Raw genomic sequence first — 72,089 nt, 5'->3', positions numbered from 1 at the left:
CTCGCCTTGTGGCGCAAGGTTTCTCACAACGCCCTGGAATTGACTACGAGGAGACATACTCTCCCGTAATGGACGTTATAACGTTCCGCTACTTAGTTAGCTTAGTAATTTCCGAAGGACTGGAAATGCAGCTCATGGATGTGGTTACTGCATATCTCTATGGGGATCTAGATTTAGAGATATATATGAAAAGTGCCTAATGGCCTTACATTACCCAAGTCAAGTGACTCTAAACCACAGAGTGCGTTTGCAATTAAGTTGAAACGCTCACTTTACGGATTGAAACAATCCAGACGAATGTGGTATACCCTTCTAAGTGACTACTTGATTGGGAAGGGATATAAGAACGATGAATTATGCCCCTGCGTATTCATAAAGAAAACAAGTTCCGGATTTGCAAATTGTAGTAGTACATGTCATAACTGGTACTCTTGATGAAGAAACCGCGAGCTACTTGAAATCCGAATTTGAGATGAAGGATCTTGGGAAAACTCGATTCTATCTAGGTCTTGAACTAGAACACCGAGTTTGTGGAATATTAATCCACCAGTCTGCATATGTCCAAAAGTCAGGCGATATAACATGGACAAAGCACATCCTGCTAGCACTCCCATGATCGGTCAAAGTTTGGATGCAAGGAAAGATCCATTTCGTCCAAAGGAAGATGACGAACAAGTGTTGGGAGCTGAAATTCCCTATCTAAGTGCAATAGGCGCATTATTGTACTTAGCCCAATTTACTCGACCAGACATTGCATTCTCAGTGAACTTTTTAGCTAGATTTAGCTCAGCGCCAACGCAGCGTCACTGGAATGGTATCAAGAACATCTTCGATACCTAAAAGGAACCATTGACTTGGGACTGTTCTTTCCCTACAGAGAGACAAGAGGGACCGCAGATGGAACTGCAATCCCTAAAGAAAATGTTGATGGCGAAAACGCCACTCACTACACTAAAACGCCAAATGACGTTTTAGTCGGTTTTGCTGATGCTGGATACGTATCTGACCCACATATCGTTCCCAAACTGGTTATGTATTTACCAATGGGAATACGGCGATATCTTGGAGATCAACCAAGCAAACCCTTGTGGCTACCTCCTTGAACCACTCAGAGATCATCGCCCTACATGAGGCGGTTCGTGAGTGTGTATGGTTAAGAGCTATCATCACACATATTCGAGGGACTAGTGGTTTGAGTTCTACCACTGAAGAGCCTACTTGCATTTATGAAGATAATGCAGCTTGCATCGAACATATGAAGATAGGATATATCAAGGGTGATAATACAAAACACATATCGCCGAAGTTTTTCTACAATCAGCAACAATAGGCCCTCCTCAAGATTCAAGTGAATCAAGTATGGTCTGAGGAGAATGTGGCAGATTTGTTCACCAAATCATTGCCTAAGGCCATATTCGAGAAACATGTGAAAAGCATAGGAATGCGAAGACTTTCCAAGCTCCCTTGATGAATGTAAGTATCAGGGGGAGGTGTAGACGTCAGGGGGAGTCTAACACACACATGTCATTCTCAAATGTAGAAGGTGCGTTGTGCTCTTTTCCTTCGACCAAGGTGTATTTTTGTCCCACATGGTTTTATTGTTACTTGGCAAGGTTTTTAGTGAGGCAACAACTCATGCACCATTTCGTCTTTGACTTGGCACAAGGGGGAGTGTTAAAGGCTAGGAAAAGCATATTATATGCCTTCGTCAAAGTGATTGACGGAGAGGGAATCAAGCAATTACCGATTAGCATCAATCAACATGGATTACGAACCAATCAGTAGTTAATGTCATCATTGTAATTGTTCTTTCCATTGTAATTCTATCCCTATATAAAGGGGTTATGAAATGAAATGAGTAGACCAATTCCAATCTATTTTTACTTTTACAAAAGAGTAATTTATACACATATCTATTTTATCAATACACACCCTTTAATTTTTTTGTCCATTTTCCCCAAATTTTTCTTGTTTACCATTCCTCTCCCATCCTTCTCCTCCTTTCTCTTCTCACATCAAATCACCACGAAAATTTACTCTTTTTGAAAATTCTTAAGGCCATGTTTAGTTATGTTTTATTTATTTATTTATTTTGAGTTAGTATTTGGGTTTGAAGTGATATTAATCTCTAAAGAAAAAAAGAATTAATGCATCTCCCACATGGGAGAAGTTAATTGACTTAATTCCAACAATGCTGCTTTTAATTTTTAAACCATATCTATGATGATTTGCAATCCTAAAATATATTTTGTTCCTCAATGTCAAATTTTTTTTTTTAGACAAAATCTTCAACTTCTATTTGAAATTTAAAATAACCAAATTTGTAGTGGTTTCATTTCTTCTTAATTTGGATCTCTCTCTCTCTCTCTCTCTCCTCCCTCTCTTTCTCTCTCCCCCCCCCTCTCCCTCCCTCCCTCCCTCTCTCTCTCCCTGTCGGTTCCTCCCTTCCCGCCTTCTCCATCGTCATTGCACACTTGTCATGGAATAGATCAGAAGTAGACGTTGGGGACTTAATTTTTCTTATTTAGAAGGGTGAAATAAGGATAAAAAATTTAAAAAAAAATTGTGATGTGTATCAAGTAAAAAGGAATGTTTAAATAAAATTTATTAATTGGAAAAGAATATGGTTTGTTCATATTTGTAAGACCCTAACCAATTTGGTGGTCGCTGTCAACTTTATTTTATTTTATCCACCAATGGATGAAATAGTCACAGCCAAGATGGTTGGAACTTGGAAGCAGGGCCGGCCCTGGGACTAGGCGAAGCAGGCCCGGGCCTAGGGCCTCTGATTTTAGGGGCCTCAACTCAGATTTTGAGAAAGTTGTTGCCTGCTGATCTGTTAACTTTGAGCCTTGTGTTGCCATACTTATTGATCTCCAAATGTCGTGAAATTTTGATAGGTTTCTATTCTGCTAGTTAACAAAGGATCTGGAAAGTTTCGTCTTATTTGGATGTATAGTGAATCTCCGGTGATTTTTCTTTTAAGTCTAGTATGCTTTTGGAAAAGTTCCAGAATTTTTAATGTACTCTCTGACTTTTTGCTGAGATTTGAACTTCTATTTGAATCATTTAACCTCTGGTCTTTGTATATATTGAACTAAAAATTCTATTAGTTGTTTCAAAATTTATTTCTTGTCAATTGGTTTTAAAATGAATTTTTGGTGGATTTTCTAATTTGACTTTGCTGCTGCAATGTTTTTCTAAAACCTGACAGTTCAGTCTTTTTGCATCCATCGTTTCCCTTACTTCTCGAACTCCGATTAGTTTGAAATTTTAGTATGTTGTCCCTTGATATGTCAGATTTCATTCTGGAAAATTTCAACTTCATTGTTGCACAAATGAATTTTTCGTAAATCCTCAAAGCCGAACTGTTCCTGCCTAAAGTTTACACTTTAAGTTGTCTCAAATTTGGTCTTTTTCTGAATTTCTCTTGCTGAATTTGGGGCCTCTAATTTTTTTTTGCCTTGAGCCTCTCACAAGGCCGGCCCTGCTTGGAAGCCGATATCTTTTGGTTCATTTTGTTAAGATGAGAATAAATTAGATTTGGTTTATGACTCTGTACCAAAATATATTCTATTCCTCCCTTTTGTTAATGGGCTTATTTATACTTATCCCTCAGCTCGGTCTAACTTTGGTGAGGAACCACTTGGCCCAAGGCCTAATTTCGGACTATTGGGTTTTCTTCTCTCCTATGTCCACTTCAGGAAAAAGATGAGGGCTCCCCCCAGGAAGCTAGAATGACCTAAAGAACGATCCTGATGTGCATCAACCTTTTTCTGGAGGCAATCAATAATTCCAACTGTTTGAGCCCAAAAGTAATTTTGGCAAGATCCTTTAGTGGATTTAGCACAGTGGGCCGATACCTGCGGCCCAAAAATAAGCCTACTTGGGTTTGGGTTATAGCTTCACCCATTCCGTGATCCATAAGGAGAACGAAACCTTATTGGAGTCAAGTAGCAGAGATTGAATAGGAAACTTCAATCAATAATCCTTCTATAGCAAGGAGAAGTCGAAACCCTAGGTATAAATACCAGGTTTCAAGGACAGAGCAAGGACCTCTCTCAAATCAATCAATCCCAGCGATTACAAAGCCTCCCCGGAGCAAACCTTCAACCTCGTTGAAACCCGGTGACCGCGCACCAGTCCTAGTCTCTCCAAGAGCCGATTGTTAGCATCACCAGATCAACCCGGCGACCGTACTTCTAGTCCTAGTCTCTCCAAGAGCCGACTGCTAGTACCACTGCCACCAAGACTCTCTCAATCAGCGAAGCAAGGGTAACGCCCTCGCAACCCAGCGAAGCTAAAGTCACGCTTTAGCAAAACCCGTAATTTCTCCAAACTTCCCAGTGATTGCTCTGCTCAGCCTACAACGTTGAGTATCAATTCGGTGACGCGAAGAGATCACATCCAAAGTCCTTATCCGTAAGGCAAGAAGTCCTTCCTCGGAAGGCTAGAGAAGAACCTTGTGGCGAGGTTGGTGCTCTCCTCGTCCACAACGCTTGAAGAAGAAGTCAGGTCAAGGGACTCCCCCGACGACTGCACCCCACAGTGTTGGCACGCCCCCGCACACGCTCAAAAGATACCTTTTGCACTCCAACTGGTTTTGGAGCCAAACACCAACTCTTGCTCTTCATTATTTTAGGGATATAATTAGGATAGTTAGATTAAAGATTTAATTTCTTTTACCTCTTTACTTTTACATCATACTGATTTGTGTTCTTGCAATTCTAGTTTTATCACAAATGTCCTTGTACTCAACACTTTTAACCAATGTTGTTCAATCATTAGTTATCTTTTGTTAACCTTTTTATTATTTGAAAACATAACTCTTTTGGATTCCCTTTTATGATAAATTTTGGGAATGCATAATCATACCGTACCATTTAATTGATAGCTAGAAAAACTATCAGTTGGAAATTGGTGAGCAAATTGGCACACATGATTTGCAACGTCACAAATGATTTAATGTGTAAAGGTTTGGAAAGTGAAATAAAATTTACCCTTAAATAATGTGGTGGAGTTGGAGTCTCCAAATCTCAGCATTAGGCGAGCATCTGCATTAGGGGTCTAGTGGTCTCCAGTCTCCACTTTATCTTTTACAGGATTCTAGGTCCCTACCCGATAATTTTGTTTATAGTCAACTTTATTTTGGAGTTTATGAAAAAAGAATTATGACTGTTACATATAAAAAGGCTTATATATCCTTGAGTTATGCATAGACTCTCTTTAATACTAATTGATAATTTATATGATTATTCAAAATTTTACGTAAAATTATATTTTTTCTATAGTTTAAAAATGTATTTGAGTTTGACCCTTGTTATTGACATTTTTAACTACGCTACTGGTTGCACATAAACCCCATGAAATAACAACTTTCAATGTAACTATACAAAATTGAAACTTATGATCGAGTCAAATAAATCTAAGTGAACAAAAATGAATGCCATAAATATAGCTTTCACATAATAGATTGAGGCTAATTTTCTTTGACCAAAACACTTTCTCAAACTTCTCAAAATTAAAATTTGATAGATCAATTGAGAATGGTAAAATATTGTTACCACTTTAATTCGAGAATGGATTTAAGTTTCTCAAAACACCTTTTTTTTTTTTTTAAAGATAGAAAACTTTTAAACTCAATAGTTGAAATTTCTATGAACTACCTCTACTCATCGACCTCATGTTAGTCAAATAATATGAGGTCGTTATCGACATTTTTAGCTACGCTACTAGTTGCACATAAACCCATGAAAGAACAACTTTCCACTTAACTATACAAAATTGCAACTTATGATCGAGTCAAATAAATCTAAGTGAACAAAAATGAATGCCATAAATATAGCATTCACATGCATAATAGATTGACGCTAATTTTCTTTGACCAAAACACTTTCTCAAACTTCTCAAAATTAAAATTTGATAGATCAATTGAGAATAGTAAAATATTGTTACCACTTTAATTCGAGAATGGATTTAAGTTTCTCAATACACCTTTTTTTTTTTTTAAAGATAGAAAACTTTTAAACTCAATAGTTGAAATTTCTATGAACTACCTCTACTCATCGACCTCATGTTAGTCAAATAATATGAGGTCGTTATCGACATTTTTAGCTACGCTACTAGTTGCACATAAACCCATGAAAGAACAACTTTCCACTTAACTATACAAAATTGCAACTTATGATCGAGTCATATAAATCTAAGTGAACAAAAATGAATGCCATAAATATAAATTTCAGTATTTCACATAATAGCTTGAGGCTAATTTTCTTTGACCAAAACACTTTCCCAAACTTCTCAAAATTAAAATTTGACAGATCAATTGAGAATAGTAAAATATTGTTACCACTTTAATTCGAGAATGGATTTAAGTTTCTCAAAACAGAGTTTTTTTTTTTTTTGTTAAGATAGAAAACTTTTAAACTCACAAATTGAAATTTCTATGAGCTACATCTAGTCATCGACCTCATGTTAGTCAAATAACATGAGGTCGATGATATTGGGCAGTCAAATAACATGAGGTCGATAGCATGGCAAACGACCGCTAGGCCCGACACGTTTAAAATTGGCACGGACCATTCTAGCGAGTTGGGATGGGTCAAGGTATTTTACCCATGGGCTGGGCCTAGTTTTAGCTTAAAAGATTTCAGTACAATTGGGTGTGAGTCACACCTACTTCTAAATTATATTATTTGTCAGTTTTGTAATGTGAGATCTTTTTTCTTTAATGTATTACTTACGTGTAACCAAAGTTATGTCTACATGTGCAATCAATCAACAAATTCAATTATCATATTAGAGTCTGGGCCAATCAAGTAACAATCCAATCAAAATTTTTTCGATGACCAATTTAAGAAATCCAAATTGAGTCTATAACGACATGGTTGGAGAATGACTCACTTTGATACCAAATAAAGAAAAATAAAGAAAATATGATGAATATGCAACATAATCGTATTCATCTCTCTTAGAGGCAATTTATACTAATATATCGATGTATAATATGAGTAAAATAATATATTACAACATATACTAATTCTAGTTACAATAAATAATAATTAGTTCAAGGCTTGAGGGCAGCTGCATCAGATCTTTATTTCAAAAAAATAATAATAATTAGTACATTATTAATATCAATTAATAGTTGACTCACTCCAACACAATCAACATTGGTATAACCATTTTAGGTCAATTATTGAAGAGGGTATGTCGAGGTCATGGCCAATGGTTCATTTAACCAGGAGTGGTGGAAGGGATTTGAGTGGAAATAAGCGGACGGATAAGAAATAGAGTAAAGATCAAGAGCTCACACATATGAATAAGGCAGTCAGGTTTAAGTTGCCGAATGGGTTACCCTATTCAAGCAGTTAGATCCCATAAGGAGAAGTGCTCTTCATATGTGATAACATAGCATCCATGGAAGGAAAAGCTCAAGGATCAAAGAGGAAGAAGACGAAGCTTACAAGAAGCTAGAGAGAAAAGCTTGAAAATATCTGAACAATCTTTTTCTAGTAAAGAAAGTCTACGGCAGAATTATTACAAGCCAACTATTTATAGTAGTCAACAGAAATCAAACCCCAACTAACTTTCCTATCAACTAATCTATTACAGGCTGTAAATTTACATGGATAAATCCAAATCAGCATAATGATGTAACAGCCATAGCAGCTGCCAACTTTGACTAGGAAAGCTAGGAGAGATGATTGACTCGGTTAACACTTCCCCTCAATCTCAGTGGGGCTCATCACATTGAGATTGGTACAATGCTCCTTGAACACAAGACTATGCAGACCTTTTGTAAAGACACTAGCAGTTTGCTGAGATGTAGGAACATATTGAAGTAGCAAGTCTTGCCTCTTAATGTGAAGATCACAAAGAATGTATCTCATCCATGATATCTTAGCAGCAGTATTTGCAAATAATCTGTATTGAGCCTCAATCGAGCTCCTTGAAACAAATCCCTGCATTTTAAATTGCCAAGAAACTGGATAGCGACGAAGATAAACTATGAGACTAGTAGTAGACCTTTTCTGATTTACTTCTCCAATCGAATCAATATCACAATAACCTGTAATATAAGTAGGAGATTTTCCATATTTCTAAAATAGGCCATGGTTGATAGGTCCTTGGAGGTATCTCAATATTCTTTTAACATAAGCAAAACAAGAAAAGACATGACATAGTGTGTTAACAGCATAAGCAATATCTGGTCTTGTAAAAATAAGATATTGTAGACCACCAACAATGCCCCTATAAAGTGTAAGGTTGGATAGAGTTGTTCCTTCATCTTTAGGTAACTGAGCATGAGGTAAACCTGGTGTATTGTAATCTCTACAAGTTTCAAGATAAGCCTTCTGAATAAGCTCCTTGGCATATTTTTCTTGAGACAAGAAGAGTCCATTCTGGTTATACCTGATTCCAAATCCCAAGAAGAAAGATAATGGACCAAGATTTTTCAAGTCAAACCCATCATTTAACTCAGAAATAATAGATGTGATTCCAAGTTTCTCTGATCCTGCTATACCAATATCATCCACATACAATAGCAAAGCTACAACACCATGATCAGTAGTTTTCACTAATAGACTAGGATCATATTGAGAGAATTTAAATCCTAGTGTAGGAACAGCAACAGCAGCCTTAAAATTCTTAGGTTCAACAGGATCAGATACCTCCTTCACAGAAGTAAAACCACAAAAGTAAGCAAGTTCATCAAGAAGTTTGTGTTGTGCAACACAAGAGTAAGCCCAGAAATCCTGAAAAGTCTTCTGTTTGATGATACAATTCTTTGCTCTAGTTAACATATAATGATTATTATAATCTTGAGCAGTATCATCAATGAGTTGTAACTCATATAGAAGATCACCAGCAATATCAAGATTAACATTCATACCTTGGAGAACAAAATTGTTATGCAAGTCTAGAGAGCTGTTATGAAGACTAGTAGAGATCTCACCAAACTGCACCAGTTCATCATTATCAACAACATTACTTGAATTGTTTTCTACATTCTCATCACTAGTAGAACCAGAAGAACCAAAAGAACCACTACTTACTACCCCCCCTGCAGCCATAGATGGGGCAGCAACTAATGGCTGAGAAGAAGCATCAAAGGGCAAGACTACTTGTAACTGATCAGAATGTAAGACATGTAACTTGAACTGTGAGGGAGGAGCAAGACATGGAGGTGAACAAGGCATAGAAAACTGGTATGTATCATTGATTCTATGGTGGTAGTCCAGAGCAACATGGCCCTTGAGGCCACATATTTGACAAATGACAACAGAGTGAGAAGGGTGATCAGCAGGAACATTAGTCCTGTAAAAACAGTACACTATAGTATGGCCCTTTTTTCTAGGGCTGGCAAATTCTCCCGAACCAAACCGTACCAACCGCATCTGAGCCGAGCCAAGTGAATTAGTAGCCAAAAACTCGGTAACCGAAGTCTTGGTACGGTACAACCGTACCAACTCCACATACATGGTACGGTAGTGGTTTTGATTTTCATATATACATGGTATACCGTACCGTACCGAACTTACGTATAATACTCATATTTTTTTAATATTTTATTCTTCTCTTCTTTCTGACGCATCTTCACTCTTCTCTTTCTTCTTTCTTCTTTCTTCTTTCTTTTGCCATGTCTTTCTGTCTCTTCTTGTCTCCTTTTAATTTTTTTATTCTTCTCTCTTCTCTTTCTTCTTTTTTATTCTTCTCTCTTCGCTTTCTTCTTTCTTCTTACTTCTTCTTCTTTCTTTCCTCGTCTCTTCTGTCTCTCTTCTTCTTCTTGAAAAATTCTCTCTTCTCTTTCTTCTTTTTTATTCTTCTCTCTTCTCTTTCTTCTTTCTTCTTTCTTCTTACTTCTTCTTCGTTCTTTCCCCGTCTCTTCTATCTCTCTTCTTCTTCTTGAAAAATTCTCTCTTCTCTTTCTTCTTTTTTATTCTTCTCTCTTCTCTTTCTTCTTTCTACTTTCTTCTTACTTCTTCTTCTTTCTTTCCCCGTCTCTTCTGTCTCTCTTCTTCTTCTTGAAAAATAGCAACCTGTAAAGTGCTTATCTCTACTCTCTTCCCAGAATCTGAATCAAACTCGGCCTTGGATCTCTCTTTTACTTCAAGTAAGTTTCTTTTCTTGCTTATGTTGATTTTCTTTACTGGGAAGAAAAATCTGGTTTTGGGTGTAGTTGGTGTTGAATAAAGTCTGAAACTTTTGTTTGATTTTAGCAGAGGTTGCAGATCCAAGGTTGCTTCTTCCTTCACCACAATCACTCTTCCATCACTGTGTGTGGTATGGAGACTGGAGAGACCGATAACCATGTGGGTCGAAAAGTTCTCAGAAGGAGAAAACAGAAGAAGAAGGGATCAGTGATGTATTGGTGACTGGTTTGTGGCCCAATGTCAAACTCGGTTACAAGCCCAACCGTACCAACCGACGGATTAAATCGGTATACCGACTTCTCGATATACCGGATTTTGTGGCCGGTAGTGGTATAGTTTTTTGCATACCAGTATAAGTTGGTACGGTACATGGTATCGCCCCATAAGCTTCGATATCGAACCGAACCTAGCCCTACTTTTTTCTGCATATTTGACACTCAAAGATTTGGTAGCACTTATTTGCTGTGTGACCTTTCTTATTACAAATCTGACATTCAACTCCTCTTTGACCCTTATAGTTTCCACCACTTGAATTATCATTGAAGCTAGACTTGCCACTGTTATTCCAGCTTGATTGTTTGAATGAATTATCACTCCATATACCTTTCCCTTTGACATTACAAAAAGAACTTGGAATCTGCCTTCTATCATTGAATGTAGAGTAGTTTGAATTGTTGCCTCTATAGGAGTTGCCTTTAGCTGCTAGTGCAGTCATACATGTTTGAGTAAATAACAAACAATCAATGTCTCTTTCAACAGCCAACAGTTGTGCTCTGAGGTCCTTCAAGGATATAGGACAGCCCCTTGCTCTAATGACAGTTTTAATCATTGAATATTCATCTGGCAGTCCATTGAGAGTGACTACAATAATGTCTTCATCAATCAGGTTAACACCAACAGAACTCAACTGGTCTCTAGCATGCTTGATGCGCAGAAGATATTTGTTAATACTATATGCACCTTTCTTGATAGTTTGAAGATAAATTTTTAGTTGAATGATATTAGCCCTTGAGCAGGAGGAAAATCTCTCAAGAAAAGCAAGCCAGGCATCATAAGAAGTCTTGCAACCAACAATAATCTCCATGATATCTTCATCCAGAGTAGCCATGAGAAGGCCAAGTAGGGCTTTATCAGTCTTCTTCCAAATCTTGTAAGCACTAGTGATTTTCCTTGTAACTTCACCTTGTTTAGTGAGAACAAAGCAAGGTGGACAGAGAAATGTGCCATCAAAGTAGCCAAACAAGTCAATTCCCTCTAGGACGGACTGAAACTGAAAACTCCATTTCAGAAAGTTGTTCTCTCCAAGTCAAACAGTTATCATGCTCAGCAGTGAGTTGATCCCAGATTGTGACACAGCAATGATATTCATTGTATCACAAATTAATAGGTTATAGCAATTATCAGAATTTTTTTTTTTTTTACTTTACTCAACCCACAAGTTTGTTATCAACTGTTATATTATCACAAGTTCACAAAGGACTATGAACAACTTTATCATCAACTTATAGATCTCATCATATGAAGATCGCAAGAGTCAGATGCATCACAATGAATATATGAGCAAAGTTACAATGAAAATTGAGAGAACACAACATTGCTTGGGGTAAGCTTGACTTGTAGAGTAGAATCTAGAATCACACCTTGATTTTTCCAGAATTCAAATTAGAGTAGCCAAAACAAGAATCACAGCTAGATTTCAGTAGAAACGAGCTCAGATGCACACAAATTCATAGATCTAGAGCACCACTACAAGCACAGGCGAGATCTAAGCTACAAAAGTAGATCTAGGACTTCAACTCATATGAATCACAAAGACTTTGATTGCGGAAGCAGGAAGTAGATGAATTACAACTACAACATGATAATAGGCACAGGATCATGAGCAGTAACTCTGATACCATGATAACATAGCATCCATGGAAGGAAAAGCTCAAGGATCAAAGAGGAAGAAGACGAAGCTTACAAGAGGCTAGAGAGAAAAGCTTGAAAATATCTGAACAATCTTTTTCCAGTAAAGAAAGTCTACTGCAGAATTATTACAAGCCAACTATTTATAGTAGTCAACAGAAATCAAACCTCAACTAACTTTCATATCAACTAATCTATTACAGGCTGTAAATTTTCATGGATAAATCCACATCAGCATAATGATGTAACAGCAATAGCAGCTGCCAACTTTGACTAGGAAAGCTAGGAGAGATGATTGACTCGGTTAACAATATGCACCAAGAGAAGAGGTAGTGCGATACAATGGGGCGGTGCAGTTGCCAAGAGAAGAGGTAGTGCAATACAGAAATGAGAAATATTGGAGGAAGAAGGGAACCCAGGGTTTGAGGTATGCAGATATCTTTTCATGAGATGTGACAACGAACCTGCTCCTTGGACATATGATATTTAGTGGGGACCGTCCAAGGCCTCTCCCAGTTGTTAGGAAGTTGAAAAATGCCATTGATATAACAAAAAGAAAATGATCTCCGTCATGGGACTATGATTGAGGAAAAGATGTACTAGATGTGAAAAGAGCCTCCACCACTTAGCAAGTGAAAGTGAAGAGAGTTTATCAGCGGAGACAGAACATGGAAGAGATTCTGACAGGGTTTGGCTGCCTCATATGTCAGAAGGTTTTGACTACCCCAGTTACCATACCATGTACTCATAACTTCTGCAAAGCTTGCATGGAAGGTGCCTTTGTTGGTATAAGTTATATAAAGAGAGGACCTGCCAGGGTAAAAGAACACTGCCACAGAAAGTGAAAAATTAGAATAAGGCAAATCAAAAGAAAAGTTTTCTAATTACTATAATACTTGATTTGATAAATTATTATTAATTAATATAGGAATAATAAATTCTCTACTAAAGAGATTGTTTTTGAATATTAATTTTGTCCCCATCCCCACCCCGCCCCATCCGGTTTGTCTATGAGATTCAAACTCATAATACGGTGTTGGTTATTTAACCAAAAATTCACAGCTCACCAGCTTACATACATAAAGCTCCAAAATAACAAAAACATTATTTTTATATAAAATATAAATAAAAGGAGCTTTCGTGGAGATGGGTATCTATCATACCATGCATAATTTGGTAAAACGTTGATTCAATAGATTAGTATATGTAATTTGAAATGAAGCATCATCATGATTTTCTTCAATCACAATCTTAGAGAATGGCTACAAAAAAGAGAGGAGATATGTTAGGCCAAAAGAAAATAACAAAAAATGTCGCTGAAAAGTTGAATTGCAAACCAGAGGAAGAACATTCTCACATTCTAGATATGTTTTGGAAAAATGATCTAATCGTACCATGGAAAGATGTACACCTTGAAAAAGAAATCAAATGGACAAAAATATCTACTTAATTCCGAATGGCACATTGTCTTCAGTTGACAAATTTTGATGTCGAACAAAGCCTGGAATTTCAATTCATTTATAGCGAGAATTCTAATAACACTATAGAATGGTAATTAATATCGTATCCAATACATAAATGTTTTTCAAATCATATTTACAGAATTTATAAAATTAGTCAAATACGATTTAATTACATACTACATTTCAGGAAAGAAAAATGATGAATGACCTGGTGCATCAAGAGAAAATAATATAGATAAAAATTTATCGTGTAAACATGATCCACTTTTTTTCCAAATCATATTTATAGAATTTATAAATTAGTAAATACGGTTTAATTGCATACTAACTTGAGAAAAATAAGACTGATTAAAAGAAAAATGAGAAAAATAATAATGACGAATAACTTGGTGCATGAACAGAAAATAATATAGACAAAATTTATCTTATAAACATGATCATATTTATAGAAGTTATAAATTATTAAATACGGTTTTGATTACATACTAAATTGAAAAAAGAATAATGACGAATGACTTGGTGCATGAACAAAAAATAATATAGACAAAATTTATGGTACAAACATGATCCACTTGTTTTTCAAATCATATTTATAGAATTTATAAATTAGTAAATACGGTTTAATTACATACTAAATTGAGAAAAAGAATAATGACGAATGACTTGGTGCATGAAGAGAAAATAATATAGATGAAATTTATTGTACAAACATGATCCACTTTAACATGGCCAACGTAGATTATTGTTTTCATAGTCCTTGGTTTTTAATATAATCAAATATTTCATTGTCCATAACAAATAATATGAAGCTAACCGGTTAGTTTTAGAATATAACTTTAGAACTGGAGAAGTTGTTTCTAGCACAAGGCTTGGAGAAGAAAGAAAAATAACATCCAAATAAAGAAAACCCTAGTTGAGGGTGTCCAACGGCGATGTCCTCCTTGGCTAGCCTTGGATTTCGTTTTAGTCGGGTCAAGGCGATTTCAATCTTCCACTGTGAGGAGCAAGATGTTGTTCAGTTGCCTTTTGCTTTATTCCAAGATCGTGAAGCAGTTAGTTGGACGACTTTGTAGGATGAGGAAGATTCTGATTAACTGGGCGGCGAACTAATCTGAGGCTAATTGTGATCGCCTTGCATCTGGTAAGGTGGACGTGGTGTGAGGATTGACGTTAGTTTTCGTTGACATACACATGGGCGACCTGGTTTTCCTCTCGATTAGGTCTGAGAAGAAAGTCGTGATCATTTGTAGCTCTCACCAATGGATTATTAGGGATGTTGGGTCGATCTATGGTCTCCAAGTACTAGTCTATATACATTTGGGTCATGATTCTAATAAGAATTGATAACCATCTTAGATGTTGACCGAGGCAAACCAAGCGGCTTATGAATAAGGAGTTACTCCTATTTGTTGCCTAGGAAGTGACATTCTGTTGGAACCACAATTGCATGTAGGCAAATAGAGGGTTAGTTAATGATTTTTCCTTAGAAGACATGGAGTTGTTCTTCGTATGTAAGTTCGCTATAACAATGAGCTCGAAATAGACTTGTAATGAGTAGCATTACTTAGAATATGGTTTCAGATTTTCTTGTTGTCATCTTGTTATAAGTACATGTAGACTCCAGCCAACAGATATTGATTCTAATGATATGAATTTCTATTAATAAAATAACTTCAAGACTTGAGTAGTTATGCCAACTAACACGTTGAGATTTTTAAAAGTGACAAATGACCCTATTTAAAAATGGAAAGAACAATGATAAATGTCACGTTTGGTGACATTTAGTCATCCATCGGAGATGACAAGAGAGGTATAGAAAGCGATTACTTGTCTAAGAAACCCTAACAAAGCAAACCTCAGGTCCAAACTATTCTTCTCTGTGGGCCCACAAAATTAAAACACTATTAGACATTGGGTACTTTTAATTGTATTTGGCAAAAATCTTAGGGGAATGAAATTTACTCCTCATTTTACAATACACACACACACACACACACTTCATGTCTCCTTCTTTTAGTATCTTAAGTTTTGTCTTTTTATAGTATGGATTGTAAAAATATGATGTTAAGATACTAAAAAAGAAAACATAGAGTGTCGATTGTAAAATAGGGAGTGTGAATTTCACTCCCCAAATTTTAATACAACCAGCCCTAAAAAATTCATATGTAATATTTCAGTTTTAGTGCCCTTTTTTTAAATCAAAGGTGGTCAGTCAGATTCATAATTCAGAAAGCAGTACCAGAAACGACACATCCCATAGGGGCCGACAGAAAGAGCCGTCCTTTAAGACATACAAAAGACCCATACTAAGATAGAGCCTCACACTCCAGGGTACACCCACCTTTTAAGGACAAATAAACACCTTTGTTCTAACAAGACCTAGAGACTCAGAAGCAAATAAAATAAAAAGTGACAACTGAGCGACTAGACCTTGCGACCAATAGGGAAATTAAACATTGCAATAAGAGGATGCAACACTTGCATCCCCAACAGAACCATCATTTGCATGTAGTTCCTCCATAAGTGTCTCAGAGTTCTTGCATGCCTTCTCCACCGAAGCTTGAATCACACGATCAGTGTCATGAAGCCTCCACTTCTTGGATTTTCTTCCCTGTACTTCTTTCTTTAGAGCTCTTACACATTTAGGCCTATTCTTACTTCCCTTAGGCCTTCCCAATTTCTTCTTCCTTGGCAAGACAATAAGCTGCCCATTTTTGTGTTGCAAAACAAGCTGCATACCGTCATCAACCTAAAGCAGAGGTTCCGAGTTAGAGCCATACCTCTTACCTACACGATCCAAAGCTTTCACAGCCTTTCGTTTGGACCCAATCACCAAATCTGGTTTCCAAAATGATTCTGGATCCATTGTAACACTGCCAACTCCAGCTTCGACTTCTGAACCACAGACAGAGGTAGTCCACACCCCATTTTCACCGATCCCATAGTTTTATGAACTTGGGACGTCCAATTTTCTAGGAAAGCAGAGAGATTCAAACCTGCAAACAAAGGTGCAACGTGCATGATAGCTCCACTCCCCGTAGGCTGAACCTGAGGAAACTCCATCTTCACTGGCTCTCCAAACTTGCTACTCGATCCCATGTCCACTAGCGTAAGCATACCCTAAGAAACCTGGTTTCCTTCCCTCTAAGACATAGGGTTTGGTTATTTTTCCAATAATTAAAGTCCAGCCAAAGCAGAGGCTTGCAATTGAGCCAAGATTTCATCCTTCTCTTTTGTCAACAAACTGTCGCAGCCTGTCTCTCCATGCTCAAAAAAGCCACAGCTAGGACAGAAGCCTCTAACTTTTTCATAGGTGAAAGACAGCTCTCGCGCTACTACTGGTGAAAATTCAAAGAGTTTCTAAACCCTAAGCCTTTGCCGGACATCAAGCACCAAACGAATCCTCTGTTCTTCCTCTCTCCTATGCAGTGCATACTGGTCAAATCGGACCACCCTACCTAGGATCAATCCCACTATGTTCAGAGCCGCCTTGTTTTGTAGCCCTACCGGAAGGCCCTTGACAGCAACCCAAGTTTCCACTAGATTCAGGGAGACATCAGCCACCGGGCTTATCCCATCATACCCACCCAGCATGAGCATTGTATTTATGTAAAACCAAGGCCCTCCATGCAAGATTTTGTTACGCTTAACCTCCTTATCAAACTGAAACACAAATCGATCTCCTATATCTTGAATCGAAAGCCCTGATTTCATATGCCAAATCATAGAAATAGTACCTTTGAAGCCTGGGAATTTGGATTTAGGGCCAAGAAGTCGACCCACCATATACCATCGATAAGCTTGCAGCGCTGCAAAGTCCCGCCGATCCCAAAGAAATACGCGCAAAGTCCTCCAGACGAAGATCGACTAGATTATTCTCCTCTATCTGAAACATGGCGATAGGAAGGATTGATAATATTTTCTCAAGGATAGACCACGAAGTAACCCTAGCAGACGACTAGGTCAGATAGAAAAATATGAGACGTGTTTAGTTTTAGTACCCTTAATCTAAAACATAACAAATAAAAAACTACCAAACCAGACTTTGCAATAGCAGTTTACAGTAGATTGTGATTCTGTTTGTGATCTATAATATCTATACAATAACATCTTCCCATAAGGCCATAACTATACAATCCACACCATATTAATATTTTATGTTCTTGGCCTTTATCACACACCATAGAGTCCAAGAGAGAGAAGAGGTTTGAGAAAAAAATATATGTATCCTTTGTTGTATTGTTATTCTTGCCTAGGTTTGTTCTTTTGAAATTAGAGAATTGATGTCCTTTTGTTTCATCTGTGAAAGTCAATAGTTGTATATAATGTATATGAGGAATCAATGGAACCAAATGTGGCATTGCAATGCAAAAAGCTTATTCCATCCACTAATCGAATAAAACATGCAATTCATAGTTCACCTATGATAAGCTATTCTCCTTGAAAATTTTATCATATATTATATAGAGACCTAGAAATGGAGAAAGGCGAAGGCGTAGGGGTAGGGATTGCAAAAAATATGCGTCAGTGAAAGAAGTCGGAGGAAGCACGATAAGGCTGGGTGTGATCACTACTATGTTGCATTTTTTTCTCTCCTAAAAGTGGGTAAAATTGAAAAGTAAGGTATAAATTGTTAATAACTAGGTGTACTAAGATATTTGTCAGGTACATTTAACAAGACCCTTAGACATTTGTACAGGATTGACAAATATGAACATCAGCATTACTAGAAACTTTTAAAGTATATATCGTTAAATTTGAATGTCACTCCAAAAGGCCAAAACTAGATGGACCACTTGATTTCAGAGCTCTAACTTGAATTCCCTATTGCCCTAACATTTCAAAAGGTCCTTTTCTTATTTAAAAAAAAAAATATTTCAAAAGGTCAAAACCCAATGGGTGTTAAGCTCAACTCTTCGCAGTGCGTGTCCAAATCACATGATCTCAAATCAAATGTGTTTGTCAATGGAGAAGATCACTACTACAGAAAATGAATCACACGACACCTCTCAGACGACGGCACACTATTTTCCGTGGTGTGAATCATTTCTTATTATTGAGACGACGGTTGTAAAATTTCCGTCTTCTAATATGAATTCAACCAACGGGTGTTTTTCATGTTGAAATTATGTATTGCTTCGACGTTTATAAATAGAAGCGTGGTGTGACTGTGAAAAACTTTGAGCGCCAATCTTCCCACCATTTAGTGGTGCCAGTTTTCACCCCAAACCCTAAGCTTTAGCTTCATCGGATATCAAGAAAGTTAGAACATATATTGGTTGGTACAACGGATAAGTCTAAAACTGTGGTATGAATGAAGTCAATTAGCAAGAGAGAAATTAGAAATATGTCCCCCAAAGCGCAAACCCAAAATTCAAAATTTGAACATTTGGAAAACATGATTGTATGAGGGCTTGTCCATTAACTAATGAGCCCGTGCCCATGCCCGTGTCCATGCCCTAAACGAGGGGTTGCCCTCTACACGGGCAAAAAAATTAAAACTCTCTTCGACATAGCTAGCCTGTCTCTCTATCTTCGACAACTCTTCCTTGGCCTTTCTCTCGACAACTTGTAATATTCAACAAAACCATTCCTCTACAAACCGCGACCCCGACCATGACTATCACTCTTCGACAAACCCCGACCCCGACCGCAACCATCACTCTTCGACAATGCTAAGATTAGAACCAACTCTGTTTCAAGGGTTCTTCAAATCGCTTCCCTTCCCGTCCCATCGCTTCAGGGTTATTCCCTTCCCATTGCTGTAGGGTTCTTCAGATCTATTGGCGGTGGTGATTGTCGCTTTATTTGGTTGCTTGTGGCTTCGATTGGCTTCGGCGGTGGTGTTGGCTTCGATTCGGCAGTGGTTGTAGCTTTGGAGGCGGTGGTTGGTCTCGTGAGAGGTTGAAATTGAGTTCTGGCGACTGTAGATCTGAATCGAACTCTCAAATCAATTTTGTTCTGAGGCAGCATAGGTAGATTTGTCTGGGTTTTGAGATTGGAAATCTAAATTTCTTTGATTTCCCTAGAATTTTATCTCTGCTACCATTTCTGTACAGCCTTCTCCATTGGCTAATCATACCAACCCACACAATGACTTTAGGTACCTTTCCTTCAACAACGACGAGGCCAGATCCCCATTCATTCTTTGCTGAATTCGAAATCCCCAATTTTCAACCTCAACCCCCAAACCATGGTCTTATTCAAGAAAGCTCAGGTATTTATCTTTATCTCTCTATTGTCATTTTCTGCTCCAATTTGGGAATTGAGATTACAAATTAGGGTTTTGAAGAGGTAAACATTGGTACTTTGATGATGGCGTGGTGGTTAATTGTGTATGGGAGTTGAGTTTGAATTAGATGGAATTGTGTTGATATGTAAGGGTCTATGGATACAAGCTTGGAACTTTGCTGTTATGGCTGGTGTCAATGCTAGGATATCTTATGTCATGATTAAATCCTTCATAGCTGTATTCAAGATAAAGTTATAACTTTTAGTATTGCCTTGAAATTGAAGTAGAGGTACTGCTAGGCAGAACTGGTAAATCATTTAGCTAAAAAGTCATCTCATTTTCTTTCCACAGGTATCCCATCACAGGTCATGCACTAAACTTGGAGTTATGACAGCTTCTCAGCGCAATATAAGGTAACATGGAGCTCAGCTGTACAAATCTGCTATTGCAAGTTAACTACCATGCATATTGAACCTTTTCAATCCTTTTGTTGCTCAAATTCTTAGTATTAGTTGCCAGTAGTGTTTATGGAATAATAGTCTTGATTTTCTTAATCATCTGCAAGTTTATATCTAGTTCTGGATTAACATATGCGCATTTTGTTATCTGTTTTAGTGTTTTCTGTTGGGATTGTTTGTGTTTTTAAATTTGTGATTGTTTTGTTCGTATTCTATGTATTGAGGGAATCCATGATCATAGGAATAATGGGTTTTGGTTTATTTTTTGTGAAATTTAATTCAAGGTGAATCGGGTGACCATCTACGAGTTTTCTGTCAGGTGAATGTGATTGTAAGGTTTACTTTTATGGAATGTAATTTGATTGTGGCATATGGGGTGTTGATTCCTTTCTATATTTAGAAAGAAATGTGTATAAGAGTGTAGCTTGTTAGAGTTTAAAGCAGATTCATGGGTAACAGGGTGAGCTGTATGAATAGCTAGTTTTGTCATATGTGATCAAATGCAATTTGGTATAATTTTATGGTCGATATACGCAGTTGAAGCGATTCAATCACAGTTTTTGAATAATAGGTAGTACAATCTATACAGCATTTAAGTCTGAGCCAGTATAACATATTTGAATCTGAACTCTAAGCAGTGGTTTGCCCTGTAATATCTTGTCTTTCTAACAGAAGGAATGTTTATCAGACAACATTATTCTTATATGAACTTAGTACATGTTTGGTTGGCTTCTTCTAATTGTTACATCCCCTTACACGTTGCTATTTTCTCAAAATCAGTATTATATGCAGAATGAAGCTTGTAATGTATTTAATCACCATTCTTTAGCTAATAGTTCTGTTTCATACGGTGAAGGAAGTCTTGGCAACATCAAATACTTTGTTACTTCTGGTCTTAATTGGTTTTGTACTTGAACTCTAGCTCTACAAGTTATGGGACTCTTAAGGCTTTTGTTTTTCAGGCCCAATATGTTGATTGGGGGATATAGGCATAATTGGGACCTGGTAAATACTTGGACTATATGCAAGATAAATAGCTCATGTATGTTTCTCTCTGTTGTTTGTTTTTTTTTTTTTCATTTGTACAACTTTGATATTAAGATTGTTTAACTGTTAATATGTTTCCAGGTGTGGGATGCAACTGCAGCTGATCCTAAATTGCTGGTCTTTTTGAAATCGTACAGGAATTTCTTACACACTGAATCTGGTAATTAGATCTACCTAGCTTTTCTAATGTTAATCATGAGAGATCACCATTGAAGAAAAACTGAAGATGTTAAGAAAAAGGCTGTTGGTTTTTACCTGTTTGATTGGTTTCTTGAGCTACAAAGAAGAAGATAATCTACGAAAATAGATTTTGCTTCCTCAACTAGACCTATTCCAATACTAGAGCAGAAAATTACTTTTGCCTCCAGGTTTACCTGAAAATCAATACAGAATAACTGAGTATATTAATGCTAGGAAGTTAGTGATACCGAGCATTTTACAGTTTCAAAAGAACTCTACAATGTCCAGATTCTAGGAAATAAATTGATGGTTTGATATGATTTTTGCTGTCTCAGACACAGAGAAGTTCTATATTGAAGTCCAGGAAATTATACTTGCTAGGTACAATAAAACTTTTGATTGGGCTTTGAAAGCAAAAATGATGCTGGAAAAGAAAGCAATAGAAGCTGCTCGGGTCTTTGTTGAAGACACTGGACTTAGTGACTCTCTTACTGGCTACTGCTGAGGACTTTCTGGTTGAAAGAGAGGCAATGTTGCAGAAATTGTTTCCAACAAACGAGCTGATGCCAGGTACCATTAGTATATGCAAATAGAGATATTAGCACACTTATGCCCTTTTAATTGTGTACTATTATAATGAACCTTTGGTTATGTATCTCCTTTGAAATAATGATATTCGGCAGTTTTGGATGGGACTTGATTAATTGAATCGCTCTTTTTGGCCTTTGTGAATGGGAATATAATCAATTGACAGGTTGTAATTGTATACTTGTATGCTCAAATTAATTATGCTCTGTTTTGGTAAGTGTGATTGCATATATATATATATATATATATATATATATATATATATATATATATATGGAGAAGAAGAATTTGAGGAATAGCCTTGTAAGAATTAAATTTGTAATTTTTTTTTATTTCTAAGAACTCATTATTTCATTGTTGTTGAACATTTTATCCATATTAAGATTGTTTAACTGTTAATATGTTTTCAGGTGTGGGATGCAACTGCAGCTGATCCTAAATTGCTGGTCTTTTTGAAATCGTACAGGAATTTCTTACACATTGAATCTGGTAATTAGATCTACCTAGCATAACGTACTTCCTTTTTTCTATTACTTTGTTTGGCATACCCCTTTTGCGCATATGATAGTTGTGCACTCTGCATGGTAATGTGACGTGCACTCTACATGTAGAAATTACATGTGCACTGCATATATTAATTATTTATGGCAATGGTAGTTGTAATTAAGTTTTGATAATATACATATGCACTCTGCATATGATAGAGTGGATTCATGACTCTGTCCATGTATCCGTATATGGACTATTACAGATTCATAATTGTATGGACTTTTACTTTGTTCTTTTCCCTTTCTGGAAATCATCTTTTCAAGTGCAGAAGGCTAGCACTAGTTTATTCTGCTGTCTTTTGTATATTTGGATGCTAATATCTCTATATTACAGATATTCAAATGTTGATTTCATATTGTTGTCCTGTGAAGGCTGGCACTAGTTTATTTTGCTGTCTTTTGGATTATCACAAAATTTTATGTAGATCAGTGCATACCACAAACTGTTTCTTAATCTATAGATGCACAATTCTAGCAATCTACCTTGCTATGAGAACCTTGGTGGTAAAAGGAAAATGTGACAATTCAGTATCCTTTTGAGGCATGAAGTTTGACGTGGTGGTTTTGTTATGCAGGGAGAAGTGGAAACCTATCTTTAAAAAGCACATTTCTGGCCAAGTTTGTCGTGGTGGTTTTGTTCTAAAAACAATGATCTAGGTTTGAAGGCTGCTTATAAACTGGACAATCATGTGGAAGATGGAGCAGTGACGAAAGCTTTTGAAGTGATAGAGAGAAATTTGTTTAGGTAGAAGTTGTACTGAGGCTAGAAGTTGGTCTTTTTTGGGTTGGCCTTAATTGCAGTTCGCCTTATTTTGTGATCCCTTATTTTGTGGATACATCGGATCCATTTAGAATGCTATGGGATTATAACAGCTTTCTATTATGATTAAATTACCATTCTTTTGGTCATTTTTGCTTCCAGAATCTGAATTTTGCCATTACAACAATAGTAGGAAAATATGTCATCGGATGAGGTTTTTAGGGTACAATCAAACAAAATTTCTACAATTCAGACGACGGTTTGTATTGATATCATGGTCTCAAATGTCATGGTACAACAGTTTGAGTTATATGTGTCGTGTGAAAGCACACATGCACTGAATTTTTAAGTCATCACACCACATTTTCCTAAAAAGCATGGTCTGAGTAGAAGTCACACCACGCTGGAATCCTAAAACCGTGGTATGAGTGGAAGTCACACCACGCTGGAATCCTAAAACAGTGGTATGAGTAGAAGTCACACCACAACATATTTCTGTCGACAGCATGTCGGCAGATCTGCCGGTCCATCAGACGACGAAGTCAGCTGCAAACTGTCGACCCAATGATCGGTATACGACGGTTAAAAACTGTCGTCTGACAGCGTTTCATCAGACGACACCTCGATAGACCACGGAAATGCAAAACGTGAGACGACAGTTTTAAACCGTCGTGTGAAGCATTTTGTGTAGTAGTGGATGATAAGTCAAAATATCTTATTCGGTACAAAACTGAAAATTCAAATGCAATGAACAATGGTCCATTTGATCCCACAAAGGGTACGTAGGCACTCTAGTGATCCACTAAATGCAACCATAAATCCAAACAGAATCCTTGACTCCACCAGTCAAATCCAATCTCAAATTGAATCACTAACTCCAATTTCATTCCCAAATCCCATAAACTACCAAAATAAAATTCAATGGGTCTAAAATTTTCTCAAACAGAATTCAAAATAAAGGGATCTTGTAGCCATTTAGTCTCAAATGTTGAACTACAATAGTTGATCCGTTCACAGGTATGTAGGCAATCTAGATTTAAATCTATATGCAACCACAATTTAAACCGTCTCCCAGTTTCCTGCTAACCCCTTCATCAAACTTACCATTAAAATGACCACAAAGTCACTCCAGATGAACACCAAGTCATCCAAATTTTCAATTCCAAATTATCTCAAGTCACCAAAAATTCACCCAAACACTACTCTCATCCCAAAATCAAAGTCCTCTAATGAGTCATTCACCTATTGGAACTCTTGACCTACGAGGAGCTTGATCCCTCTCAAAATGTATGTAGACAACCCATTCAAATATCCAGGTGCAGCAGCAAAACAAATACTCACACACCCCACAATTGATTTCTTCATAAGTGGTTTCAAAAGGTGTTTCCATGTAGTAATGGATTATAATTAAGAGACACATTTTATCTTGAATGGATCAACCCGAAATAATTAAAACTCTATTTTCTTAATGAATATGAGTGAAATTATGTTGGGTGACATGTTCGCTCACTGTGTGCAATTTTCACTCAACATCCTCTGCGTTTGACTTACCTAATAGTGGACGATGGTCCTACTTTCTCCAGCTACAAGGGTAAGACACAAATTTAACTTTCTTAGTCGTTTTTTCTTGCCTACAAAATGAACCTCTACCATCTATTTTAGCTTGATTTTTTTTGAAGGTGGTGACAATCCATTATAAAACTAAAAGTATGTAACATTATACAATGATTCACCTCAAAGGACTGTTAGAATCGAATCACTGCCTAGGAAACCCTACTGGACCCTAACATAATATCACTATGAGATAAAGCTCCAAGAAACAAAGTAACCTGACAATACTAAGGCTAAAAAACCGATCAAGTTAAGTTATAGTCTCAATTTATTCTTAACCTGAAAAAGAAACCGCCCTACATAGAACTATAGAAGGGGTACCCCCTAACATCTCTTTCAACTCTAACACAACCAATGCATCAGGCTTAATGACCACCTTCACCCTGTTTAAAGTCTTCAAAAAAATCTTCTTAGGCTTCTTTGCTTCCAAAGGCCATTTTTAGGAGACCTTTTTCCTCTTAGGCTTGTTCTCGCTACCTAACGAACATCCCACTTTGGTCTTCTTGGCCAGAGAGACTAGCAGCACTCCTTCCTTCACAGGAAGAGACAGAGCCGATTCAAAATCAAGCTTAACATGCATACTCATTGCAGAATCAATACACTTGGTGTGCTTGTAGTAGGGCACCAATGCCATCGGTGTTGTCCTATTTCCACCAATGATAGGCATCGTTGCTGTTGTGGTTTCGACCCTTACATTTGATGAATGGATTTGCCACCACCACAAGTTTGGATCGAAACCTCTCCAGCTGCTCAGCCAAATGGTGCGTCGATATTTTCAGAATGGTGAACATTAGAGGCTTAAATTAGGTGCCGCTATGAACAAGCCCCTTTGAAATCATCATTGCTCCTCCTGAAACCCTAGTAGTAGGGTCAGAGTTACCACTTCCAACCTCCACATCTGATGGCTGGGTGCTCCAACAGCCCACATATGTGGCATAAGTTAACCATGTTCTCATATTAGAAACATACAGTCGCGTTCGCCTTTGACGCAAACACAAACAATATCGGCTGATAGGCCTGCATCAACAAAACTAGAATGTTTTGAAGGATCCGTACTCTCGCCACTGTATCACACCAGATTGTAGGCTTAAAGAGGTTTAGCACCATCCCCAGCGTTGACATGATTATGAGGGCTGCTCCCTCAATGAATAGCGCCAATTGTAGAACCATAATTTCTATCTAAACTGGTATCCATATGATCGGAACTCTAGCAGCCTCAGTAAGGCCATCAAACTCCTTCAGCGCTAACAAAGCCTTTCCGAAGAACCATGAGCCGCCCAAAACAACTTGTTTATTCTTTTCTTCCCTTGAAAACCTGAAATGAACCTGTCATCTTATGCTCTAATCGATAGGTGATTCTGAGGACCCCAGACCTTCCCTATAAACGTTTTCGGGTTCGCCTTCTTTTAAGCTTACTGCAGTCGCCCTACCACACAGTAGTGGTTCAAAATGGTAGAGCCGCCAACAGAATTGAAAGAGATCTTTCCCTTTTTAGAGATAGCCAAAGATGCTGCCAGCCTAGCTAAGACTTCGTTCACCATTGTTTAACGGCGGATGTGCTAAGAAACCATGAGAAAATCCCTACAAGAAGTTTTCTCCTAAAGATGTTATCCAATAGCGATAGCAATTTTATTTTAACTTGATTCTTAGTAGTCCAATTGTACTTTAGGCGACTGGATTTTTTGCTTTTGAGAGTTATGTTTTGAATTCGGTTTTTGTCCTTTTGTAGGTTCGATTGTTTTGTTAGACAGACAAGTTTATTAGTCATAATAATCGGTGTTCGTCAATTGTGTTTAACTTATTCGGATCTTAGAGATATGGTCCAAGTCTAAGAATCAATGTATGTGTCATTCTAACTTTTTTTTTTTTTCAATGAAAGAAAGAAATTACAGACTATTCCATGATAAAAGCATTAAGAACATTAAAAGGCAACCCTTGATTCCAACTTGCAACATCAATTGAATGGCCTAGATTGGCCAGAATCTCAACCATAAAGTTCGCCTCTCTCCATTCATGTTTGAATGATTGAATCCAATGTCCTGGAACTGACTAGCCAAGTATTTCATATCCTGAACAAAGACTTGGATACGCCATGCCACAACAATAATATTGTTGACACAGTCAATAAACATCTTGGAATCTCCTTCTACTTCGGTAAAAGTGTAAAACCATGGATGACAGAAGCATGCAGAGCAGTTTGATTATCAATGATGTTGTACGTTAGTATTATTAGACTCCAAAATTATGTTGTATATATGTTTGGTATTTAAAAAAAAAAAAAAAAATCTATGTTCTTTTCACTTGTACACGGGTTTCCTATCTCCCTCCTTTGGATTAACGTTGATGACGTGGCAGCACGGTGATTCCACAAATAGGGTAACGTATAAATGGCCCAGAGTGGAGGGAGCTCTAAACCCAGTCCCACAAATCGCCATAGAAAGCCGTCAGCAAGTTCTCTTCGACGCTCAGTCTCGGCTTCAATTCAAGAAATTTACAAGACGATGAAGGAGGCATTGGATTTTGTACTGTCCATGGAATTCTGGAGAATGGGCCTGCGATGGACTCTCAGTCTTCTCATCTCTTACTGGCACCTCCTCTTCGCCTCGACTACTACTCCTCCTTCCAGATCACCGGCTCCCTCATCTCCGTCGAGGCCCGTCTGCATCATCACCGGTGTAAGTAAACCCTATGCAATCGTCTCTTTTTCTCTTCCTTGCTCTTCAATTTGACTCTGAAGAAATTTGCAGGCGACTTCTGGATTGGGCGCCGCCGCGGCCCATGCTCTCTCCGCTCGTGGCTTCTTTGTGGTTCTCGGTAATCATATTATTCGATTTAATCACTTCTTTTTCCGTTCGTAATTTATAGGCAATGTGTATAGCTCATGATCCGATTTTGTATGCAGTTGGACGCTCATCTCGCTTGTTAGAAAAGGTAGCTAATCTTCTCGACTTTAAAATTTTGTGTTGGTTTTCGAAGAGGTGAAAATTTGGTTTAGTGATGCTATTTTGTATGCAGACGATGATGGAAATTAAGAGGAAGAATGAGAGTGCACAGCTGAAAGATTTCGAGGTTGATCTCTCATCATTCCAGTCGATTCTTCTGTTTAAAGCCTCCCTACAGCAGTGGCTTTCCGACTCGCAAATGCACTCTTCGATCCAACTCCTAATTAACAATGCTGGAATACTTGCTACGTCGTCTAGATTCACGTCTGAAGGCTATGATCAGTAATGAGTTCATTTATCTTTTATCTGTGTTCTGATTTAAGGAGTGTGGCCTTGTTTGGTGATTATTAGCTCACCTTGTTTCTTCTTGTTTTGTTTTCTAGGATGATGGCTACAAATTACTTGAGTGCATTTTTTCTTAGTAAACTATTGTTACCGTTTCTCAGAAACAGCTCGATTCCTTCCCGTATAGTGAATGTCACATCTTTCACACATCGAAGTGGTGAGGGAGAATCTTTATAATATGTTAGAATTCCTGGATATGACTCAATTTCAGTAGAATTTGGTTTTAAAAAGTGGCTTCATTTTCTATTTCACTGAATTCTTTTACGAATTTAGGTGCTTTTTTTCTGAATCCTTTTTCTCCACTAATGTTCTCGCCCCTTCAGTATCAAATATACAGGTTGACAAGGAGACTGTATCTGGGAAGTGCTTCAGCAGATTAAAAAGATACCCATATGCTCATGTATATGAGTATTCCAAATGTAAGTTCTAGATGTCATTATTATAGAAAAGCTCCTGGTTTTCCTATTGTAATTTTGTGCTGCCCCATTTTGTTGACAGTGTTCCTACTGCTCTTCTCCTATGAGCTTCATCGCCAACTTGGCTTGATGGACATATCTCGTCATGTCTCCGTCCTGTATGTGTTTATTGTTCACAAGTTTTTTTTTCCCCCCCTGGGAAGAGTTGTGCAGAATTCTTTTCTAGGATCATGCATTAGATGCTATTTTCAGAATCTCATGTTAAATACTGTTTTGTTTGGTTATGAAGTGCTGTGGATCCTGGTGTTGTTGAAACCAACATCTTGCGAGAAGTTCCTCCATGCCTATCCAGTTTGGCCGGTAAAGTTTTGAGAAGTCTTTGGCTCTTGCAGTCACCTGAAGTTGGAATCAGTTCCATTCTCGATGCAGCATTTGCTCCACCAGTAAGCTTATTCTAATTCTATACTTATGCAGCTTGTTTATGTGTTGTGAATGTCCATGATGGTTTAACTTAGTAAGAAGTTCTATGCCAATGGATCTCATTAACTATCCCCTTAATATTTTATAGATCTCCAAAGATTCCTCATCTGATCCACTCTGTTAATTTTAGGAAACATCTGGAGTTTACTTTTTTGGTGGAAAGGGCAACACTGTCAGCTCTTCTATGCTTTCATATGATGCCAAACTTGCACAGGAACTTTGGAGTACATCGTCTGATCTATTTTTAGAGTCACAGCTTGCTTTCAAGGAAACCTCCACTTCTGTATCAAACTTTGTATCATAGGTAAGAAAACAGTTTACATATAATGGATGTGTCAATTAAAAGATGTTTGAGTTAGTCTTGAGTGGGTGCCTTTAGTTGTTAGTAATTAGACAAACTTTAATATGTCTCTTCCAATGCCTCATCCATATGCCCTGTTCATTTCTATGCCTAGCTCACTAGTTTGCCTTTCTTAGATTGTCTTATAACAGCATGGAGTGCATTAGCTTAGGCAACCTTGGCCTAACTCTATTGAGTGGATAGCTGACCAATGGAGAGGCAAGCACATCTCAAAAATTACAAAGAAGTTATATGTATTTTAGAAATGTGATCAGTCCTCCAAAAGTCGTACCAATTCCTGTTATTACCCCTAGGGAGAGCAGACTTTGCTCCTTCAAGCTAAAACCATAATCTTGCACTTATCCCTAAGTGTCATCCCCCTTATGAAAGTCAGCTTTTTGTCGATTGTTGTGTGGTTTCTGTGCTCCAAAATGACAGACATGTACTGAATCCTAACTGTCAGTAATTCATTTTGGCAGACTTCTAGTGATAAATCAATGACATGAGGTCGCATTTGGAGAAACAAGCCTTCATGTTTTTGCTCTAATTGCATTCCGATTTTCTTTTCTTTACACTAATTTATCATCTTTGCAAATTTCAGCCAAATTGATAATCATTAGGCATTTATAACTGCGATTTACAATTATGAACATGAACGGTTCAGGTTGGACAGATTTGGTTCGTCCATTGATTTAATCTAGTTCAATACCTTAACGATCATCAATTTGGCTGAAAATATGCAGAAACGATCTATACATGAGAACCAAAAACTGAACGGTCGAGATGCCGAAATGCGATAAAAAAGTGGGTCTTACAAAGGATCCCTCACCAGAAGGGCTATATATATATATATATATATATATATTATAGTTTAGTCAGATCTTGTTTAATAGATATCTTCTTGTTCAAGATGAAGAAACATGTCAAGGAAGAAAAACTTAATCTGATTTGTGAAATAGTTGACTGAGCAAAGTTTGAAAGAAAGTGCATATAAAATATTATCAATGAAAATGTATGGACTTGGTCAAACTAACTTGGCCAACAAGCTGAGCATCAACCATCGAAAGAATAAAAAATGCTTAACTTTGAGCATTTTTTCAAAGTTGAGCATTAACAAGTTAAGACAGTGGGCCTGCTGGGTAGATCACAGCCCCTTTTTCTTCAAATAAAATTATATTCTGATTATTTTATCAAATTATGAAAAAATTTGCAGACGAATCTAGCATCTGCTATTATAACTGTTAGTGTAGATGAATGACTGAAAAGATTTAAAAGCATTTTCTAATTTATTATATACTTTCTCTAACTTGGTATATCATGTTGTATATGTGATCATCTTTTGAACACTTCCCTCACAAAATCATGTATTTATAGCATATAGGGGGTGTCTGAATAAGAGGGTGGTTGAGTCCAATACACCTTTTACTCCTTTATTTTGGTACCAGCCCCATTAGTTCCAATACCCATATGCTCTCCTGAAAGTCGTATTTTTGAAGAGTGTTTTCACCTCTTTTCTTTAAATTTGAAGGTTTAAGTCTCCACTGATCAGAGAAGCAATGTCAGGCCCTCAGTGCTGTTCTAACCCACCAATTATCAAGACAAGCTGTGGTTCAGACTCTGCTGAAAAATTTGGAGGCCTTACTGTCTATGTGACAGGATCTCCTAACTCCAAGCGTGCTATTCTTCTTATCTCTGATGTTTTTGGTACTTGTCTAGACCTTCAAAATTTCTTCTCTTTGGCTCAAATTTTATATAGTTATTGTCTCTTTTATGTTAAGTATTAGGAAGGAAGTAGAATCATAAGTCCTTGTATTTGTTTGTTGATGGAGAGACGTGGAGTAAAATATTATATCATGGTTAACTTATAATATACTTATTTGACTTTCCCTGCAGGATATGGAGCTCCCAACTTGAGGTATTGAGCTATGTACGTCTACATGGATTCTGCTATAACTTGACCTGTTTCTTCTTATTTTTGAGAGAACTTGATGTCCCAATACATTATAACAAGTACATGGAGGTGTTATAGAATTATGTTCAGGATCCAGGATATTTTATTCTGCTCCAAATTGATTAGGACTAGAGGTTGCAGAAATCAGTATTAATTACAATATCTCTCGTTATTTTGGATTTCATTTATTGAAGATGATAAAGTGGAAGCGGTATTTACGTGCAGCTTGCCCTGGAAATTTATGGTGTTCATTTTTTGTCCCAATCACATAACTTATGTAGAAGTTCCTTTCTCTTAGCAAATAATTATTCTTAAATATACAAAACCTCCAACTATGTCAGAATAATTGAATTATGAAAAGGAGATTAAGTGCAACGAAGAAGTCTTGTGCCAAACTCATGGATGATGAAAAATTATATCAGTTAAGGACATTTCTGATTGAGGTGGACTACCTTTCTAGTTTGTGATTGAAGCAATAGTTTGCATTGTTAAAATCTTGTCATCTATATGCTGAAATGAAATTTGATCATACACTTACTGAGAAAATGCATTTCCACTTTAAGGAAGCTTGCACGAAGAGTTGCCACATCTGGATTCTATGTTGTAGTTCCAGACTTCTTCTATGGAGATGCGTTTGTGTATGACAATAACAGGCCTCTAGCAGTCTGGTTAAAAGATCATGGAACGGTTTGTTCTTGCTCTTTCATGGATTCCCGGATTTCGTTTTTTAATTAACTTATGCTCAGCTGTCATGTTGAGGTGTGAATCAGGTTTATACATTTTTGGGCTGCATGCAAAATTATTTGTATCCTGGTTCCTGGTTTTCTTGTTTTTCCTTTACACCTAGATCTATTCTAGCAAAAATGAAAACATTTAAGCTCAAATATAGTTTAGCTATTTTAGAAGTTGGTGGCCCTAATATTGCAAACTTATGCATATATACTTTTGCATAGTTTAGTTATAGATTCATGTTAAAGTTTAATATGTCTGAAGCTTGCTAAGCATTGATCAGGATAAGGGATTTGAAGATGCAAAATCAGTGATTGACGCTCTAATACGTCAAGGTTTTTCTGCAATTGGAGCTGCAGGCTTCTGTTGGGGTGGTGAGTGTAGTTGATATTCTTTTTGTACAGATTTCTTCTCCCTTTTCTCTGTTTTGTTAACTTTGAATTTATTAGTCATCATTTCCACTATGTATCCTATTGTCAACCAGAAATTTAGTTCCACTTGCAGTTTCCCCTATTGTTAATTCTTCAGCCACAGAAATGAGGAAACTTCAAATATAGTAGCTGACTAAACTAAAAAAACTACGTTTTTCTCAGGCAAGGTCGTGACCGAACTTGCGAAGTCTGAGTTCATCCAAGCTGCTGTGCTATTGCATCCTTCATTTATTTCTGTGGATGATATTGAGGGTATGGCTTCCACTGCTTAAATTTTTTAAAGCAATATTGTATTTGCGTTATGTCAGGTCTGCACTTCAGGTAGTGTTTGCATAGGTGCTAGCGTAAGATGAACTGTACAAAATGTTAGATAAGTCCGAACAGCAGGATCATGTTCTTTAATCTCTATATAAATCAATTCATTGAACCTGCAGAGAACTTAAGACATTACTGGGTTACAGCAGTGTCTATCTTAAGCACTCTGCCAATAAAATAGCGAGTCATATGTAATGGATGTATAATATAGTACTTGACCAAGTCGGTTGGAATGACAAGCATGATAATATGAAGTTGGATCATACTCAAGTAAGTTCCAGTGCTTGGCGTGTCATACCTAGAATAGGAAATTGATCCAGGATCATGGATAAGAGTATCAAAAGAGAGGTTAAATAATACTCACCAAGATAATAGTCAGTCTAATGGAAGCTGGAGATGTTGTAGTTCATAATGGAATTGGGAATCAACCAACACCATTCATGTTATAGTCAGTCACTTGACTGTTTGGTTTGGTTGAGGTTTTGAGAATGCTATGTTTACAGTGCATCCTATCATTGGTTGACAATTGTTGACCTATAATTTACTGAGAAAACAATACTCTTCTGACCCGCAGTTCACTGTTATTGGAATTATGACAGTATTATCATTTTCTCACAGGTCAAAAGCCAATTTTGCCACCACTAAATGGTAAATGTTTTCATTGATCAACAGGGGTTAAATCTCCAATTGCCGTACTAGGAGCTGAGATTGACAACTACTCTCCACCAGAACTCGTGAAAGAGTTTGAGGAGATATTAAATGCTAAACCCGAGGTGCAGAGGCCTTCTTTCTTTATTTTATTTTTTTATTTCCGTAGTGAGGACTTTGTTCATGTTGAAAGACTTGAAGCTGCTCATCCTATATTAATTGATGCACATTTAGTCTAAGAACTGGGACTATTTGAAAGTAGTAATTGTATCTGGGGAGTTTAATTACATTATATAACTAATTAGTTTGAGAATCATATTATATAAGCCATAGAAAAGAGAAATATTATAATCCATATATCAGGATTTGGATTGAAAGTGGGGCGGGAGAAGGAAAGAGAATAAAAGAATGAATTTTAGATCATTTCTTGCACTATTGCATATAGTATTTCAAACCTGTCTCCATTGTATTGAATTTAGTACACTCATTTGCAATCTATCTAGTGTTTTGCATTTTGGTTTAACTAGTTTACCAATTGTTGTCCAATTTCAATATTTTCATTCCAAACTCCCTTGAGCAATTTTGTTCTCTTAACTATAGGTTGATAGCTATGTGAAGATATTTCCAAAAGTTGCACATGGTTGGGCTGTGAGGTATGATGTTGATGATGAAGCAGCTGCAAAGAGTGCAGAGGAAGCTCATAATGACATGTTGCAGTGGTTTGCTAAGCATGTAAAGTAATTACCTCCTCGTTCTGTTTCTGATGAGAACAATATGGATTCTTAAAATGGTTGAATAATTCTTGGAACTCTGATCCAATTCGAAGTCATGATATATTTGATACCCTGCATTTGAATGGTCAATTTATTTTAAGGGTGGTTCTAGTTGGACCTCCAAATTTGATATTAATTTGTACTTCTTCTACTTATTAAATCTCTAATTCATTTTCAAAATACTCCAAAAAAACCAAGTATACTTCCTTAGTTTTAATAAACACCATTGAACAATTAAATTTGTATCTTTAATAATTATTTACTTATAATTATTTGTTAATCTCTATTAATTCAACCACAAAGAATTTTGTGTGGGAGCTGCCTACATTTTTCGTGTACTTCCATCCAGTTGTAGAACCAACAATTAATTCTTGAAGGGACCGAATAAGTAGACAATTAGAAAGATTTTTTTTTTTTGGATAAAAAATCATAGTTTTTTTTATTTTTAATTCAAAAACCAAAGTCTCGGGAACTGGCTGAGAATTCAAGAGCAGAGAGATTGCTATATCTGAAAGTTTTCGATGGTAGAGGATCATGAGTTTGTTCTAAACGGAGGTCTTTGGTTTTTAGGAAACATGTGCTTGCAGCGGCGGAATTTGATGGGTTTGGAAAGGCCTCATCGATCTAGATCAAGTCCATCTTGGTCTGGGCTGAGATCATAGGGCTGAAGCTCTTTACTGAAGGTGCAGTGATGTTGATCGGTGCATCATTGGGAGAAGTGATGGCGATAGACAGTTCGACGGTGCGCCGTGGGAAGGCAGCACGGGTTCGAATCCGTCATGCAATCTCGACCCCAGTTCGGCATGTTTTCCCTCCCATGTCTTACGAGTTTGCAGTGGGAGTAGGGGTCACTGTTCGCTTCAAGTATGAGCGATTGGTTGAGTTTTGCAGAACCTGTGGTTTTTTGGATCATCTTGTCTTGGGTTGCTCGGGTCTCATCAGGTCAAAACAATGAGGGTCAGGATGAACCCTAACCCTACAATCGAACATCTCACCCAATTGGGCAACGAAAAGATTGAACTATCCTTAGAAAGCCCTATGGCTGAAACCACCAGAAAGAAAAAAAATTAACCAGGGCAACCTAACCTGCAATATTATCTTAAAGATTTAAGACTAAAGTAACCAGTAACCAGTAACCACTAACCTGACACTACTAGGGAGATTTCCGAAATAGTTTAAGAGCTAACCTTAATTTATTCCTGCTATCGAGAAGCCACCTAGGGGTTTTCTAGTGAAGGAATTGTGTCCTAAAACAATCATTTTGATGTAATTATTATTGTAATTATTATTAATCAAAAGGGCAAGTTTATTGTTCATTGCTTATATTTAATATTTGATTGAACAAGGTCCAAGGAATATGAGTTAAAGAGAAAGTAATCTAAAGAGTTAGATGTGTGAGACCTTTACTCTTTCACACTCTTATCCTAAAATGTTCCTAGTCATAGAATTATCACTTAGACATTGATAATCCGGAAAGACTAGCACATACTATGTATGCTCAATATGGAGGATGATATGTCTCTTGTCATTTGTGTAGAGACACTAATACAAGTATGTGGGTGCTTTTAACTTAAAAAGTACACTGAACACGATCATTAGAGTTCTTATATAGAGTCTTACTTACATGTCAAACTTGAACTCTAAATTGCAATAATACAAATTAGTCCTTTGACCTGAGACACCATAGTTGTCTTATGAGTGAATGAATTATCTCTTGATGATGCAATAATATTGTGTCCCTTAATGGATATAATAGATGTATTCATTGGTATAATCAATTCGGTCATGGAGACATGTGAGTGTACAATAAGGAATCTCTATCCTTAAGTAAATATGGTGTATGTTCAAAGATGTGATTCAATGAGTCTTTGGCCAAAACATTGAATGAGATTAAAAAGGAGTTTCTAATCACATTCTAAGAATCACATAAGAATGAAAATCACATTAGGGGATTGACATATCAATTCCATACCCCGATGATGTGATTTAGAACATAGTGTTAGAGAAGGACCGTATTGTATTGTAATTCCAATTGAATAGGTTCTTTGTCATTCTACATTAACTAGAGTAGTCATGATATGTTGCAAGACGTCACTCATAACTTGTGAAGTCCCGAGGATTCATAAACATTTATAATCCTAATAACAAGGGAGAATCAAAAATGGAGTTTTTGATTCGTAAACAAAATAGAATGGTTTCTATAAACTTCACTGCCTTGTTAATTAGAACCTAAGAGATCGCACACCATATAAGTGGATCCTTGAGATTGTATATGAAGAAAATTAAACAAGAGTTGGTTATATCCAAATAATTAATTAGATTTATTATTTGGATATAATTAGGATTTTCGGGTAAATTGGGCCTAAATGATTGTCGGGTTTTTTGGTGTGGACTTGGGCTTTACTTATTACATCAAGGAGAAGATTACAAGCACAAGAAGGAGTTCTTAATTCAAGGTGCTTCAAGGTGGAGGAAACACACACAAGGAGAGATCAAGGAGAGGAACTTTGGTGGTTCACTTGGATCGGATTAAAATCACGCTCCAAGGGTGAGTAGAACATAAACTACTTCTTTGTTCTTCCTTACTATGCATGCTATGTTTATATACATATCGCAATAAGCCAAGATCATGGGTTAAAGGAATGGATTTTATGTTTAGTTAGTAGTTTAATGGTTAAACTAATTTCGTACTAATTAAAAAGTTTTGAAATCCATCCATTCCTTCACCTAGATCATTTAAAAATTAAAAATAAAAAGCACTAGGCCCAAAGCAGAGTCCTAGGCCCAACAGAGAACCCTGCTAGCTCAAAATCAGTAGGCCCAAAAGCAAATATGGAACAAGGAGCCCTGGATGAGCAATGCTTGCACCGCTGTCGCCGGAGTCCACAAGCTCTATCACTGGCAGGCTCACCTTCTGCCTAAACCCTGTTAGGACGGGCCTCCCCAGCACGAGCATCAGCTTCTGTAAAAACCTCGTGAACATGGGCATCCTCAGTAGAGCCAATTCCCTCATTTGGCATTATCAGATTGGTAATTTTAAATTTCTCTGTGGAAAAAAATGAAGGAATTTGTTATTTAAATTCCTCACTTCAATTTCCATCAAAATAGATGTCTTTTACGAATTCCTTTGCAGCATTCAATTTTTATCTCCAAAACAAGACTTTTTTCTATTTTATTTCTTAATTTATTATACATTTCATATCCTAAATAGATGCAACCAAACAATAGAAATTGCAATTAATGAAATTTTAGATTGATGGAGTTAAAGATTCCATCATTTATAAATTCCTATGGATTTTATAATTTTCTCATCTAAACGCACCGTAAGATCAAGGGTTTTTAAAGCATTTCCTCTATTTCTTTTGCATATGTCTTAGGCAAGGCTAGGCCTGCTCTATATTTTACTATTATGAACTGGCTTGGCCCGGCCCAAACTTTAAAAGTATGGCCCAAGTCCTACCCTTCATTAAATGGGTTGGGCTAGTACCCCCATTTGCTTGGGCAAGGCTAGCCTAGAGCCCAAAAAAATAAGGCTGATTTTAAGGCCTAGTTTTAAACTTAAAAGACTTTAGTACATACTGTTAAGGTTAACCTCAAAGCCACCATGAGCGAGAGCCCTTCTCGCTTTCCCAAAGCCGCCAACGACATATCTCAACCATGAAAACACTCAAGGCTTCCCCACCACCAAGTGCTGAAGCACTTGATTCCAGCGAAGTCCACCGTGACCTCGACAAGGGGTAGCATGCTGCCCTCATACCATCAATTAAAAAACGATCAGATGGATCTGTTTACTTTCTCCGGGATCAAGCGAGCAATGATCGTTGTTTGGGCGGGGTTGTCTGCTCAGGGGATCAAATATGGCTTTGGGATTCAGGCACTAGATGGAGGCTTCGCTGTTTCTTTGCTTCATTGACGGTGATGGGAGTAGTGTGTGGTTGTGCATGCCGAATAATGACGACGGAGGAGATACCATGTTCCGGCATGGCTGCGGAGAAGCTTTTGCATTGCGTCATGATGGGGCTTGGTGGTCTGCTAGGGTCGTGGTTGAAGGTGTCGGCATTGATTGGCGCTACCAAGGCGGTGATGCCGGAGATGCAGACGCGGTCAAGGCTGGTGGTCACACGGAGACGCTGTAATTGGGTGCTGCACAGGAGTTGGGTGTCCACATCAATTTTGGTTCAGGCTTGGGGCTGCTGTTGGGCCCAAATCAGGACCCATTTGTTGGGCTCAACTTCTCCAAGGGGTTGGATTTGGGACCCGGGAGATACTTTGATCTAGTTTTTTTTTCAATTTTTCTATTATCTCTTCATTGGGGGTGCTGTTTTTATTTACAAGTAGATTGCTCATTTCTACATTCTATAAAGAGCCTCAGTACAATCACGCTGTGAGTAACACAATTGCGTGCCTTGGTGAGCAGTGTGTTTTAGGTTGGGACAAGTCTAGATTTGATTGGTTTGCCAACTTCTTGCATTCTCGGATAGTAGATTCTAATGGTTTGATCTACAAATCTCAAGGTCTTGACAATGCTTCTATTGTTGGTAATTATGTTGTGGAGGTTGAGGATTTACTTTCAGTTTTTGCTAGTTGTTCTATAAGTGTTTCAGAGCAGTATTTTACTGTATATGGACAATTTGTTGGTGTAGTACACCTTCTGATTTGTTCTATCTTAGCTCTAAGATCAATCCTTTTTTGGCTATTGTATGCTCCTTATTGGGATGCCCTCTTGAGCAATTTCTATCGCTAATTCAATGAATTTTTCTTTTCAAAAAAAAAAAAACAAAGACTTTAGTACATATGGATGTGAGTCACCTACTTATAAATTATATTATTTGTTATTTTTGTAATATGGGATATCAACCTACTTATGTACAGGTTTGGCCGATTGTTGATCGTGGAAAAAGAATCGATGCCCGAAAGCTTTGGATTTTCCGGCGAAGCTTCTGCAGTTTCTGGTGATCGTCGGGGTTGCATGAGGTACCGAATTTGATCCTCTCGTCGTGCTCTACTTTCCTTTGTAATTAGTTTTTGGAATTGATTGATTTTTGTTGATTTTCGTTTCTGGGTTATTCTGGCCATTTTGGAATTCTCCCCAAGTTCAGATCGATTTTGATTCCACCTTCCAAAGTTCCAGGCTCCAACCACCGAGACACCTTGCTCCTTGAAATCTTGAAGGAGCTTCATACAAAAGAAAATGAAAGCAGTTTAAACTGAGGTTGCCTTCAGATTCGAACAGCTTGAGCTTCAACAATGGCCAACACAAAACTTCCAGAAAAACCAAACCAAACTCGGATTTGAAGACACCCAGCAATCAAAAATGGCCGGACTCGAAGAACTGAGGAAAAAGTTGACACCTTTGTTCGATGTAGAGAAGGGTCTGGGCTTGGGATCCTCCACTTTGGACCCATCAGATTCATACACAGTAAGCAAGAAGCTTTGAAAATTCTGAAATTTTGGTTCATTTTCATTTTCGTTTCAGCAATCCCTGAATCTCAGATTCTCAAGTAAACACCGTATACCCAATACCCATACTGAATTGTTGTCTTGCTGATGATGTTTGAATTGTGATTTCGTGATGTTTGGTGTTTAGGGTGAGGTCGTAATTGGGAATTGGGAATGGCCGAATGGGTTGATGAATGATGACTTGATGTTGATAATTGGGAATGGGTAATGGGTTGATGTTGAATACTTAAATTGTTGATAATTGGGAATGGGTTGAATTGGTTGATGTGGTGTTTGATGTTTGGTGTCCAGATTCCACATAATTGGGATTTAGTTAGAAGGATAATTTGACATAGATAACCATGATTTATGATTTTACAGATCAAGGATAAGCTGGCGGAGTTGGCCGAGGAGGTATGTAGAACAGTAGAAGTGATAAGGATGCTTATATTCCTCTCGGAAATATAGACATGAAGGAGTTTGATATAAAAACACCCGCAAATATTGGTGATATGTTGGCTCTCTCTCCTCCTCCATGCACTAAGAATGTCATTTGGAACATCCTTGAAAATTGTCTGATGGGTTTATGCATGTGCTCTGTTTTTGGGTTTATTTGGGAGATGAAAATGGTTTGCAGAAGAGAGAGAGGGAGTTTTTTTTTGTCTTGAAATGACCATTTTAGCCCTCAACGGTCGGATTTAACATCCAATTTGGACGGAGCATCAGAGATTGGGCACGGAAGACAAAAATTGGAAAGCTTAGGGGGGGGGTAAAAAAGTGAAATTGAGAGTCCGGGGGGGGGGGGGGGTGAAATGATGACACCCCTAAACCTCAGGGGGGTAAACTAAAATTAATCCTATTTAATTTATGTTGTGAATACAATTGTGCTTATTTAGGTTTACTCACATGTGCTTGCAAAATCTTACCGGATTTGTTGTTTCAATCAGGTGAACTATTCCATGGTGTAGGGGTTATTGTGTAGGTCAGAGTAATCGGCGTAGAAGCTGAGGTTTTGTTGCTGTTGTAGGTTGGACGTAGTAGTACTTTTGGTTTTAGTCTTTCGTTGTGTAGTGAGTGTATTACTTATTGAATTATCCTTCGATTTAATTTGTAAACACTTGGTGATGTGATATGTGACTCTAGAGAACGAGTCGGTATTGACAGTTATGAGTGCAATTTGTTTTATTGCTTATATTAAATGAAATTTTTTTATGTTTATTCTTCTTGTGCTTTGTTGGGTTTTCGCGTTTCATATATGAATTCCTTTATTCAAAATTCGGGGGGTGACATGCATGATGTAATGCCCAAATTGCACCTCACTAGCTTGAGCACATCACAGTGCTGTGTATCTATAAGACATAAACTGAAGGTTCAGATTACATCCTAGAAACCTGCAAGGCATTTAATTAAATACTATTTTCCGTAAAATGCCCAACGGAAACTTAAAAATACTTTTGAGGTGAAAACTTTTTTAAAAATCATTAACTTCAATTTGTTTTTCAAAGGGAGGTGTAGGAATCTATCGGATTGTTTTGCATTTTAAGAATCCTTTAGAATCTCATGTTATTCAATAAACATTTTAAAAAGTCATTTGAAATCTAGTGTTATTGAATCTAGATTTGAAAAAGTCCTTTAAAATCTAATGGTATTTAAAAATCTAATGATTTTCAAAGATTTTATTAGATGCTGGATTGTGTAGGATTTTAGGGTACTTGGTATAAATACCAAACTCTTTCAGAAATCCAATCTTCGGAGGTGGGATTTAGACATCTTATTTTTTGTTTCTCATTCTGAAACTATTGAAGACGAACTAACTTGACCTTAACCTTTGACCCACCTGAACTTTCCTCAAACATTATGTGCCTCGCCAAAGAGATTGGTTCTTCAAGCTTCAAATTCTTGTTTCATTTTAGTTGTAATTCATAAAATGGATTGAACCGAAATTTGGATTCTAGGATATAGAGAACCCAAACTTTTGCGAATTCAAGCTGATATGGCTGAATTTGAGCTTCGATTTTTTCTATGCACCTTGTCGAGAGGAACCAAACTTACCAGCTTCCTGAAGGACCCTGCAGCACCATGTCACCGGTTGCCGACCCGAACCACCTTCTCAGTGGTCACCATATCTACTTCTCTGTCTCCAATTTCGAATCTTTTGTGCAAACACTGAAGTTATGCATCCTTTCTTAGATTACCCTTTTAGATTTTGTATGGTTTGGAGTTTTATTTGATGTTTATTACTATTTGATTTCATTTAATTTGGCCTCAACAAGAGTTGTACTTTGTCTAGTTCATTGAGACCATAAGATAGGCAAAGATCCCTAAAAGATTGAAAAGATTTAAATATTTTTGTTAAAGCGTCACAAAAAACATGGCCAATGTCAGACTTTGTCCCAAATTATACTGATTAGTCTATATCATGGACACGAACAATTCTGTGCAATAAAATTGCATCTCTTGATCCATAAGCCAGAAGCATCACAGACCAATCCATGTGCTGCCTAGGTATCATTCTATATTCAAGTGACGTGAACTTATGAACCTATCATTAGCTATCAAAGGTCAATTGGATTCTTTGATCTAAACATTTCTCAAGTGATCACTGCCTCCAAATCAAATAACTGCAACTGTTTGATGGAAATGTGAGATTTAGCTTCCTAAGGACTCTATATAATTTCACACATGATTTGATTGACTAGTGACACAAAGTTTACCTCAACATTCATAGCTGACCACTTGACATTTTCTATCTAAATGTTGTTGTTTAGTTGTTTATAGTTGGAATTTCTGAAAGCATAATTGGAAAGTTCGCATACCCCTATATTTTTACATCCAGACACCCAGATAGTTCATCTTTCAGATTGTTTCTCCCATATAACAAATAACTACAAATAAAAGTTTCCGAAAATTTGCTCTGTGAGACATAGATACTACTACAAGTCTACAATAATCCAACCCTCTTTATGTTTTTCCACTATCATTGGCAGTTTTAGTGAGTCCTCACTACTACAAAAATTTAATCAGACGACTGCTAAAAATCATCGTCTGATATGGAGGCTAACCGTTGTATATCGAGGCGCCGTCTGATGAAGGTCGATTGTAGGGAACCGTCGTGTGAAGGGCTCGGCAGTATGATGGCAGCATGTCGACAGCATGCCGGCAGCCTGTCGATAGCATTAGTTGTTCTGTGACTGTTATTTAGACAACGGGCAGCTTTAGCAACTGTTGTGTGATTGCGATTCAAATGTTGCTTTATTTTATGGCAGTTGTGTGACTTTTATTCACACAACTGTTTTTTCATAGCATCCATTATCTGTTTTGAGTTCAGACGACAGTTTTTATTTTGAGATTGTTGTGAATATTGTGTACATACGACAGTTTTTTTGTGGTTATTGTTGTCCTAATAGAATGATTCAACGCATTATATTTGCTGGATGTGGAATTAAAAATGACCAAATTAACAGTAAGTGATCAATACACACACACACACACACACACATATATAGAAGAAATTGTTATAATCCACATCAAGCACCAAAATGGATTGTGCAAAGATAATCTTTGATCCACACGAGTACATCAAATAGTACTCTCCTAGCAAATACATCCAGAAATTTACTTAGTGTCTAGCTTTGCAAGCTTTGTTGTTCTCATGGCCTCATTGGAGTCTAAGAAGCTTGAAGTTTGAGGAGCTCCCAGACTCTTACACTCAATATCTTCTGGGTTTCTTCAGTAGCATCAGAACTAAATTCAACTTTTCTTTTAGCATGTGCTTTAAGCAACTCAAGGTCCTGTTCCAGCTTCTGAATGTGCTTCCTTACTACTCGAAGACCATCCATATACTTCAATTTATCCAAAGCTTGTAAGGGGCAGGAGAGAAAAAAAAAAGGAGAAAAATGAGAATTAATGATGGACAGAGTCTCCAGTATAACTAAGGGCTCTAGTTTTAATTTCAACATCAGTAAGCATCTAACCAGTGTTTAATGATAAAAAAAGAGAGGATGAAGTGCCTCCATAGGCTACCTGCAATCACGCGCGTAGTCACTGGTTTACTATTTATGGAGCATGATACATAGAAAAAAAAAGTGAAGATTGTCTACTCACCTGTTTTCCAGTCCTGTCCAGTTCCAGCTCCAGTTGCGCCAGTTTTAAACGGCTTGTTTCTAGTTGCTAGACATAAGCCTATGATGGTGCAGAACAAAATTTTTGCATTAGTAGACAATTTTAGCTATGAAATACGTGAAGATGAACTGTAAGGGATTCATATTCACCTTTTTCCTCATATGACTTTTGCCAGCAGCTTCACGATTTTGCTCTAAGCTTCTCTGTACCTGTATGTATATATATATATATATATATATATATATATAGATACTTGCACTTTCAAAATCATAAAATTGCATCTTTGATTGTCAGACTGACCATAGTGTAATAATGAACACTTATGGGGATGAAACGGATTCTTTAGGACAATATATTGAACAATTAATAATTGAACATTTGAATAAGTTCATAAAAGACAATATACTGTATATATGGACACAGATGTGGTAAGATGATAGCATCACTATGCCAACAAACCCATCAGACGACAGACATTGACTGTCGTCTGATATGAAGAAAATCTGTCGTCTATTAAGCTGATATCTGATTGACGTTCAGACAACGGGTAAAGCCCGACGTCGGAAGTTCACTCAGACGACAGACACCTAAAAAAAATCTATCGTCTGAATGTGCTTAAATATGCACAAATTGTAAGTATATGTGGTTAGATATCAAATAGAACGACAGTCAAATGTTGTTGTTGTCAAACTCTAGCAACATACTTTACAAATAATCTATTGTCTGTTTTAATGCGAGATGACAATAAAATGTCGTCTGAATGTGTAGAATTTCCATGCTTCTTTGCCAAATCTGTTGTGTGAACTTTATTGAAACAACATCCACTATTAATTATCTATTGTCTCTCTTGTTGTAAAAGGACATTTAAATGTCCTTTGAATGTGTAGATGCTTGAAGTATCTTTGATCTTTCTGTTGTGTGTACTTATTTCAAACCATAGTTGTTGGTAACTTTCTATTGTTTGATATTATTTAAAAAGACATATAACTTCCAATGTATCATCATATATCCCAGTGATGAAAGTCATACTCAAACCATGAAATACGGTTTGTTAACAACAGCATAAACTAATCTACCCCATTGATAAAAGTTTCAGCTCGTTGCTCCAACCTCCTCAAAAGGTCCTTCATGAAGAGTGTACTTGTCCCATGAGAAATCAGCAGTGTATCTATTGCGCAATGGTCACTTCACTATTTGTTTTCTGCTTGCCTTCTGCAAACTCTACATATCGTCTCTGCTTCCTAACCATTTCAGCCCTGCTAGATCTCTGCTTCCTAAGTGAGGATTACTTTTCTGTGACAACATCAACCAACATTAGTTCAGTTACCATTGGGCTAAACACATGAAATACAAGTCACAGGGCACAGATTTTTTTGGCAAAGGCATTGAGCAAAATGATTGAAAGCCGATGTTCTTCGTGCTCATTAAAAACAAAAAACCATGGTAGAAATCAATGTTATCATTATTCTCAGCAATGTATCAATTATTGTTTATATTATACATGAATATTTCTAATGATTTAATTGAAAGACAGTTAACAGTTGAAAATAGTGGAAAATTATCTTAAATTGTGTTAAGTGTTTCTGAATTACAGGCTGTCATTCTTTTCTAACCGTTGATTGGTGCTAGCATAAAATGTAATTGAATCAGTATGATTGGAGAAGATAATAAGAAAGTAAATCAGAATAAGAGCAATTTTATATTTACCTTTTTGTTGATATTAATTTTGAAGATGATAAGAGAGAGTTGGTTTCAGTTGGTTGACCTCGGGATAACATATAAAACAACAAAAGAAAGAATTAATGAGTGATCGTTTGAGGACCAGAGGATGAAGAAAGAAAAAGTCATGTTTAGTTACCAGTTTCTTCGTGGTGGTGGAGTTGTAGAATATAGAGTTGCGCTCAGTTGGTCCACCTCCAGATCAGATGTAAAGCAACGAAAGAAAGAATTAATGAGGAAGATAGATTCAATAAAGGAAAAAGAAAGCAAAAAAGAAACAAGAAAAAGGAAAAAGAAAGCAGAAAGAAACAGGAAAAAGAGAGCAAAAGAGAAACAGGAAACAGGAAGAAGGAAGCAAACAGTAATGAGTTTTCTTAGATTTATTTACTGAATGTAACATAGATGCATCAATTGCTGTATCTCTTCCTCCGTATCATTCTCTCGATGAATGTTAGTATTTTCTGTTTTGACAATCATAGGGTGATTTGGATGGATTCGTTGTTGACTTTAGGAAAGTAATGTTCATCTAAAGAATGATATGAAGGAAAAGATATCACGATTGACATACATATTAGTTACAGGCGTAAAGAGTACTTCGTAAAGTGTGATGCGTTACATGAGTTGATATATGATTTATGTTGCACTGGATTGTGGTTTACCTTTGCTTAAACTTCATTGCAAGCTTCTTGTATTGTTTCTGCAAATTCTGCTTGTGGGACTTAGATTGGATCTTCACTTCATGGCACATCTAAAGCCTTTGGTCACAACTTTCTGTACTCTATACCTCAGCCTTATTTTGAGGCAAAGACAAAAAGAAATGGATGTTGGAAGTCAATGAAAACAAAATTGGATGCAAAACCATTCAGACCTTCTGTAGAGAAGCACTTCGTATCTTCCCCCAGGACTGGAGTTTGATATGTTCTGGCTGAAAATGCCAAGAATTAACTATTTCTGAAAGCAGGTACTATGATTAATATCAGCATAAAAAGAGAAGAAAGTAATCAAAGTTGATGAATTAGTGAGTGAATATGTATGATTGATGTAACTAAGAAACTAATGTTTAGTCTATAAGTGAAATATAGATAATGCTAATGATTTTGAAGTTACGACATTCCAACTCAAACAGCAGATTAAGAAAGAAGAAGAATTTTATGTGTAGCAATCAGTGACTACAAACAATTACCTCTTCTGCTTGCAAACCGCTTTCCAACAAGATCACTAAACTTCAAATTTCACCAACCAAACCAAAACAAACTCAAACTCAGATGCAGAGCAATCACTTCTTTTTCGCTTTCAGTCTCTCTGTATGTGTACACCAGAACAAACAGAAGCTGTGAGAAGTAGCAATTGGGAAAAAAGCATTTTCCAATTGAAAGAATAGCAAATCTGATATAATTCAACACGTTATGCAAAAACCAAATGAAGCAATAGGAGAATGATAAACAAATATTTAGGTTATTTAGGTGGAAAGTAGCTACCAAACAATTGTCGATCACATTAAAGTACAAACCATCGATTATCTGATCAATCATTTGCTAATGTTAGGACAAACGAAAGAAGTAAAATTCCAAGTTCTATATCAAATATAGGAGATGAGATTTGAAAAGGGAAGAGAAGACGATGAGAATAAAACAAGGAACTGTAAAAACGATGAGATTATATCAGATGATTGATGACTAACGTGAATGTAGTTGCAGAACAAAACTGTAAGGAAACTATGATAGCTTCCTAAACATTTTAGTGAAGCTTTACTAAACATACAAACTCTTCTATGCAATTCATTTACTTTAATTGGAAATAAGAAAGGTCGAACACAAACTGACCTATAAACAAATTTTGGGTGGAAACAAATGGACTTTTATCTGTTTGAGATCAAATTTTTTTAAAAGAAATCAAGGTGGAAAAGACTAAAAAGTGATCAGATTCGAATAGAAAACTCTTAAGTAAACTATGATAGCTTCACATCAAACTTTCGTAAACAAAAGTACTGAGTGGCCAAGCTTTTAGTAAAGCTTTAGTAACAGAAGATTATTGTTGGTTATTGACAATGAATTCAATATATCAATACACAAAAACATAGACTGAAAGAACAGGGATTGCTGAAATTTTTGTCAGTATAGTTATTGTTTTTTCTTGAATTCAATTCTATGTTGTCTTTCTCTAGTCTCTATTGGCTTGGCTTAGATTTAGTAGGGTTCATTTTTTATGGTTGTTTGTTCAAGCATAATATGCTGTATTTGCTGGAATGAGAAACAGTAAGAATTGGTACCTGGTCTCTTGAACTGTATGGATTGAAAAGTTTGTGCCTGATATTTGTAGTCCCATTTGATGAATTTGGTTGCCTATGATTATAATTATTAGTCTCTGAGTAATAGAAAATACTTGTGTAATAACAATTCACAATAATCTAAGGATAATATAACTACAGAAAATATAAGATTTACAATTTACCTTAAATGCACTTTGCAACCAAATGAACTTGCAACTTTGGACCCAGTCACTGTCATGTCTAGTCATTGTCTTTCCTCATTTTTGAACCAAAGACATCTCTAGAAAGATCAAATTAAAGTTGGAAGTTTGGATTAATCCTAACCTAATATTTCGTACGCTACTCAGATTCAAATTCCTGGATCCCTAATGTCCTAAGACAACAAGCAACTCCCAACTCTTTTCATTCCTTTCCAGTTCCGATATTCAAATTAAACTAATGTTCTAACAATTTATTGTTGAGGTAAATATCTTTGCAAAACTTCTTTTCTTAAGCACTTATCCTTTACTTCTTTGATATGCATGATTCCAATCCCAAAAAGTAATATCATGCCAGAAATAGTAAAGAGATAGACAGATTGGAAAGAATTATGGTTGTACGTTGAAAGAACAACGGTGAGTTAGAAGAGAAATTACCCATCATAACGAGGCTGAACATTTTTTTTCAAAGCCAACAATAGTTACACATAGCTACAATAGGTTGGAGATCATTTCAACTCTCCTCGGGTGTGGTGAACCATTGATATGACCTTCACATTAAGACACCCTGCTCCAATCTGGCTTTCTACATCATCATCCTTTCTTAGAGGAATCGAAGCAACTAAATTCTTCTGTGGCCATCCAAAATCTGTGCCCTGTCACATAATACTAACTTCTAGTTCAGCATAATCGATAGCTAAAAATCCATGAAACAAAATACCAAGTGCATTTTCCACAAGAAAAATAAAACAAGGGTGAAAAATTCAAGAGCTTTACATTGCTTGGTTGAGCCCATTGGAGCTGGAGACTTTAGCAGCTACACTAGTATAGAAACCCTCATGTGAAAGTTTCAATCTGTATGCATTTTTGACAAGCTTTCTTCACATGACAATAAATACCCAACATTATAGAAATCAAAGCATAAACCAATAGAGCAATATAGAAATCAAGTAAAATTGTAAAGTAAAGAAGTCACTCACCTCAAATCCTAAACAGGACCAGAACTAGAATGAAAACAAGGCTCTAGAAGTTCTGCCCAACTTCTTTCAATTCTTCAACATCTGGAATTTCGATGGTGAAATTCCATGATCATAAGATCAAATTCTCACATCTAGATCTTCCTAGTTGCAGTACCTGAAACTCCTAGACCAAAATCCTATTTTAGAACAGAAACTCTCCATAAGACCGACTCATCATCGAGCCCAAAATCTCTATCTCTTTCTCCCTTCCCATCTTCTTCTTTTCTTTGTCTTCTCTCCCTTTCTCCTCCTCTGTTCGTTGTCCTTGCTCCTTCTTCTTCTTCTTTTTTCCTTTCTCGTCTAATCCCCTTCATCCCTAGTTGACAACAACTCACCCTTATCCCTTGATTAGAAAACCAAAACAACCAAAATCAGATTGAAAAAACCAAGGAATCATATTAGATTAGGGTTTAGAGAATTAGGGTTTACTTACCCCCATAGGATGATGAAGGACTTGGTAGTCCCGAAAATCCTTGCGGTGGAGGACATTGATGTTGACGGAGACGCGAGCTTTAGACATAGCTGTGAGATTAGGAGGCGAGATCTGAGTGGGCTTGGGTTAAAGGAGAGGAAACCAATTTGTTTTTTTTGTTCTGTTGTAAATGCAAGCTAAGAGGGAGTTTGATATGGGTGAGGAGGGAATCTGAAAAATGTGCAGCGCGAAACCATTCTTTTTGGTTTGATAAATTTGTCGGGGAGAGAGAAATCATTAAAAGTTTGGAACTAAATTCCTTCATGTTGTGCCAAAAAAAATAGTTCCAACAAAATCCAAAGCTAATTTACTCCTTTGACAAGACGACAGATATATGTTGTCTGAATACAAACAAAAAAAAGAAGCTACGACCCAAAACAAAATCAATTTATCTCCTTTGACGAGACGACAAATAACTGTTGTTTGAAAATAAACTTAATTCTCAAAACTAACTTACCATGGTATGTTGCTATATTCAGACGACAGTTTTTACATTGTCTGTCGTTAAATTATATCAGACGACAGAAACCAACCTGTCTGTCGTCTGAGCTCTGTCGTCTAATGAGGTTATTGGCATAGTGCATCATAGATTTATTTGGTAGGGTTTCTCAATGCTCCATCACCTTTATTAATACTGAAAATGCAAGAACCATTATATAATGTGTCTATAATTCAATACCTCATTCTGTTAAAAGCAAAATTACATAGAGATATATGCCAAGTTTACAACCTCGATCAGGGGAGGATTTAGGGATGACATGGTGTTTTTGTCACATAGAGATGCAAATGGACCACCAATTTGGTATCTCGAACTAGAGTCAGCATCAATATATTTTGGAAATCTTGATCTTCTTTGATTAATCACTGAAGACAGCTGTAAGCAAAACTTATACTCATTACAGAAATTTTACTTCTTGCATTACAACTATTGTCAGAATGTACTTAGACTATGCACTACTGAGAATTTTGTTTGCACATTGACCGGGATGTATACCTAGACTATAGGAATAATCAAGTCCCACCAGTTCAACTTTCCTCAAGAATATTTCTCATATGAAAGAAAGAGAACAAAAGTAAAGTTTCTTCGATCCAAAGTAAAGACTAAATAGCAAGAAATAGTTAAACTTGAAGTTTAAGCATAAACTGACATGTCACTGCACATATTGGCCGCGTTTGTTTGCTCGGATTAATAGGTGGATAGGACAAATTAATATCTAAGCTGGTGTTTGGTTGGTCAGATTAGCCTAGGATTGGAAATTTAAAACTTGTCAGAGTAGAAAATTAACCAATTGACCACCATACAGGATTATGCACAGCAGTACAGGATTATGACTAACTACAAGAATGGATCTTGACCAATTGACCACCATCCTTCTTCAAACAATTAATCATCCTCTGCATCTATGTCTGTGTCTCCATCGCGAACCCGAAATCGAACACAAAAACATAGCATCCTAATCGAATTGATCGACAAGTCAGGGTTGATGGTCTGCGTCTGCGTCACCGAAATAGCCGGACCTGTTTTACTCGGCGGTTGATCCGCCGAATTCGCCATTATCTTCAACTGGAGAGCCCGACGCCGTGGCTCTGGCCTTGAAGTGAGAGCTCCGCTGGGTTGTTGGGCTTGAAGAGTGAAGCTTTGGGGGTGGGCTTGGAGGAGAGTGAGATGGGGAAGGGGTTGGCTGTGGAGGCCATGGACTTGGGTACAGGTAGAGAAAAGGAGGTGAGTTTGTGTCTGAGTGTTGACAACCGAGGTTTGACGACAGATCTGATTCTTGTACTTATCCGTTCCAGCTCTAACCCACTTATACCAAACAGATAAGAACATTAAAACAAATCCAATCTTATTCTAATCCAATCCAATTTTTTGGGGAAATCAAAACCCGAGGTGGATTGGGGTTTAGAGATCTCAACCATTTCAATCTCGCACTTCTCTCTAAACAATGCTGGCGTCTCATTCAAAACATAGACTCTTTATGGGCTAAAGTGCTTAAGGCTAGGTACTATCCAGATTGTGATTTTCTATGTGTTGTGAAAGGGTACTGAGCTTCTTGGGGTTGGTCAAGCTTACTAGAAGCTAGGGATATCATACTAAAAGGCTATTGCTGGCAAGTCATCAATGGCTCATCAATAAATATTTGGTCTGATAATTGGCTCCCCCTCCAAACAATGGTCCGATTCAATCTACAAGTCTTGTTCCAAGGAGTGCTCCTAATCGAGTAAGTGAAATCATCGATTGGGATACCTGAACCTGGGCTTTAGACCAAATTCTTCACTTAATCCAACCTGAGTTGATCGATTCTATTTTGGCTATTCCTATTGGAGCAAGGGAAGGATCAAATAGCCTAATATGGCCTTGGAATAAGAATGGTTCCTACTTTGTTAAATCAGGGTACCATCGGGTTCATTCACAGGAGACCAATCTGTCTACCTCTAACACAAGCTCTTCTCACTTAGTGGACACTATTTGCTGGAAACTACTCTGGAAGCTCGCCACCCTGCCAAAGATTAAGCTTTTCTTGTGGAGGGCTTTGAATGGAGCTGTCCCTTCTCTCCAGAACTTATATTGGAGAAGGCTCACTAATTCTCCAACCTGCCCTATTTGTGGAAAATTTGCGGAAACTATGGAGCACATCCTACTTCTATGTCCTTGGGTTGAAACAATATGGTTTGGTTCACCATTAGGACTCAAAATTAATAAGCAATGGATAACTACTCTTGAAAAATGGTTTTTAAGCATTTCTGATTTACATTCCAAAGCTAGCGACAAAAAGTGGGTGTTTACCTTCGTCTGCTTCTTGAGTTGGGCTATTTGGAAGGCTTGATGCGAGTTTGTTTACCAACATCGACTACCTTCCCCAACTTTTGTCCTTAAGACGGGCCTCAGTCTAGCAGCTGAGTATCTAGCCGCCACAGCTCCAACTCCGGCAACCTCGGTAAATTACAAAACACATTGGGAACCTCATACTCAAGATTTGGTTACCATCAGTTGTGATGCGGCATGGGTGTGTCCTTCTTCTATTGGTTTAGGAGTTATGATTTGCGACCATAGCAGCTCGGTGATCGGCGGTGGAGCAATGCGATCCTGTCAGAGCTCAGTTGAAGCTGCAGAGGCTCAAGCCATTCTTTTCGGAGTAAATTTGGCAATTGAGCAGAATCTGCAGAATGTAAGAGTGGAATCAGATTTGTTAGAGGTAATCATGGATCTGAAGGCTACTAATACTGGCAGAAACTGGAAAACTCACTTAATCATTGAAGAAATAAAATGGAGAAGCCGGTTCTTTAATCGAATCTCCTAGGATTGGATTCCCCAACAAGCGAACAAGGCGGCTCACGAGGCGGCCTCGCTTAGATATCGGTCGGTGGGTCTTCTTAGATGGGCCAACAGGCCACCACCCTCCTTGACTCAGGTGCTCCAGAACAAAGGTCTTCCATGTCCGCCGGCTTCTACATGTTAATGGCAGTAGGAAGTTTCCTTTTTTTGGGTTGTTTCCTCCTGTGCTATATCGGTCTAGGTATAGTAGGAGATTTCAACTTTCTGTTTGTATCTGTTTCTTGGGCTTCAGCTTTAGTTTGGGCTCTTGTTGGGTTTTTTCGCCCTCTTTAATGAAATGATGAATTTCTCCAAAAAAAAAATCCAATTATTATCCTACTTCATTCCTATTCGGGCAAACAAATGCGACCACTGTATTTCAATGCAGCATTCAATCAATCTTGCACTCTGATGAGACCAATGCAACCCATTCCACTATGCATAACTAAAGCATCAGGAAGAAAAAGTTGTTGAAAGATACCAAAATATTCCTGTCGAAAAATTTTGATATGAAGGATCTAGGAGAGTCTTCTTATGCATTAGGAATTGAGATAAAGAGAGACAGAGCACAAGGGTTATTGGGATTATCTCAACAAGCCTACATTTCAAAAATACTTCAGAGGTTTGCAATGGCTACTTGTGCTCATGGGGAGGTTCCGATATCTAAGGGAGATAAATTAAACAAGGATCAATGCCCTAAAACAAGTGTTGAGAAAAGGGAAATGGAATCTGTACCATATGCTAGAATAGTTGGCAGTCTCATGTATGCACAAGTGTGCACTTGGCCAGATCTATCCTTTGCAGTTGGCATGTTATCCAGGTTTTAATCTGATCCTGGACACAAGCATGGGATTGCTGGTAAAAAGGTATTGAGATACCTTTAGAGGATTAAGAGTCACATGCTTGTGTATAAGTATGTTAAGAAGCTTGAACTCATAGGCTTTACAGATTCAGACTTTGCAGGCAACTATCATGCATCAATGAAATCTACTTGTGCCTATGTGTATATATTAGCAGATGGTACAGTGGCTTGGAAAACAATGAAACAGTCATTGATAGCTCATTCACCATGCTAGCAGAAATAATAGCCATATATGAAGGTGTATGTGAAGGCCTATGGATTAGAAATTTTCTTCTAGAAACAAAGATTTTAAGTAATCTTGTTGATGGAAAACTGAATGTTTATTGTGATGATGAAGGTGCTGTGTTCTTCAGCAAGAAATAGTAAGAGGTCCAACAATTCGAAACACATAGACTTGAAGTTCTACAGTGTGAGAAAGAGGGTAAAAGATGGAGAAGTTGATAAAGCTGCTACTAATACAGATGCATAACTTGCGGACCCTTTTACCAAAGCATTACCAGTTTCAGTCTTCAAGAAGCATGTCGAAGACATGGGAATTTTCCCTAGTTTAAATTCCTGAGTTCAATAGGAGCAAAAGTTATAAAAACCATGTTTTCAATTTCTTAGTTTTAAAAGTTTCAATTTTATTTCAGTTTGCAGTTCATGTTCGAAACAATGTGTATTCATGTTTTGATAAATGAATAGAACTCGAGGTATTTTCATATATTGTTTCACAACTTGATCTTATTTTGAAAATATTTGATTTCTGTTACTTTAGTTTGTTGATTATCAAATGGATGGAAATGTGCATATATTCAGTAAGAAGCAAACATATAATTCATTGGTGCTTAAGTGAAAATGTTTGCATTATGATTAATTTTAGTTTTCAAAAATTTTAATTGGACTATGATCAAGTGATTATTGCAGATTGACATACATTATCACTTGATTTCATCATATCAGTATTATAGTTCATGTGAGGTGCAAATGTTACTATAAGTGATTGGAACAAGTATGCTTGCACAAGCATGTTTATTTCCAAGTTCTATTTGAGCTGTTGCATTCTTGACAGAACTGAGTGGTCGACCTTGAAAAGTCATATATTTCAGTGCACAGTTTGGCTATTTTCTAGAATGAGTTTTGGTTTAGTTGTTATGTAGGCAATATTGGTCCAAAAGGGAGATTGTAAAATATTAATTGGACCTAATATTATCTACATTAAGTAAATAACAAACTGATTAAACTTGTTACAATAAATAGAAAATATATGAATTATCTACCTAGTTACCTAATGAGTTTTGGTATGTCACTCTTGGGTTAGGAATCTATTTTGATAAAGATAAATACAAAATTGTTGATATGATAACTATAGCATTTTTAAAGATAACTCATAAGCTTGCATATGACTCTTTTATGGGAAGGCCTATCTAGCTTGTATATATAGGTACTTGAAGTTTCTATTCACTGTGTGACAAAACATTCAGTCCTGCCCCATATAGAGGAGTTAAACACATAGTTGAGTAGAAGACTTTTGGTGTGCGGCTGCTTAAGGATTGCAGCTTGGAGCCTTGTGTTGAGTAGCTGAGTTGCTGTGGAAGAAATGGCTATTGTCAATGAAGCAGGTGATGCATCTTCTCTTGATGTGTTCTAGTTCATGTTGTATTGATAATATTGGTTGTGTTTATGTTCCTTGTGAAATGATCCTTGAATTGCTCATTAAGTTAACATAATGGAGTTGTTAGGGCAATCTAAACAATTTACCAATGTTTGGACCCAAAATGTGCATTTTGGCCTGACAAGGCACGTCTTGGAGAAATTGAGTCAATGTCAGTGGCTCAAGCTATATATTGTCGACAAGTTTGAAATATATATATATTTAGAGGCTAAATAAAGCCTACTATGAAAGTATGGAAGCATGAAAAGTCAACTTTAGCACATTTCCTACTTCGGTTAGGAGAAACCGAGCTAAACAAAGAAGGAAGGGCGGCAGACTAACCAAACGAAATCCAAATGAGCTGAAACTTTCTAGATTAAATATAGAAAGCCCAAGGATCATTGCTTATGAAGAGTGCCAGAGCTATTTTTGAGTGGAATGCCTTCAAACAATCAGTCCAATTTTCTGCAGAAGCAAAACTGGAAAACTGGACCTGTAAGAGGTCCAGCAGCATTTCCGGCCCAACTACATGGAAATAAATTCTGAAATTTTACCATAATAATCTAAATTCATGGTGTATCATTTCATATGAATAAGTCGAAGGCTAAATCTGAGTTCTTAGTGGAGATAAAAATTAAAGGAATAAAAGAGCAGAAAGTGCTCTCACCTAACAAATCCATTAAGTGTTTAAGTGCTCTCACCTAACAAATCCATTAAGTGTTTAAGTGCTCAAACCTAACCCGTTATGACTTGTTAAAGACCAAATAGTGTTGCTTGGAAGCCTATATATAGAGCCAAAAACAAGACAACAAACACACCAACACATTCACAACAAACATCTCTAAGATGATCTAAGTTCTCTGTAGAGCAACCTCTCTAAGAGCAACTCATCTCCTTCTCTTTCTCTTACCGGTGATCACATTCCTAGTCCTACTCTTCTCAGAAGCCGACTTTCAGTGCCACCAAACCCTCTGTCAACGTGCTTCGATCCTAGTCTCCTCGGGAGCCGATTGTAGTACCACGACCAATAAGACACCAACACATTCACAACAAACATCTCTAAGATGATCTAAGTTCTCTCTAGAGCAACCTCTCTAAGAGCAACTCCTCTCCTTCTCTTTCTATTACCGGTGATCACACTCCTAGTCCTAGTCTTCTCAGAAGCCTACTTTCAGTGCCACCAAACCCTCTGTCAACGTACTTCGGTCCTAGTCTCCTCGGGAGCCGATGGTAGTGCCGCGACCAAGACAACAAAACAGACCAACACATTCACAACAAACATCTCTAATAGGATCTAAGTTCTCTCTAGAGCAACCTCTCTAAGAGCAATTCCTCTCCTTCTCTTTCTCTTACCGGTGATCACACTCCTAGTCCTAGTCTTCTTAGAAGCCGACTTTCAGTGCCACCAAACCCTCTGTCAACGTACTTCGGTCCTAGTCTCCTCGAGAGCCGACGGTAGTGCCGTGACCACAACAGTTACAGAACCAGCCAAGCAAGGGTAATGCCCTAGCAACCCAGCCAAGCTAAAGTCACGCTTTAGCAAGATCTCAACACTTCCCGGTGATTTTGCTCTGCTCAATCCACAATATTGAGTATCGATTGTGTGAACAAGAAGAAACTACAGCAAAGTCCTCACCACGAGGCACAAAGAATCCTGCGACGAGGTTGGTGCTCTCCTCGTCCTCAATCGCTGAAAAAAAGTCAGGTCAAGGGACACCCCCGACGACCGCACCCGAATGGTGCTGGCACGCCCAAGCAGAAAAGAGACTTTTGACCAGCTCAAACAAAACTGGAGCCAAACAACCCAATTAATGTAGCTCTCATAGGCTAACTATAATTTCTTTTTAGAGATACACCCTAATAGTCTAGAAAAGACTATTCTTATATTCGAAACAAAAATTTCATATATAAACCACGATTTTTGAAAATGTTAACTGATCTAATCTATAAGTACATACTAATGTCAATTCACTTAAATTATGTGGTTCGAGAATTGATAATGTGATCTAAAATTGCGGTTTCTTTTGCACTTTGAGAGATAATATCTATTTTTGACACTAGTACGAAAACATTGTCCACTGTCCGAGAATCGGTTAGTACTGTTTCTACAAACGTGGAAATCAACTTTACCATTATATTCTCCCTCATTTCCAACCAAACAAAAGTATGTTCCCGCAAATTTGGTGAAGACTCACTCTCCCCTTCAAACATATATATACATCCTTTCAATTCCACTTGAAAGGCACCTTTCACATTCTCGATTTCTTTTGCTTCTGTATGTTCAATAGTCCTCAGTTTGCCAAGATGTATTTTCCAATTTCTACTCTCTTGCTCTCCTCCTTCCTTTTCTCTTGTTCATCTGCTTTCAACATCACCAACATATTAAACGACCACAAAGATTTCAGCACCTTCAATGACTACTTAACCCGAACCACAGTTGCCGACCAGATCAACAAACGCGAGAGCCTCACAATCTTCGTAGTCGACAATGGTGGGATGGGTTCGGTCACTGGAAAATCATTGGACATGGTCGCAAAGATTTTGAGCCTCCACGTTGCCCTAGAGTACTTTGACACCTCAAAGCTCCAACACTTGCCGACAGACCAGCCAACCCTTCTGACCACACTGCTTCAAGCCAACGGCCAAGCAACTGGCCAACAGGGTTTCTTGAAAGCCACAATCGGCGGTAACAGCAGCGAAGGAGGAGTCACGATTTCTTCAGCTTCTAGTTCTGATCAGAGCGCACATGTAGTCAGTAGTGTTACGAGTCAGCCGTATAACATTTCCGTGATCCAAATTAGCAATGCAATAATGCCTAATATCATCTCTCCACCAGCTGCAGCTCCTACTCATTTACCTTCGAAAAGCCCAGCCAACTCTCCGAAATCAGCTTCGCCAAAGGGCTTGTTGGACTCTCCAAATGTGGCTCCAGGTACCGGTACTGCAGCCTCTCCAGATGCCAAGTCATCTGGGACATCAGTGTTTTCCGTTACCTATGCTTTTGTCATCTCTGTAGTTTTGTTGTCCACTTTGTCTTTGATGAGACTTCCATGATATCCTGATATAAGCCAGAAAGCAAAATCAGGTTTTTGATCATAGAATAAGGAGTGTCACATGGTGAAGTATGTGACGTGAACTCTTGTTTCGGTTAGTTAATTCTTTTAGTTGATCTGTTTAAATAATAAACTTTTCCTCGAATCCTCGGTGCTTTTCATCAATCTCTTTGATCAAACTTGGTTTTTCTAATTGCTTGCGTATCTTCTTTATATATAAAGCGAAGGCCAAAGTACTGTTCATAGTTGGCTAAATTTTTGAACTTTCGATTTTACCCTTAGACAATTTGAATAATGCCCAACAAATCATTTGGCCTTTTTATTATTATTTTTTAAAATTTTTTTTTTTTTTAAAAAGTTGTTTTACTTTTGGTATCTTTTTTAAAATTTTCAAATTGCCTATAGCCAATTTTCTTTCCCTAGTGCCCTACAGACCATTACACACCAAAGAAATTTTGTTGCTAGGGTCATGATTTTGTTAATTTTGAACAAATTTTAAAGAAAAAACTACCGAAAGAATTACATATGACATTAAAAAAAAATACAATAATTTTGCTTATGCATTTTTATTTCACCATGAGAAAAAAAAAATTGCACGCAGTAAGATTATAACAAGCAAAGTTTTTTTTTATTTTTATTAAAATAAACGAATACAAGTTTGAGTGTATAAATTGTCATAAATTTATATCGAACACATTTAAACGTTAAAAAAGACGGTTCGCACAATCCTTCAGCACGCGCATTGCGCGTGCGAGAAGGCTAGTATTGTTTGAAAACTGAGAACAAAAATATCTTCAATCAATTGCCTTGATCAATCCGACTTACATCGATGTTCATAGTTCAATTCTTGTTTTTCTTTTGTGATGTTTACTACAACTTTTACAAAGGTAGAAAAGAAAATAACTTGCTAGATTCATCAAAGTGCAACCTATTTCTTAATTAGTAACTAACTAGTACAAGAAGAGAGAGAGAGAGAGAGAGAGAGAGAGATCCCATAGGGTATCCATAATTGAGCATATCAAACAAAGCGGCATTAGCTGTAGAATGATCACGGTTTCACACACGAATTGCACTAAAATTATGACCAATTTAAATGTGATATCTGCAAAATACGAGGCAACTTCCTAACATCTCCAATTCTCCAAGGTTTGACTCGAGCCTTTAGGCGATTAAAAAACTACCATTGATTCTGCTTATTAGAGCCTTTAGGACCCGTTTGGGAGGAAATCAGCTGTCCCCAACTTCTCTATTCAACGAATAACATTGTGCCACGTGTCTTCTCACTAACAGAATTTAAACACTGTTAACTCATATTATTTTTAATTTAAAACTAACAAATAATTAAAATCAATATTTAGTGCCCTGTTGTTGCAGACTCCTGGTTTTCTACGATGACAACTTCTGACCATGTTCTTCATAGAAAAGGAAAACTCATGGTGTTCTTCATATAAAATGAAAATTTTGAGACTTCAATCATCGTTTTCCAAGGAATCCAGATCTACTTTGGTCTCCTATTTTCGCACTCATCAAACCGACTCAATCCTTCTCCATCAGTTGTAAGATCAGGTTTTATTGGATTAATAAATTTGATAACCAAATTGCAGTGGAGAGAAGATGGGATAGGGTGGTCATGGTCATGGTCATGGATGATGAGAAAGATTGATGAAAGTGATATTGCAGTGGAGATCGCTGTGTGTGAGTTGGATCGAAACTAAAATGGCAAAGGAGATGGTTGAAAGAGCGGTGGACTGGAGCATTTGAAAGGAGCGGACGGTGGAGGATCAGGCATGGAAAATTGAATCCAAACAAAATTTGATCACCTCGATCCTTCCTCACCGTCAAACCCGTGTAAGATTTTCAACATCTATAATTGTTTCTATCTTAAAGCGAAAGGAAGAAAGAGGATTAAGGGAAGGGAAGGATATAGAAGAAAGAGGATTGGTTTGTCTTTTCGTGTTTCTTTGATTTTAGATCTGGAAGAGGAGACGAAGAGATATTTGAACTATTGACAGATAAAAAAATATTTGCATTTCATTTTTTCTTTTTCATCATTTTAAATTTTAATGTAAAATAATAAAACATAATAGATTTAACAGAGTTACCTTCTGTTAATTGAGAGGGCAGGTGTCAAAATTTGGAGTAGGTGACAGAATTGGGATAGAGAAATTGGAGACGGAGGAAATCCTCCGACATGTTTGATGCCAATTTCAAGACTTGAAAGAGACCATCACAAAAATTTGGCTTTCAGTGAGCAGGACATTGGCCAACTTTTTATAGTTCCTGACTTCATGCCAATAAAGAACTATCATTGCAGGCTCTGATGATAAAAACCATTGGCATATATCTTTGTTTTTGTGAATGTCAGAGCCATCAAATTAAACTTAAGTTTGACCATTTGGGGTCTTGGAGAATTCGATCCGCCTTATCCATTGAGAAGTGGTAGAAGGATTCTTAATAGATGTAGAATTCTCTTTCTTTAAGTTACAACCTATAGAAGCAGGAGCCATAAGAACTTTCGATGGATGGTGTCTCATCTGGTGGAAAACAAGAATGTTTCTTGCTTCGCATGGCAACACGTAACAAAGCAGTACTCGATTATTGCTTCTCTACAAGATTCATCAACCATTTAAAAAGAGAGAGAAAGAGAGATTCATCAACAAAGTTTCTTTGGACCAAGAAAAAAAAAATGTGGACCAAAAGAATATATATATCGTCATTTTCATTTGGTTTCGGACCATGCTAATTAAATGCAATTCCACTCCTTAACAAATGAATTAGCAAATATAATATGGTTATAATTTTCATTAACATAATGGCAAAAAGCACATGACGGATCTTAATCTATTGATTTTAATTTTTCCCTAGTTCTCAAACGTTTTCTAGTTAGAAGCCAAGCAAAAGTGTTAATATATAGGTCTTTGTATGTTGGCATTGCCTTTGTACAAAACAAAACCATCAAGGCCTAGATCTCAGTATCTTTAAGTGAGTAGAAGGAGTGTGAAGATCAAGCTTGAAGAACAAGTCAACCTCAACTGAATCGTGCGAAACTTCCGGTAAGTTTCATTCATTGTATTTACATGATTATATGTAGGGATTGATGATTGGCTCCAATCTCAAAGGGCTTTGTGTGGTACTAGTACACAGTGACGACCCTGAGAATGTGTGGCCATGCCAGTGCGGTCTCACAATGCCTTTGAAAATCAGAGGCCTCCGAGTTTCAAACACACACACAGAGATATGTGCGAGTGAGTGTGTGTGCGCGTGCGTGCGGGCATGCGTGGGTGTGTTTATGTGTGTTCTCTGAACTTACATGTGCATATGTGCCTTTATAGTCTAGTTGGTAAGGCACGAACCTTGATGTTCTTTTTTTTCTTTTTTCTTTCATTTTTTTCTTTTAGTAAGTAGTGTTTTTTTTATAGGTACATCTTTCTTTTCCTTTTTTTTTTCCTTATAGTCATGCTTCTTTTCGTACCTCCACAATTTTGATATGTGGACCTCCTCAAAATTTTAAACAAATTTATATTCAATTTTGGGAAGTTCTATTCATACGTCCTAAAATAGTATTTAGACCTCCAACAATTTTTGGAAGTTTTTAAATCCAATTTTGCCCTTCTAAAAAATGAACAAAATGAAAGATAAAAAAAAAAAAGGTTATTATCACAACTGGTACCTGAACTTATCATCTATTTTATCGATGGTACCTGAACTTCAATTTTGATCACAACAAGTACTTGAACTTTTTTATTTCATTTTAAATGGTACCTAAGGCCACCTTCGATCACTATTCCGGCCAAAAAAATCAAATCTAAAAAAACAAGTGTAAGTCTATTATAAAAAAATCTTCACTATATATGATTGCAACTCTCGAAATCATCAAAAATCATCACTATGATCGCCTCCCATGCCGTTTTTAGTCAGAATAGTGATCGGAGGTGGCTCTAGGTACCATTTAAAATGAAATCGAAAAGTTCAGGTATTGGTTGTGATCAAAATTGAAGTTCAGGTACTATTTTTGATAATAAACTAAAAAAAATTAAATAAAATATGCACATTCTCTTCTCCCCCCTTCTCCCTTCCTCATTCTCTTACAGCCATACATGAGGATTATTGGGTAACTTTGATTAAGGTAGAATATTAAAGATTGCAAAATGGAATAAAGGACCAAAAATATAGAGCAGAACAATCGAGAAAATAATGATCAAAAAGCAATTTCTATTTCCTATTCTTTTTGTTTCTTTCTAGTTTGGCTTAATTGCTTCACTTCATGGAGTTGATCGTTAATTGTTATCTTGATCTCTTTTTATGGTTTTTTTTTTTTTTTGCTAGAGTAGCCTATGTTGCTAGCCTGATTTGGGTTTAGGGAAATTGATTTTGATAATAGTTCTCTTCTGGTATTGTAAATTGCACGATTTATTAAGAAATAAAAGGAGGTTCATAAGAGTATCCAAGCTTACAAGGTGAATGGTGTTAAGTTATGGCTATGAACTGAGTTTTTAAGTGATGAAAAAAAGATATTACTAGCTAGTAGATTTGTATTGGAAAAAATTATGTGGATACAAAAAAAGGGGAAGATTGGAAGATTTGTGTAAATTTTAGAATGAGAGGTCCAAATACCAATTTAGGAGGTATGAATAGAAGCTCCCTTCAATTTTACACCTTTAAAATATTGAAAAGAAAATATATATTCTCCCTCAATGTTTCTCTTATTTTAGAGAAACGGGAATTGAGAGAAAATCGCTATGTATTTTCATTGATAATAGGGGCCTCTTTATATAGAGGATTACAATGCATAGAATCCGAATCATACAAGGAAAGGTAATTATACATTGAATAGGAATATCTAGATCCTTGTAATTTAACATTATTGCCACTAGGTCAAGTAATCTAGGGTTTGGGCCAGACACAAAAATAGGGATTTACTTGAACACTCTCCCTTGTGTCGCCTAAACGCGGTGCTTCTCTCGTTGCCTCACTAAAAACCTTGCCGAGTAACAAAAACCCAGTGGGACAAAAATAACCTCGATCGAATGGGAAAAAGAGCACAACACACCCTTCACGTTTTGAGACCATACATGTAGACATCCTCCCCTGATGTTTGCATTTCCCCCTGATGAATACGGTCATGGGAATTCGAATAACTTCCTCAAATGATGCTACCAACATGTTTCTCGAAAGTAGAATTTAGGCAATGACTTAGTGAGCAAGCCTGTCACACTGTCCTCAGATTGAACCTAGTTCACTTGGATCTTGAGGAGAGTCTGTTGCTCTTGCTGTTTTTTTTTTTAATAAAAAAAGGATCAAAGGGTTTCACTCATGCCGCAATGGTGACTTGAATCCATGACTTCATACATAGGTAGTGGGTGCTCTAACCACTGAGCTAACACCACTTTGTCAAAAAGTAGAAAAAAATTATGGAGTTAGGCTGATTCGAACCCAGGACCTCTAATGTAGCTATAGCATGGCAGACCACTGCACCATACCGGCCATCTATACTTGGTGTTGTCACTTTTGATGTAGCATTGCTTCATTTGTTCAAAACAAACATCATTATTCTAAATGCTCATAGGCTCATCTGTGGTAGACTTCAAACCACAATTTTTCGAACGTGCGTAATTATGGATCCAATTCATATACATTCACGAACCACTTCGTGAAGAGAAATGATCTCTGCATTGTTCGAAGATATAGTGACTAGGGTCTGTTCTATAGACCTCCAAGATATCATGGTCTTTACCTATGGTGAACACTTAACCAGTTTGGAAATGACCTTTGTATGGGTCAGAGAGATAGTAAGTAGGTCGGATGCCCTAACCCTAGGCGGGTGATGGCTACGATTGAGGAGAGTATATTGGATGCCATAACCCTAGGCGGTGACGGGCTACGATTGAGGCGAGTGTATCAGACGCCATAACCCTAGGCGGGTGACAGGCTACGATTGAGGTGAGTGTATCGGATGCCATAACCCTAGGCAATGACGGGCTACGATTCAGTAAGTAAGTCGGAAGCCATAACCCTAGGCGGGTGACGGGATACGATTGAGGAGAGTATATTGGATGCCATAACCCTAGGCGGTGACGGGCTACGATTGAAACAAGTTATTTTGTGAGATTGTATATTCGGAATCGAAGGGTGAATTCTTGGTTTTAGCGTGAGTGTTTGATGTATTTATTTATTTTCCATTTTCTTTTATGTGGTTGATTTTTAAGTAATTTCCTGAACTAAGTTTCTATGGAGGGATTAATATGAATTCTTTTGTTTGTTTTCATGTAATCTCCTGAACTAAACTATATGCATGGATTCCTATGAATTCTTTTGTTTGTTTTCATGTAATCTCCTAAAATAAACTATATGCAGGGATTACTATGAATTCTTTTGTTTGTTTTCATGTGATCTCCTGAACTAATTTTCTATGAAGGGATTAACGATTTTGCTTAATTCTTATTGTGGGTACAGTTGTGGGTTGTGATCTATAGTGATTGGATAATGAGTTGGGATGTCATGATTTTGGCAAACGCTTTATGTTGAGGGAAAATGAGTATGATTTCGTGGTTGTGTCGTTGAGGCAAAGAAACAGTGATCTGATAGATTATGGGGACGTAAAAGGTTTAAAATATTGGGAGTTATTTGTTTAATTTGAGATTGTGGGAAATGAGATAAAATGAATCGAGAGACAGAGCATGTAGGTTTTAGTTGGGTTGAAATGATTGAGCATGATATTGATTAATATGAACTTGATGTTTATGTTGTGATGATTGCATATTGTTTTGTTAGACTAAGATGGTGGAAGCAGGTATTTTGTGGAATGAAATATTGTGGCTTTAAATTGTCTCACGAGTTGAGAAATTATAAGTATGTGTGACGTGAGTCACTTTATTTGAGTTTACTCATACGGTTTTAAAAAGCTTACCGGGTTTGTTGTTTGCAATCCCGGTGCACTATTCTATGGTGTAGGGTTTATTGTGAAGGTTAGAATATCGAGTGATCGTTGTTGAAGCTGAGGTGTACGTTCGATAGCGTGGACTTCGACGGGTACTCTTAGTTTTAAGTCTTCCGCTGTGTAGTGAGTCGTGGTGGGTGTGTTTACTTATTGAATTGTCATTCAGTTTAATTTGTAAACTATCCGTAATGTAATATGTGACTCTAAAGATTGAGTCGGTATTGACATTGTGAGCTCAGTTGTTTAGTTACTTATTTTAAATAAAAAAATTTCTATGTGTTTTTCTTGTGTTTGTTTTCACGTTTCGGATTTGAATTTCTTTATTCAAAATTCTGGGCGTGACACTAGGTGAGTAGAAAATCCCCTCAAAGTGAATCTAGGTGAGGAAAAACAACTATATAGATCTAATTCATGTTGTAAGCGAGTCACTTGATAATGACATTGATCCACTTCATGATTGGATTATGCCTGCACACCTCGATGATGAAGCTAGAAGACCTCTTCCATAAGTTGTAGAAACTGCAACCAATGCTGGAATCAACGTAGAAAGAGTCTTATCTGAAGAAGTTGTTAAAAACCCAGAACATAATTCAGATAGTGATGATGCGTGAGGTGGTACAGCAACTCCAGATAGTTCTAATGATGGTGGAGAGGGTGGAAGTGGAACAGGTGGTGGAGGTGAAAGATATGAATATGGACAATCTTTGTGGATGGAGGATTAAACCAATTTACCTGTGAAGGTAATTTTGATCATACCACCCAAGATGAAGACCACAGAGTGAGAACAGCTAGTCATGGTGCTCAAGAGAAGACCCGATATGGGAGGAGGGCTAGAGGTGCAACTGATGATCAAAGTACCTTATTTGATGTTTCTTCAATTGCCTTACGTTTTGACTCTATCAGTTTAGGCACAGAGAGCAGTAGGATCTCAAATGAATCTCATGAAGGCAATAATCAATTTGGTTATGATTCTTATGGATATAATCAATATGGAGAAGTATATGAATAGTCATCCACTTGGGTTCATCCTTAATATCCCCTTATAGGAGAAACAGAGATCTATAACTATCATCTTCATCACTACAATTCTCACTATATGGGTCATATGTCTTGGTCTGATTATTGCATTTTCACAGACCAGCGAGCGACTTTTCAACTGCCTAGAGTCTCTTTTTGGATGTAAATGAAGTTGACATTCATATGTATTTATATGCAATTCTAAATTTCTAATAAATTGACTTTTTTCAAAAACGATATATTTTCTCCTCTATCCCCGATATATCCCTGAAATTTCCGGTATCTCCCTTTTTCAAAGTACCTATAGATATGAAGATACCAATATTTAAAACATTGCCTATTACTTTGCTAGAATAAGTGAGCATGACATGTCGAATGAATGATCTAGCCTATGTATCATCGTGGTGTGTATTTGCATCACAATGTGATGACCAGGATTATCGTTATTTAATTTTGGTAATTAATAATGGACGAGTTGTATGAATTATTGTTATTATGCTTTATTCGTATATTGTATGTGAAGTGGAATTGCTTCGGACAATTATTATTCGAAAAGTGTGGATTTACGGGGGGTTCAAGGTTGACTTTTGATACGTTGCTACTCTCCAAAAACTTCCTTCACAAAAGTCGTAGAGTGCGTCGATACGAGTTCGTGGACATACGGAACGCAAAAATCGGAGTTCGTATGAGAAAACTATGAGCGTTTGAAAATTTGGAAAGTTCTATAAATAAGGGTTTCCGTTTTCGGAAACTTAGGTGGCGTTCGGTAACGTTTTCAAGTCATCTTTTTCATTTTATAAAATGAAAATGGCTTGAAAATGCGTTCGTTGGTCTGTTTTCAAAAATGCAGAAAATATTTTTTGAAAATATTTTTTTCTTTTACTCGTAAAATAGGAAAACGACAAATAGATGTTTTCACCTTTTCATTCTCATATTTTAGAAAACACGGAGATATATTTTCCAAAACAAAGAAAAAAAGAACGTGCTCTCTTCTTCCATATTCTCACATCGCTATCTTCTTCTCAGGTCTCTCTCTCTTCTCTAGTTGCCATCTTCTCTTGTTTTTGAAAATTATTTTCGGAATAAGCTACCGGACACATTTTCGGATCTCAAAAATCCAATCTTGTTTTCTCGTTTTTATTTTCAAAATCGATTTTTGAAAAATCATTTTTAAAAACATTACCGGACAAGCCCTCACTGTTTTCATTTTGGAAATTTCCATTTCTGGAAACTCCAAACTCTCCGTTCTCTCTCCTGATTTTCGACTGACCTGACCCGGACCCTGCTGACCCAACCAGACTTTTCGGGAGAACTCCGGCGGTCTCCGGTAGTGAAATTTGGCTATCTTGTTCGTCTCCACCGTGCGCTCCTCCCTATGACATCCTCTAGCAGTGATATTCACCGTGTACGGCGCAGTAAGACGGTGAAACTTTTTGCAGTCAGACCCGATAGGAAAACATAGCTCCAGCGACTGCACTGCTTCAAGCTTTCTGTTTTGAGTTCGTAGGAGCCTTCCTGATTGATTTGTGGTGTTTATTTTGATAGATTCACGTCGGAATCGGATCAACTCAAGGTGAATAGTTCACGGCCACTTGTGGTGGAGATAGGCTGCGATCTAGGCCGTGTTGACTTGAACCCTAGGTATTAAAGTTGATCTATTTGATGTTCTTGACATTTTGGACGATTGGATTAATCTAGTTTTGAGTTTTGGCCGATGGTGGTTGTGCCACCAATTGTGGTGGCATTTTAGCAGCCTTCCAGCCGTGTAATGAATAGTTTCTAGTTTTATATATCATCTACTCGTCGATAAGAGCATTTCAATATATAATACGTAATTTTTGGAGATCGTTTGAATATATTGTGAATTTATGGTTTCAGACCGTTTGATGATTCGATCCATGAGGATTTGAGCGTCTAATCGACTTGTGATCTTGACATATCGATCGTAAAAGTATTCCGGAGATATTGGGTGTTCTCGGATGTGGTTTCGCCTCGATTGACATCACTTTGGGAATTTTTGTTCAAAATAAGGGTTTCGGACTTAAATCGTTTGTGAATCATTACTAAATTGAAACCGTTTGTGATTAGGTATTTGATGAAGTATTCTTGGACGGTTGTTTTGTGGTTAGGCTGCTTTGTTCTATATTGAAGACACAGCGGGAATTTCGAGGTGAGTAATCTCACAAGGTTCATTTATGAACGGAATTACTTTTATAGTTTTGAGAGTTATTTATTTAACTGCACATTATAGTTGGTATTAGTAGGCATTCCTGAGCGGATGACTACGTATATATATATATATATATATATATATATGTGAAATATATTTGTATTGGTAGATTTTATTCTGTATGAAAACATTATGCATGAATGATGCTTTTTATTGTTTTGGATTGTGGCTTTTCGGAAAACAAATGGTTGTGAAATGATGATTTCTATTGTTTTGAAAAGCATTGAGATTTGTGTAACATTTGAGTCCTTTGCGGCTCCTTTAATTTTTTAATTTCGAGGGACTGTGAGGCCCGAGGAATTAAGGTCAGATTGTGACTTTAGGCAGTATATCGAGTAATCAGGTCTTTGGCCGGACGAGTGGTTACGATTTCAGTTAGAGCTCTAGTGTGTCTGCCAGTGTAATTCATGGGGTAATGGTGCGAGGTTATATCTAACTCATGAATTTGAATTTTAAGGAAACAATGTATGAGTTGCTTTCCTTATATACGATTTTTAGGAAATCAAGGTGTGAGTTGCTTTCCTTATTTTGTGATTTGAATAGGAAATCAAGGTGTGAGTTGCTTTCCTTATGTTGAGTAATGAGTAGTAGTTTTCGAAGGATTAAGCTTTGTTCTTAGATTAATTCCCTATTGAGGTTAATTATATCCTGCCAATTATTACAGGATGTACAGAGCACTCAAGCGAGGAGAACACGAGCAGGCAGCAGGATTAGCTGCGAGACTCACCTGTGAGTGGACTTTTATTTTATTTAAATGACGCATGCAGCATGGCATTAAATTTATAACTTGATTATTGTTTGAGTAAATGTGATTTTCGTGGAAAGAAAATAATTTAAAGAAAGGAGTTGGTAAGGAGGCTATTTTCGGCACATGCGTACATTACCTAGTCGGCAGTCCCCTCTAGGTAATAGCATGGTCAGCAGTTCCCTCTAGACCACATCCCGGTCCGTAGTCCCCTCCAGTGAGTCACCTGGTCAGCAGTCCCCTCTGACAACCTGTGGTTAGTCGGTAGTCCCTCTAACCACCGCCTCCTAAATCAGGTCGGCAGTCCCCTCCGATGAGTCACTGGTCCGCAGTCCCCTCCAGATGGCATGAGATGACTAGACAGCAGTCCTCTCTAGTCATCAAGCGAGTTTTTATGAAAAGGATATCTCAAAAAGGATCGAGTTGGAAACGTTTTATAAATCTCTCTGCATGACCGATTTTATTAACAAAAAAATGGGGAAGCATTCAATTATTAGTTTCATAACTTGTTTCAGTTTTGTCCACTCACTCTAACGGATTTTAAATGTTTTCCCCCTGGGCCCTTTGGTTTCAAATGCCCAGATTTCAGAATTGCCGAGATCGCGTCTAGGAACTCAAGGCATAGAACTCTGAGCTTCCGTTTTGTCCGTAGGTTATTACTTAACCTACCTTGTATGATATCGGCTTAGTTATGTAGTACTGCTCTGATAACCTTTTATTTTGGAAAATGTTAATGCTTGAGAATCTGTTATCGTATGGAGGTTAAGGTGCAATTCGTACTTGCTGAATGTAACATATACACTTGGAATGTGTATCTGAGTAGGAACTTATTATTAATCATGTCCAAGTTTTTGTGAAATTTTGGGTAGCCTATTTTAGAGGAAGTTCTGTCGATTTTTCGGTAGGATTTCACTTAAAATGGGCCCCACAAGCTCGTATCCAGGTTTCAGGGTGAAACTTGGGTCAGGTCCTGTTAATTGGTATCAGAGCACTAGGTTACTAGATTCTGTGACCGATATCTTGTTATAGTTTTCTTACATACTTGATTGTATTCAGTACCTTCCGAGTGATAGCCCGACTGCAGCAGTTCCCCATCATATATCTGATGTACATATCAAGTGTCTAAGATGTTTGTTGTTGGTGTAAATACCTTTGCTGTAACTAAATCATGCAAAAATTTCTGGTGGAATGAGACACGGAAGCAGATCTCGTGCTGGTAGGGACTCTTCACCCGCTGGGTGGGTGATGATGAGAAGGTCCCTCATGTGTTGCTACGGACTGTGGAGCGGTTGTTTGAGCATTTTGCAGCGGCACTGCTTAATCCTAGTACTGACAATATAATGGAGCAGGCCGGAAGCCATGGGGCGTATACTTTTTCCAGTGTTCCTACGGAGTCCGTAGCAGGAGATTGGATTACTCGTATGGAGAGAGTATTTGAGTCATTGGGTTGTCCAGCTGCTAGGAGGGTTCCTTTGGCTATTGATATTTTAGACGGGGATGCATGGCTGTGGTGGCAAGGTACCAAAAATATGGGTTTTGACCCAACTACCATGACATGGGAAATGTTCAAGACGAAGTTCTCTAATCAGTATTATAATCAGGCATCCCAGCAGCGTCTACTAGTTAATTTCATACAGTTGAAGCAAACTAAAGAGATGACTGTGTTGCAGTATCAGGAGCGTTTCATTGCCTTATCTCGGTATGCACCTAAGTTGGTGGCGACAGAAAAGATGAAGGTTGAGCAGTTTATTAATGGTCTCCTACCTATTTATCGAGATTGGTTGGCGCCTCACGATTTCCCAACTTTTAAGTTAGCTGAGGAGGCTGCTATGAGATGTGAGGCCAGATACCTAGACAGTTCCCGACCTTTGGAGAGTGGCAGTCCCAGCTAGGGGCCATCCAAGAGAATAGCATCTAGTTTGGGTTCTGCGTCGTCATCAGGCAGTAGACAGATTAGTTCAGATTCTAGCTCTCTATAACACTTTAGGGGAGGCTTTAGGAGGCCTGGACAGTCTGGTAGGAGGCGTCTAGGGGTGGCACTGCTGGTTCCAGTGGAGTTTCTAGTAGACAGCCGATTCAGAGAGACTATCCCCAGTGTGCTACTTGTGGTAGGTACCATGTGGGCCAATGTCAGGCAGGCATGGGTACTTGTTACCAGTGGGGCCAGTGGGGACACTACAAGAGGGATTGCCCTCAGTTGACCCAGGGAGCCCTTACTACATCTGATCAGACTGTGGGTTAGACCGCTGTGGGTACTGCTAGTATAGGTTCTCGTAGCAGTTTGTTAGGCAGGAGTAGCACTCAGCAGGGTTGAGGACAGAGAGGACGTCTAGTGACCCAGGCCTGTCTTCATGCCATGACCCAGCAGGAGGGTCGTACTACACTGAACGTCATTATGGGTACGTTAATTGTTTTTGGCCAACCGGCTTTCATTTTGATTGATCCTGGAGCCTCTCATTCCTTTATGTCTAGGAGGTTTGCGTTCTTTGCTAATGTGCTCTCATCTCTTCTTCCTGGAGAATGGCATGTAGTTTTACCATCAGGAGAAATGCATAGAATTGAGTGGGTTTATCATTTTTGTGGAGTGTTTGTAGAAGGAGTTTGTTTAGAGGCAGATTTGATTCCTTTTGATATAGTGGAGTTTGATGTAATCCTGGGGATGGACTTCCTGCGGATGCATCATGCCCTGGTAGATTGTTTTTGTAGTACGGTATTGTTCCGGAGTCTGGGTAAGCCAATT

General features: G+C 37.4%; 3 protein-coding genes across 17 annotated transcripts; all 3 read left to right on the top strand.

The window, feature by feature from the left end:
- Window positions 1–19,040: 19,040 nt before the first annotated feature.
- Window positions 19,041–23,490, top strand: LOC112185045. 12 transcript variants are annotated; one of them, XR_002930123.2, is made up of 8 exons: window positions 19,042–19,503; window positions 19,632–19,745; window positions 20,112–20,173; window positions 21,181–21,223; window positions 21,347–21,425; window positions 21,781–22,015; window positions 22,444–22,522; window positions 23,157–23,490. XR_002930123.2 is itself a non-coding variant. In XM_040513712.1 (6 exons), the coding sequence occupies exons 2-6, from the start codon at window positions 19,722–19,724 to the stop codon at window positions 21,948–21,950; spliced, it is 378 nt and encodes a 125-aa protein (XP_040369646.1). In that variant the 5' UTR covers window positions 19,041–19,503; window positions 19,588–19,721; the 3' UTR covers window positions 21,951–22,233. The 12 variants fall into 12 exon arrangements, 3 of the variants coding, with proteins under 3 accessions (XP_040369646.1, XP_024179024.1, XP_040369647.1); XR_005805616.1 differs by lacking the exons at window positions 22,444–22,522; window positions 23,157–23,490 and adding an exon at window positions 22,129–22,191; XM_040513712.1 differs by lacking the exons at window positions 22,444–22,522; window positions 23,157–23,490 and having other exon boundaries at window positions 19,041–19,503; window positions 19,588–19,745; window positions 21,781–22,233.
- Window positions 23,491–27,374: 3,884 nt separating this feature from the next.
- Window positions 27,375–29,439, top strand: LOC112189825 (dehydrogenase/reductase SDR family member on chromosome X). The gene is made up of 9 exons (XM_024329184.2): window positions 27,375–27,627; window positions 27,700–27,766; window positions 27,855–27,883; window positions 27,968–28,176; window positions 28,278–28,396; window positions 28,563–28,658; window positions 28,738–28,813; window positions 28,945–29,098; window positions 29,266–29,439. The coding sequence occupies exons 1-9, from the start codon at window positions 27,454–27,456 to the stop codon at window positions 29,437–29,439; spliced, it is 1,098 nt and encodes a 365-aa protein (XP_024184952.1). The 5' UTR covers window positions 27,375–27,453.
- A 1,339-nt stretch (window positions 29,440–30,778) lies between these two features.
- Window positions 30,779–40,484, top strand: LOC112189826 (endo-1,3;1,4-beta-D-glucanase). 4 transcript variants are annotated; one of them, XR_005805886.1, is made up of 10 exons: window positions 31,009–31,179; window positions 31,369–31,390; window positions 31,990–32,113; window positions 32,439–32,529; window positions 32,749–32,838; window positions 33,574–33,674; window positions 34,150–34,286; window positions 39,195–39,296; window positions 39,422–39,741; window positions 40,143–40,484. XR_005805886.1 is itself a non-coding variant. In XM_040513948.1 (8 exons), the coding sequence occupies exons 1-8, from the start codon at window positions 31,032–31,034 to the stop codon at window positions 34,920–34,922; spliced, it is 738 nt and encodes a 245-aa protein (XP_040369882.1). In that variant the 5' UTR covers window positions 30,779–31,031; the 3' UTR covers window positions 34,923–35,645. The 4 variants fall into 4 exon arrangements, 3 of the variants coding, with proteins under 3 accessions (XP_040369882.1, XP_040369881.1, XP_024184953.1); XM_040513948.1 differs by lacking the exons at window positions 39,195–39,296; window positions 39,422–39,741; window positions 40,143–40,484 and adding an exon at window positions 34,893–35,645 and having other exon boundaries at window positions 30,779–31,179; window positions 34,150–34,281; XM_040513947.1 differs by lacking the exons at window positions 39,195–39,296; window positions 39,422–39,741; window positions 40,143–40,484 and adding an exon at window positions 34,893–35,645 and having other exon boundaries at window positions 30,779–31,179.
- The last annotated feature ends 31,605 nt before the right edge of the window (window positions 40,485–72,089 follow it).

The sequence above is a fragment of the Rosa chinensis genome, chromosome 2 (assembly GCF_002994745.2).
Source record: "Rosa chinensis cultivar Old Blush chromosome 2, RchiOBHm-V2, whole genome shotgun sequence".
NCBI lineage: Eukaryota > Viridiplantae > Streptophyta > Magnoliopsida > Rosales > Rosaceae > Rosa > Rosa chinensis.
The sequence above is the reverse complement of the archived record's forward strand: the minus strand, read 5'-3'. Positions and strand labels throughout refer to the sequence as shown.

Coding starts and splice junctions, on each gene's coding strand:
- LOC112185045 (XM_040513712.1), top strand. CDS start 19,722: ATGGTCTTATTCAAGAAAGCTCAG. Junction 21,224..21,346: donor ATAGGCATAATTGGGACCTG/GTAAATACTTGG, acceptor ATATGTTTCCAG/GTGTGGGATGCAACTGCAGC. Junction 21,426..21,780: donor TTTCTTACACACTGAATCTG/GTAATTAGATCT, acceptor TTGCTGTCTCAG/ACACAGAGAAGTTCTATATT.
- LOC112189825 (XM_024329184.2), top strand. CDS start 27,454: ATGAAGGAGGCATTGGATTTTGTACTGTCCATGGAATTCTGGAGAATG. Junction 27,767..27,854: donor TGGCTTCTTTGTGGTTCTCG/GTAATCATATTA, acceptor TTTTGTATGCAG/TTGGACGCTCATCTCGCTTG. Junction 28,659..28,737: donor TGTATATGAGTATTCCAAAT/GTAAGTTCTAGA, acceptor TTTTGTTGACAG/TGTTCCTACTGCTCTTCTCC.
- LOC112189826 (XM_040513947.1), top strand. CDS start 31,032: ATGTCAGGCCCTCAGTGCTGTTCTAACCCACCAATTATCAAGACAAGC. Junction 32,114..32,438: donor GGTTAAAAGATCATGGAACG/GTTTGTTCTTGC, acceptor AGCATTGATCAG/GATAAGGGATTTGAAGATGC. Junction 32,839..33,573: donor TTCTGTGGATGATATTGAGG/GTATGGCTTCCA, acceptor ATTGATCAACAG/GGGTTAAATCTCCAATTGCC.